The sequence below is a fragment of the Perognathus longimembris genome, chromosome 18, assembly GCF_023159225.1.
Source record: "Perognathus longimembris pacificus isolate PPM17 chromosome 18, ASM2315922v1, whole genome shotgun sequence".
Lineage (NCBI taxonomy): Eukaryota > Metazoa > Chordata > Mammalia > Rodentia > Heteromyidae > Perognathus > Perognathus longimembris.
Window position 1 is genome coordinate 42,845,098 of NC_063178.1, and position 72,089 is coordinate 42,917,186.

The 72,089-nt window shown below is 48.2% G+C and overlaps 2 pseudogenes; one reads left to right on the top strand and one right to left on the bottom strand.

Moving 5' to 3' along the window:
* The first annotated feature begins 10,112 nt into the window (after positions 1 to 10,112).
* On the top strand, positions 10,113 to 49,383 carry LOC125366983 (annotated as a pseudogene).
* A 1,935-nt stretch (positions 49,384 to 51,318) lies between these two features.
* LOC125366984 lies at positions 51,319 to 52,109 on the bottom strand (annotated as a pseudogene).
* Positions 52,110 to 72,089: the final 19,980 nt, after the last annotated feature.

The window sequence follows — 72,089 nt, forward strand, 5'->3', positions numbered from 1 at the left end:
GCACCGAGGAAGGGAGGGGGCAGCCCTGGCGGCCTGAGTCACCGTGAAGCCGCGGGGTGGGGGAGGGGGTCTGCGTAATGAAGCTCCGGCCTTCCAAAGTGGGCTTAGACTCCATCTAAGAAGGAAGCGCTCCCCACTCCTTCCCTCCCGGCCAAAGGACGGTGAAGGGAGGGTGCCAGGCCCTGCGATGGGCCCTGTCCTCGGGAAGGGTCCCGGGCGCAGGGGGTGGCATGGCGGGTCTGTAACTCCAGCTCCAGGCGCAGGCCGGGCGGCCGTCCCCTCGCGGGGCCGGGGCTCAGGCCATGGCTGGCGGCATTGGGGCGCAGGCTGGGCGGCCATCACCTCGCGGGGCCGGGGCGCAGGTGTCGCCGGGTGTCGCCCGTCTCTGCCTCTCCGCGGGGTCCCTGTGGGCAGCGTTGGCTTCTGGGTTGCCGCGTGGCCCATAGGCCTGCACGGGTGCGGGGCCCCCCAAACGCGGACGCCCCGCTGCCCTGCTGGGGTCCCCCGGTCCCCGTACCCCCTCTCCAGCGAGAGCTCGGGAGAAGCAGCCCCGGGTCCCAGCCAGGATGGCGTCGGCCCACCGCCCGCCGCCCGCCGTGCTCCCAACCCGCTTCCCGGTCGCAGCGGCCGCTGACCAGACGGGAGCCGCCGACCCCCCCCCCCACACCCCGACCGCCCCGGGGACCCGGGCCGCCCTTCCACACCCCGCCCCACAGACCTGCGCCCTGGTAGACCCGGAGCCGCGCTCCCCGTCCACCCCACCCCCCACCCCCGCGGCGGACCCGGAGCCGCGCGCCTCTTCGCTCCGCCCTCCGGCGCCCGTGCCCGGCTTGGTCCCCTCCATGAACTGCGGGCCCCGGCTCCTCCGCGCGTCCCGGGGCCACCCGCCATGCGCTGTGGAACCCTGCTCCTCCTCGTGTCCCAGGCGCTGAAGGCCCTGACCCGCGCCGGGGACTCCGTGGTCGGTGAGTGCGGCTTGCGGGGCGCCCTCGGAGGGGGCCACTCCCGGACCTTGCGGGGAGCCAGGCTGCGGGCTACCTGCGCGCCTCTGGGGTGGGAGGCAGAGAACTTGGGGATCCCTTGTCTTGGGGCGTCCTGTTTTGGGGCGCCTTCATCTTGGGGGGCTCTTGTCTTGGTGCGCCCCTGTCTTGGTACGGCCCCTCGTCTTGGGGAGCCCTTGTCTTGTGCGCCCACAGGAAGGCGCTGGGGCTGGGGGCGCTGTGGGCACTTGTTGATCCCACTTGGGTGCAAGCGGACTCAAGGGATGTCTGAGCAGCCTGGTCCCCTTCGTCACCGTGGGGCCTGGAGCAGGTCCCCAGGGGGAAGCCGGGTTCTCCTGGTTGCGGGTGGCATGGCCCACGTTAGGGATGCCTCCTGCCCTGCCCAGGGCGGGAATCCCACCAGCAAGTGCTTCCCATACAGCAAGGAAGGGATGCGGTGTGGGCGTGTGCGTGTGCACGCGTGTGTGGTGTGGGGGGGCGCGTGTGTGATGTGCACGTTTGTGCATGCATGTTGTGGTATGTGTGCATGCCTGTGTGTAGTGTGTGGTGTGTGCGTGCGCGCGTGTGCATGCGTGTGTGCTTGTGTGCATGCGTGTGTGGGGTGTGTGCGTTCGTGCATGTGTTCGAGCTGGAGCTCAGGGCCTTTTTCAGAGTCACACCTCTTCTGTGGCTTTGCAGGTTAGCTGGAGCTGGGAGCTCAGGGTTGCGCACTGGCTTCAGCCCCCTCAGCCCCCAGCCTCTGACCAACAAGGGGCTTCGGCCACAGGCATGGGCAGGCTCCTTTCCGAGCTGTCAGGGCATACCTTATCTTTGGGGGGGGGGGAATAGGAACCCCCAGGCGTTGCTCTTATCCAGTGCTGCATCTCTGCTGTGGCTTATCTCCACACACAGCTTCTAAAACTCCACCCAAGTTCCTTGTCCTTTTATTTTTTCCTACTAACTAGTTACTCTGCAACCCCTTTCTGCTATGAAGACATCTTGATATCTGCTTTGCAGCAGCATATGATAATTGCACTGGATATATTAGCAAGAGAACTACATATGCCAGTACATTAACCAATACACATCATAGACATATAGTATCTATAGTATCTATATATAGACATATAGTATCTATATTGGACATGCAATTTTTGAGACCATTTTGCAAATAATAATGCGTAGAATTTATCTGTAGGACAAAATGTTGTTCAAGTTGTAGCCCACCTAATGGAGGTCAGTCTTAGAGGGTTACACTCAACCTAATTGAGACCCATTTGGAAGAAGCACCAGTGGTTAGTGCCTTTGTTTAACAAGCATTGTAGCCAAGCCTCTGTGGGCTCGTGGAATTCATCCCTCCTGTAATGCCTTATTTGCCAGTCTCATTGAATAGAAAAGAAAATTGAGATCTTAAGAGAGGAACTAACTCTCTCGAGGATACACTGTCAGTAAGTGGTCCAACCTAAGCTCTGACGCAGGTGGCCTGTGGACTGAGCCTGCTCCCATAGTCGTAATTACTCACATCAAGCGGTCTCAACTTAAAAGTATTGTCCAATTCATTGAGACAACCTGGACAGGGTGCGAGCGATGCTAACATGGTTAGCTGTCCAATAACAAATACTATTTCCTGAGAGTAAACCAAGAGATGAAATCTGACAGCAGCCTTTTGCGGTCCATTTCAATCCCACCATTATGCAAAATTTGTCACTGGGAGTAGGACTTGCCAGTGCTTCCTTGCATTATGCAGAGACTTCAGCGGGCATATATCACATGGTTTATGTTTCCTAGGAACTCAATGACTGGCTTTTTTTTTTTCTGGGAATGTTATGTCAGTACAGTAAGTTAAGTATACTCAGGTCTTCTGTGGCTCCTTTCTATGGACTCTGCATACTGGGCTTGTTTTTTGTGTGAATGTTTTGTTGTGCTGTTCCTGAGCTTAGGTGCTGTCTCTGAGCTTTTTTGTTCAAGGCTAGTACTCTACCACTTGAACCACGGCTCAACTTCTGGAGTTTTGCTGGTTAATTGGAGATAAAAGTCTCACAGACATTCCTGCCCAGGCTGGCTTCGAACCATGATCATCAGATCTCAGTATCCTGAGTACAGACAAGCCCAATTTAGAATTATTTTTGTTCATTAAATGTTTGAAGCTTATAGACTCAAGTACAGGACTTAAATAAAATAGAAAAAATAAATTTCTTGTAAGTAACTGAAAACTCAGAAATACTTATGCCCCAGCTATTAGAAGTATTCTTATAAAGAAAGTGGTTATTTAGGACCATATATTGAAATCTATATTTTAAAATGTCACTACATATCTAAGAGTAAATGAGTCAAATGCTGTAAGTATTCACACTTAGCCAGAGCTGAGGAAAGTACCAGACTAGTGTCTTTGGGTGTACACTTATGAGTGAGCCCTCATTCTACCAGGTAAACAAGCCATCATACAACAAGTCTCCAACAGCAACTCCACAACACCAGCAAGAAGTTGTGTCTGAGGAATGCCACTGGGCGGCTCTGTGGGTTTGGGAGGGATGAGTCCTCCCTAGTTGAAGGAAGGTCTTTCAAAATGATTGTCAGCAGTGTCTTACCATGAAAAACAGGCTCCCCTGTACCCAAGGAAGCCAGACATTCTCATGCCTCTGCCTCTTGGTCATCTAACGCAGGCAGAGTGTCGCGTCCACCTCGGCCAGCAAGGAAGACACAACACCGGATTCTTCTCTCAGCAGTTTATTCAGGACCTTGTAAAATCTTCTCTCTCTCCCGGGGGCTTCCCGCTTGGCCTTAAGTGCAAACTGGGTAGCCAATCCCGGTAAGCTACGTGGGGATTACCGATAGGTCCAGGTACGCGGAAGCAAGCCAGAGTCCAAGCTTTAACCATATTAGGCATTGTTTATCACAGAGAGCACTCGCCGTCGGGAGGGCGGAGGGCAGAAGCCGGCGCCATTTCAGGGCGCAGCTGCTCGCAGCTCTCTACAGTTCCCCCCTTTTTATTTTCTGAGCGGCAGGCAAGAGTAGAGGTCAGATCTCTGTGAATGTTATTTGAGGGACATTGTACTGGCCTTCACTTAGGTGGCGCCTTCCCAAGGACTACCAGACCCGTCCGATGCCTTTTTTACAGAGGTGGGGCCTAGGGCATCAACCCACATGCAATCTAACATGCTCTTCTTGGGGCTCGCGCCGGGATGCGTCTCCCAAGTGCAGTGCGCTAGCCTCGCATCCTGCGCTATTTCTTAAGTGTGGCAAGCCACACATGGGGGGACTGTCAGGCCTCCATGGCAGTAAAGGCTTGGACAAGCATGGCTGTATTGCGACGCTGGAAGCTCCTAATTCGGCAAATGCACCACAGGCACACCAGGATGACCATGGCCAGAAGGCCTATAAGGGCCCCCAACGAGGCCTCTGACACATCCATGGGAAGGTAGAGGGCATCAAGTGTCCTGTTGCTACTAAATAGGCGAGGGAACATTTGAGCATCATGCCGAACTGGCATTGGTTTTGGGAATACCGACAGAATCCCCCATCTCAGTACTGTTTTTCCTTGTTGTACTAGGGCAAGCACTAGGAGGAGGGCTGACATCTGCTGTATCCCGTGTCCTCTCATCTTGGGCTTTTCTCACGAGGCGTTCAGGTACCCACACCGGATCCTGCTGGTCCTGCGGAAAAACACAAACAGAGCCTCGTGCCCATGTCAGCACGGGATCGGGCCCACGCCAGAGCCCTGTCAAAACATCCTTCCACTTGACTAATCCTTTTGTTGGGCTATGGGATTCATAATGCCTGTCTGCTGCGGACCTACCATTGGCATCCAAATTTAAAAAATTTATAGTAAATAAAGCTAGGGAAAGTCTTTCTTTTGGTGTACGGCCATGGCCAATTCCCCCTTTCTGTTTTTGTAAGCATGTTTTAATAGTGCGATGCGCACGCTCCACAATGCCTTGGCCTTAGGGATTGTAGGGCAGGCCATGCACAAGTTGTACCTCCATGGAGCTGCAAAAGGAGGGAAACTGCCGTCCTGTATAAGCAGGTCCATTATCAGTTTTGAGTTGTTGAGGCTTGCCCCAAGCTGCCCATGCCTCCAGGCAATGGGTGATAACATTACGAGCCTTTTCCCCAGTTAAAGGTGTGGCATGTATGACGCCTGAACAAGTGTCTACAGACACGTGGACATATTTCTGATGTCCAAATTCAGGAATGTGGGTCACATCCATTTGCCAGATCTTTAGTGGCAGTAGACCGCGGGGATTGACTCCGATGCTGGGTGGATGTTGATGAATGATGCACTGGGGGCAGTCTAAGACTACTTGACGTGCATCTGCTCGAGAGAGCTGGAATTTTTGTTGAAGGGTTTTTGCATTAACATGAAAGTTTTGGTGAAAGGTCCTGGCTCTGTTTAGGGCAGAGGCAAGAAACACCCAGTCTTGCCGGGTCCACTGATCTACTATATTGTTTCCCGCACTAAGGGGTCCTGGCAGGCCTGTATGGGCCCGAATATGTAAGGGGTAAAAGCCAGACCTCCTGTGCCATAATAGCTGCTGCAGTTGTTGAAAAAGTGGGCCCACCGGACTGGACATTTTGATGGGTCCCGCAACTTCCAAGTCCTTAAGTGCATTTACAACATAAGCAGAATCAGATATTAAATTAAATGGAAATTGACATGCTTCAAAAACTTTTATAACAATTTGTAACTCCACCATTTGAGGGGTATCGGGATAAAATTGATGCTGTACAGGTTGCTGGCCTTCAATCATATATACACCACATCCCGTTTTAGAGCCGTCCGTAAATACATTAGGGGCTCCCTTCAATGGGTGAGACAAAGTTACTTTTGGAAATACAACGGGGTGTTCCTTAAAAAAGCCTAATAACGGGTGTTTTGGAAAGTGATTGTCCATATCTCCTGGAAAGCTGCACAGTAAAATGGCCCATTCATCAATGGTAGCACATAAGGTCTTAACCTGGTGACTAGTATAGGGGGTTATGATGGAAGATGGAATAGTTCCAAAAAACTGTATGCATTGTTGGATGCCAGATAAAGCAATAGAAGCCACTGAAGTAAGATAATGTTCTATGGATTTCCCTGGGGACATTTTTGGGTGAATCCACAATAGTGGTCCTTCCTGCCATAGTAGCCCGGTGGGTTGTGTTACAGTCGGAAGGATGCACAGGAGAATATTTTTGCCTTCCTGAACCCTTTTTAAACATGCATGTTGAAGTCTCTCTTCAACCTTTTCCAAGGCCTCTCTAGCTTCCTCAGTCAACTGTCGAGGAGAATCTAAAGCAGTGTCTCCTTGTAAAATAGCATAGAGGGGTTTTAGCTCACAATTGGGCAATTGCAAATAAGTGCGTATCCAATTAATATCACCCAATAACTTTTGAAAATCATTTAAAGTTTTCAAGCCATCTTTTCGTATTTCTAATTTTTGCGGCAACACACTTGTATCTGTTATTTTGGCACCCAAATAATTAACTACCTGCTCCTGTTGTACCTTTTCAGGGGCTATAAATAAGCCCCTTTTTTGTAGTAAATTGACTAAATCCCCATATGCTGAATGTAACAAGCGTTCATCCTTTGCTGCTAACAAAACGTCATCCATGTAATGTACACATCTCAGCTGAGGATATTTTTGTCTGAGCGGACTGATGGCCATATCCACGTACAATTGGCACATAGTGGGACTGTTAGCCATTCCTTGAGGCAGGACCACCCATTCATATCTCTTATCCGGCTCCTCATGGTTGTAAGAGGGAACAGTAAATGCAAACCGAACACTATCTTGGGAATACAATGGGATAGAAAAGAAGCAATCTTTTATGTCAATAGCAATAATAGACCAAGAGGCTGGCAATGAAGACAGCAAAGGCAAGCCCCTTTGCACCGGGCCCATGACTTGCATTTGATTATTAATGGCGCGTAAGTCATGCAGCAACCGCCATTTTCCCGATTTCTTTTTTATAACGAAGATGGGGGTATTCCAGGGGGACACCGATGGTCTGATGTGTCCCAATGAAAGTTGTTCCTGAACTAAAGCTTTGGCAGCAGTCAATTTTTCGGAGGAAAGTGGCCACTGAGGCACCCATACTGGGTCCTCCGTTATCCAGGATATGGGGATCCCTTCCTCAGTGGCCCCTAGGAAAAACCCAGGCCCTGTCTGTCTCTTTTCTGGTGCACTTTTATAGGTTCCCTAGTTCCTTGTAAATATCCTCCTAGGCCAAGACCAGGGCAATACCCCATTTGCATCATCATATTCCTAGAAGGGGGAGAATAATCATTGCTTAATGTAAATCCCATTTCTTTCATAAGGTCCCTCCCCCATAGTGAGACTGGGAGCTCTAGCACATAAGGTTGAAAGGTGCCTGAGTATCCATTTTTATCTTTCCACCGTAATTGTCTTGTACTCATGTCAGGGGTCCTTGCATAACCCAAACCCTGTAATGTCTGTGAAGAAGCTTGTACAGGCCATCCTGTTGGCCAGTCCTTTTTAGCAATTATACTTTTGTCTGCCCCTGTGTCCAGAAGTCCTAGGATCCTTTTATTGTCAACCTCAAGTTCAAGGACAGGTCTTTGATTTAGGTCAAGAGACAAATAGGCCAGGTCCACTCCCGTGGATCCGAAACCCTTCTGATCTCGCGATCGGGGCTGTGCTGGGAAATTCTCATGCAGACTAGGCAAAAGCAACAACTGAGCAATGCGATCTCCTGGGGAAATGGCCACTATTCCTCTTGGGGATTCAGCCATTATCTTAACCACACCGGTATAATCAGGGTCGATAACTCCGGGATGTACCCTAAGGCCCCGCAATATGGAGGATGATCTTCCTATTAGTAAGCCCACTGTACCTGGCTCAAGAGGTCCGTGAAAGTCAGTATCAATCAGTTGTACCCCCATTTGGGGAGTTAGTACGAGTCGGGTGGCCGCACAGAGGTCCAGTCCTGCGGAACCCGCAGTGGCTCTCCTTGGTCCTTGGGGTGCCTGAGTGTTGGCCACCGCTCCGGGTAAGAGCTCTTGTCCTGACTCTCGACTGCCCCATATATTTGAGGGCCCTGAGGGCGGGGGCCCCGCTGGCCGTTTTTTGAATGGTAATTTTCCTGTGCTTGCCTTAAAGGCTGTCCATTAATGTCTTTTACCGACCGGCACTCATTTGCCCAGTGTTTCCCCTTTTTGCATCTCGGGCAAAGCCCAGGCTGTCTACTTGGAGGGCCCCTTTCAGCCCCTATTAGGCCCCCTTTTTCCGGGCAATTGCGTTTTATGTGTCCCACTTTACCGCATTTAAAACACACCCCGGAGTTGCCTCCCCTTTTCTGTGATAATTGAATCACCGCCGCGGCAAGCCCAGCATTAGTCAATGGCCCACCCAGTTCCCTGCACACTTTCTTCCAGGCTTCTAGCCCTTTGTTTTTGTAAGGGGTTATGGCTGCTTTACACTCTTTTGTACACTGTTCATACACTAGCTGCTTGATCAGTGGCATGGCAGTATCTGGGTCCCCAAAAATCCTTCCTGCGGCTTCTACCATACGGGCTACGAAATCTGAAAAAGGCTCTGTGGAGCCTTGCAGGATTTTCGTAAGGTTCCCGCTCACTTCTCCTTTATTTGGTAAGGCCTTCCATGCTTTTATCCCCATGTTATTGATCTGTTCATACACTTCAACGGGGTACCCTGTCTGTTGGTTAACAAATCTCCCCTGCCCAAGAAGCATATCTCTGTCCCAAGCCGCGTTTCCTGCCGCTTGGTTAGCCGCTGCCTGCTCATTGGCAAATTCAAGCAAAAAGGCTCTCCAGTCTAGGTACTGACCAGGGCTAAGGCAGGCTCGCACGAGCCCGCTCCAGTCACTAGGGGTCATGCAGTGTCTGCGCAAAGCTTCCACTTGAGTGACCGTGAAAGCAGCGGTTATTCCATAAGCGCGCACAGACTCTGCCAGAGATTTGATGACTTTGAAGTCCAAAGGCTCATGATATCTCTGTCCCTGCGGATCCTGAAATATTGGGCATGCCAGGTCTAACTCTGTTCTAACGGTTCTCCATAGTTCCGGGTTGAAAGTGCTGCCAGAGCCGCCACTTCCGGATCCTCCCAAGTATAGCGGAGGAGCGGAGGGAGTTGGGGAGCGCCCATAGGGCGGGCCTTTATCCTGCTGCCGTTTTTCCCTCTCTATTCGTCTCTTTCTCCTTTTCACCCTCATCTCCTCTAATCGTTCTAAAATGGCTTCCATTTCTTCAGAATCTGTAACCTCAGAGGAATCTAATTCTGCAAGATCTGGATACAGTCCCCCTATTGTCCCTCCACCTTCGCTCGCCGCTTTCTCTGATCTTTCTTCCTGTAGTTTCTCTAAAGCAGCCTGTCCATTCTCCACCGCCTCACTGTAGCGTTGGTCCCCAAGACAGCCTCTGATAAGCACCCATATGGGCCTAACCCCGCTCTTTAGGGTTCCCTGTTCATGGGCAAAGTCCAGATCTCTCCCTAGTTTCTCCCAGGATGCCACGGTGAGGCTCCCCGAAACTGCAAACCAGGGGGCGACTGTGTCACATTCATCCAAAAATTTCTCCAAAGTACTCTTCTTTATCCTTAACTTCTTCGAGAGCAACAGCTCGTTAAGAGCCAAAAAAATTGGGTGCGACGATGAGGTGCCCATAATTATAAGGTTTTGCTTTCGCTTTAGCCCGTTCCTCTTAACCTCTTTCCCTTGCCACCCGGGGACCTCTTGCTCCTTCTTTGTCTACAGCAAGGAGCCTATATTCCCTTCCCGCCTTTTATCGCGGATCCCCTTCTTTTCCGGGGACTTACCGGTGCACCACCCTGGCTGCGGAGAGTTCTGAATCCTTATAGAAACGGTGTTCCCCGTACGGGCCACCACTTGTCGCGTCCACCTCGGCCAGCAAGGAAGACACAACACCGGATTCTTCTCTCAGCAGTTTATTCAGGACCTTGTAAAATCTTCTCTCTCTCCCGGGGGCTTCCCGCTTGGCCTTAAGTGCAAACTGGGTAGCCAATCCCGGTAAGCTACGTGGGGATTACCGATAGGTCCAGGTACGCGGAAGCAAGCCAGAGTCCAAGCTTTAACCATATTAGGCATTGTTTATCACAGAGAGCACTCGCCGTCGGGAGGGCGGAGGGCAGAAGCCGGCGCCATTTCAGGGCGCAGCTGCTCGCAGCTCTCTACAGCAGAGTGGAGTGTAAACGGACAAGGCAAGCTGCCTGCGGAGAGAAATGCCTTCCCGTGGCCTGGCTCTGCAATGGCCAGCAGGAGTGCCCGGACGGGACTGACGAGCAGTGTGGTAAGCACGATTCCAGACCGTGGGTGACACTGATCAAGACACACCGTATCCATAAACCACTCTATTAAATGGGACTCCTTGGTACAGCTACTGAAAGACGATAACTTAAAACAAAAACAAGACTGTCCCAGGAATCTGGCCCCGATGGGAAGTAGACCTGAGCATTGCTAATGGGAAAATCAGAACTGCTCTAAAGCCCAAAGTTTGTAAGCACCGACATGATACCACAAATGGAAAATTCTACATCCCGGCCTTGGTGATGGGTTACAGGCAAGATGCAGAAGCAGTTAAAACCATGTCAAAATTATCTTTAGATATGGTGTTGGTGTAGATGAAATATCTATGAATTTTGTGTTTATATTTGGGTCTCAACACCAAGATATCTTATTAATGCAACTATTCCAAACATTTGAGTAATTTGGACTATGCAATACTTCTGATTTCACGTTTAACAAATGGGTTGTTGTGAGCTGTCAGCAGGTCGGCCAGGGTCGTGTCTTTATGTTAGTCGCCATTATCCTAACAAGGTCTTCAATGGAGGCTCAATCACTGGTAGAACTATTGTTCAAACTAGACTAGTCCAAAGAACAGAAAACTGTTGCCAACCCTGGCACACGGAATTGCTTTTGCACACAATCAACTTGTTCCACTTTCAATGCTCAAGGTTCACTACTGGCATTGTGCGTGCACACCTGCATGTGCACACACGCACACACAAACACAGAGAACACACAATTATAGATAAAAACTACAGAACAGCAACGGCCAACATAGTGGGAACTATGGGGGCTTGAAATTATTTAAAATACACTAAATTTAATAACATTATATTCTTCTGTAATGCCAGCCACGTAGTTCGAGTCCTGAGTGGTCAGGTGACCTGCTGCTACTGTGGTAGATGGAGCAGGTGGGAAGCTTGGTCTCTGGCACCCTGTTGTGAACCCACCCCCTCTGTTCTTCAGGAGAGGCATGCGGGGGCCACCCCCAGGCCTGGCAGTGTGACGACGGCAAGTACATTTTCATTGGGTAGCTCTTTGACAGCACCTAGGACTGCGGGGATGGCTCAGACGAGGCCCGCTGCATTAGTTGCAGGCCCCTCTGCCCCTCTGCCCCTAAGCCCTCTGCCCCTCTGCCCCTCAGCCCTCTGCCCCTCTGCCCCTCAGACCTCTGCCCCTCAGCCCTCTGCCCCTCTGCCCTCTGCCCCCTGCCCCTCTGCCTCTCTGCCCCTCTGCCCCTCTGCCCCTCAGCCCCTCTGCCCCCTGCCCCTCAGCCCTCTGCTCCTCTGGCCCTCTGCCCCACTGCCGCCTCATAGATCGTCAGCATTTGTCAGCATCCACACTGTCTTATGAAGCGAGGAGTCCATCAGACAGCCGTATACCATGCACGTCGAGGCCAGAGGTTATGCTAGCTCGGGTTTTATGAGAGAGTTTTACCTTCACTTCTTTTCATTTCTTTTGCTCCAAACTGATGCAAAGTAAGTGATTACTTTGCCTTATTCATTCATTATTATTATTTTTTATATATATTTTTGGCCAGTCCTGGGCCTTGGACTCAGGGCCTGAGCACTGTCCCTGGCTTCTTTTTGTTCAAGGCTAGCACTCTACCACTTGAGCCACAGCGCCACTTCCAGATTTTTCTGTGTATATGTGGTGCTGAGGAATCGAACCCAGGGCTTCACGCTTGCAGGGCGAGCACTCTACCACTAAGCCACATTCCCAGCCGTGCTTACGCACTCTCGAACACATCTTTGGAGTGGAATGTTAGTAGACAACATTGAGACCACGTCCCTAGTGGCTTGCATCTCATTTAATTCTTGCTTTTCTGTAGACTGAGTCCATGAGCACACTGTCCTCCATGTGGGGAGGGCAGTTCGTGGTCCACCTCCGCCTCACCCAGCCCCCTTTTCCTGCCTTGCAGAGAGATCTACAGCATGTCTGCACACCAAGGTCCGATGTCCCAGGGAGCCTCTGTGTCTGGATGCCTGAGAACTTTGTGACGTCTGCCAGGACTAGAAGATGAGCCTGACAAAGCTCACGGTCCCCAGAGCCATTGCCTGCAGGGCCAGTGGCAGTGTCAGAACAAGGTGTGTGTCCCAGACGACTGGAAATGCGACGGCATCGACCAGTGTGGGGACTCTTCTGATGAGGAGGCCTGTGGTGAGTCCGGCTTCCTCTCTGGTTCTCAAAAGCAGATTGGGCTGCAGGGGCTGCTTTATACAACATGCACGTTCATTCCTAAGACTAAGACTTCCCTCCTATAGCTAAATGCGGGATGCAGCCTAGCAATAGCTAGCATGAGGGTATCCATGGAACTGTACCGCCGTGCTTGAAGTGAAACGCTGGCACTGAATGCTCTCAATGTTGCATGGAAAAGGTCCCGGTACAGACGATCTTAAGACACCTAAGTGCCTGTTTGTGAGGAAGCCCAATGGCAGATGACCTGTAATCTCATGCAGTGATTACAGAAGGGGGAAATGCCTCCTTCTAGGAGGAACACTCCCGAGAGCTCGCTGAACCCTGCGTCTCTCTCCTAGACGCCGCATGCTCATTGTACTGGCTCTTCTCACTTCATAAACCACAATCCCACCCGATCTATCCTAGAGTTAACTTGGTAATAACTGATGCATTCAGATTCCAACATTTTTACAATGAAGCAAAGTCCGGTTTCTTAAGAGAATGCTTTTAGAAGACAAGTTATACACACCATCCCAGTTACAACTATTTAATTCTAGATCCATCAACTGTTTCAATACAGACCCGGGTATTTTAACATCTTTGTTAACAAACCTAAAGGCCTACTTCCTCAATACATAGCTTGGAAAGGATGAAACTCTCGTTCCTACTTAGAATGCCCCTGGGTTATAGAAATATGAACACTTTACTCATTGAGAAAGTTGTCTGTTTTTGTCCTCCCCACAGCACTAACGAAGGAATGCGTAACTCCCCACACAGCTTCCTGTCCAGCAGACACCGTTGGGTGTGATAACAAGTGCATCCCAGAATCTCTGATGTGCAATGGAGAAGCAGACTGTACAGATGGCACGGATGAGCCCATTTCATGTGGTAAGAAACCAGTGGCTTAGCTGGTGGTGAGAAAGTAGGACTGAGCGGCCAAGGCCTCGGTTATCATAGAGGCTGTTCCTCCATAGCGTACTCACACCAAGATTCATACTTTAGTCTACTATCTTCCAAGAATGGGTTCCCTTACAGGTTACAAGTTTTAGCACTTGGCTTTAGACTTTTGAGGGGAAATCAGTATCTAAACTGTAAAACTTTGAGTGCCATTCTCATTTTGTAGAATCTCTTGTTGGTTTGGAGGGGGAAGGGGAGAGCGGGCATCTTTCCTCTTCATTTTGTCATCTGTTTCCTCCCACCAAATCTTCCCTCACATGTTTTTGGTGGAACCTCTTTAGTGCTGTTAAAAGTTGCCAAAGACAGGGCTGGGAATGTGGCTTAGCGGTAGAGTGCTTGCCTAGTATACATGAAGCCCTGAGTTCGATTTCTCAGCACCACATATTTATAGAAAAAGCCAGAAATGTCATTGTGGCTCACGTTGTAGAGCGCTAGCCTTGAGTAAAAAGAAGCCAAGGACAGTGCTCAAGCCCTGAGTTCAAGCCCCAGGACTGGCAAAAAAGAAAACAAAAGTTGCCAAAGAAGTTTTGTTATCAAAGGAACACAAGTAAAAGGTACAAAAAGCATCAACAACGGGACAGGTGATATGTTTTGAGTCCTCCATAGAAAATCCAGTTGGATGTAGAAATCAGTATCTCATTTCCTGAGGTGACTCAGTCATTGCAGGAGAATAATAAAGACACTAGTACTTGAGATTGTCTAAGATGTTGGCCTGAAAAGCTAGGCCCAAATGTGGCTGCTGGAACTCCTATCATTCCCTTCACAGTCTCCTCAGGCCACAGGGCTGGGCCAAAGCTGCTGCATAACCAAGTCGCCTGTTTCCCACCTAGCTGAGGAGCCCGTAGGGTTCAGACGCCGCTTCTCCACGGTGCTCCATTGCCTTGTGCTGCTTCTCCACGGCGCTCAGTTGCCTTGTGCTGCTTCTCCACAGCGCTCAGTTGCCTTGTGCCACTTCTCCACGGTGGCTCAGTTGCCTTGTCTCCGGCAGGCAGAAGCTGTGCGCTGGTGAACAGGGGCTGCAAGGGGCCCTGCAGTGACACATCCTGGGGAGTCCGCTGCTCCTGCCCCGCGGGGTGGCAGCTGCAGTGCGACAGGCAGAGCTGTGGAGGTCAGAGCCCCCCGGTCCCCACTCCTCACAGATATCTTTTACTGTGGCAACATGGATCCGACCCCGTGTAGCCGTGTTTATGTTCATCATTCGTTAGCCTCACGTATGTTCATAGTGTTGTGTAACCATCCTCACTGTGTATTTCTAGACTTTTCCATTGTTGCCAGTAGAGACTGTCTTTCCACAGCATGGTAAGTCTTCACTCCTTTCTCCCTTGTCCTCCGGTAACCTCGACTGCTTTTTTGCCTTTTGTGATTTTGTGACCTCTAAGTTCATATTAAGTAGAATCATACAACGTTCGTCCCTCTGTGTCTGGTTTATGTCACAAAGCCTATCTTTAGGCTGTGTCAAGAATTCCTTTTTAAAACCTGAATACAATTCTGTTGCGTATATAGACTATATCTTACCTATTTATCTATGGGTGAAGCATTTGGGTTGTTTCTGCCCTTGGGCTATTTTGAATAATACCGATATGAGCATTGGTATACAAGTACCTGTTTAAATCCCTAGTTTCAATTCACTGGGTATATTTCAAAAGCAGAATGACTTTTTTTTTTTGAGTTATCGTGAAACAATTCTCCATAGAGGCTATGCCATTTAAGACTCCCACCAAATCCTGTCAATGCTGACTTTCATCCTCTTGTGGCAATTTTAGGTCAACTATCGCCTACTGAGAATATGTCAGATTTTGTATCCTCCTTTCACAGGGCTTAAAGGGTTTCTGTCCCAGAATGAATAGACTTGTTATTTCATCCCTGAGGTCCATGGAGTAAATGTTTAAAGTTAGAGTCTGCAGAATGTCCAACTATCCCGGCTAGCTGACCTCCAACTTTCACCGCCCTTAAGTTGCATTTGGCTGTCAATATAAATGATAAAAAAATTTCACCTATCTCTATCAGTCAGTAATAATTAGAAAAGGTTTCAGTTCTGCCCTGTTGCACTTGTGTACAAAAAAAAGTCCAGGGTGGTATTTTAGATGAAATTATGATGGGCAGGACAAAGGGTCTATTGTCCTGATGCCCCAACCTAAAGGGGAGATCACCTCTACCACTGAGCCTCAAGGATTAGCCCTACTTGGTAATGCCTTCTATCTTCCTTGTTCCACCTGTAACCCTAGCCACCTGAGAGGACTATAAGAGGAAGACAGATTTACTAAGCAGCATTAAATTTACAATCGTTTTTATGTTCATAAGTTTCTATGAGCCTATCTAAAGTTTATTCGTTTTAACTAAATTTTAATGAATCTTAATATCTAAACTTAATTTCTCTAAACAAAATCAATAACTTGATCTATTCCACTCACTTCACTGCTTCTTTATCTAGAGCTGGTGATTTTACTCAGATAGATGTAGGTTTTGTGCATCCCCTGCTCCAGGATCCTGAAGCCCATGCTTGGTTTTCTAAGCCATGCTAGGACTTGTTGGCCACTGAGCTGGCAGTAACTCTACACGGGTTATTTTTCTAGAATGGGAGGGTATTATTCTCCTTTGGTATCTTGTACTCTGGAGGGAAAAACATTTTCCAAAATAAATTCTTCAGGAACCATTTTCCTTAATGGTAAAAAATAGTTTGGTACCTCACAATGTAAAGAGTCTCTATGATCAGGCTTTGAGAATCAATTGCACCTTATTAAGTTCAACTAACTATACCTACGAGCTTTATACCTTTTCCATCATCTTAGGTGAGTTATTCCATGGAACCCAGTGAACTCCAGAACTACCACTGTCATTCTGAAACAATTTCTGGCTGGCTTGGCAAAGGCTACCTCACAGGAATCTTGCTAGGATAACACATATCAGTATTTTGTACTAGCTAAATATCATGTGTGCCTATAATAAAGTTTGTTACCTTATATTCACTATTTAACCATAACCATAACCATAACTATAACTACAAATAAATAAATATATACTATTCCAGCTCCTGACACTATCATTTCCACATACTACCTGTTCAGAAAGCATATAAATGGCTCAAAAGAACTATAATAGTGGGCTGAGAATATGGCCTAGAGTGCTTGCCTCATATACATGAAGCCCTGGGTTCGATTCCTCAGCACCACAGATATAGAAAAAGCCAGAAGTAGTGCTATGGCTCAAGTGGCAGAGTGCTAGCCTTGAGCAAAAAGAAACCAGGGACAGTGCTCAGGCCCTGAGTCCAAGCCCCAGGACTGGCAAAAAACAAAAGAAGCAAAAACAAAAGACAACTATAACTATAATACTGAAGACGTTGTTCTTAAGTTATCTCTGACTTACACCTCTCTGTCATCAGATGTAGACAAGTGCTCTACGGTATATAGTCCGTGAGGCCAACTCTGTCACAATACACCAGGCTCTTACTCCTGTGACTGTATTCAAGGTTACTGGCTTTATAATGGCACTGACTGTCGAGTTATAGGTAAGTTAATTAAGCAAAGCCTACCTTCTGCTGATTCTTAGCCATAATTACAGAGGACAGTGACACATGCCATTGGTACTAGAGGTCACCCTATTCTTTCCATAAAGAAGTGGTCATTATAATATTCACTGTTCAAGATGTCAGTTGTAATAAGTGTCTTTAAATGATGTCCTATGAATGTGCTTAGTGTCGATGTTTGGGAGAAGTAGATCTGGACATGGGAAATAGGGTAATATCTTTAATTAACAGGAAAGATGTGGAAGAAAGATTCATGCTAACACGTCACTGTTCCCTTCTGTTGCAGATGATGATGTTAAAATTCTTATTGCATCAGAGCAAGAGCTTGGTATTCTGGATCAAAAGACAGGCATCTATGAGACTCTGATACCTGTCAAATCAAGGCCTTGTTCTGTCACATATGACCTTGAAAGAAGCATGTACTTCTGGGTAGATGAAGTTTTAAATGTGTTTGGTAAGCCAAACTCTGTTCCCCTCTATCCAGGTTAAGAATCTTAGCTGCTTAAAGCTATATGTGTTCACCATCTTCCTGTTAGTGGTACAAAAATCCCTAAAATCATCCACTTGAAAGAAAAGGGAAAGAAAAAGTGCTTACCACTTCTGGTGGTTTCAGTCCACAGTCGGTGGCCCTATTAACTGAGGGCTTGTGATGAGATATGCAAATCATAGTGAGAGTATTTGGTGGAGGAAGCTTGTCACTCCATGGTAGCCAGGAAGTAAAGAGAAGGAAGAAAAGACTGGTGTCCCATCCTTCTAATCAAGGGAAGACCAACAAGGACTGAAAACATTTAACTAGGCTTCACCTCTTAAAGGTTTCTACTAATAGTGTTTCAGTCTGAAGACTAAGATTTTAACACACAGAACTTTAAAGAACATCCCATATCCAAATTATAACACTGGCCATCTGGACCATCTCCTCTCGCTCCTCTAGTGCAAGAATATAAAGCCCCCAATTCGATGCAGCTTAGCTGCACGGGAACAGTCGCAGAGCATTCCTTGTGATGTGAAGGTATTAAGTCTTGGAATATAGTTCTGTGACCTTGGGCAAGTTCTCACCCCCTTTGATTTGCCTTCCATCCTAGCCAGTGCTTGCCTCAGTAGGTGAGTGGGGGACCTAAACTGGACAGTGCCTAGGAAGGGCTTGGCCGAATGGTGGGAGCATAGAAATGCCATGGCTACAGTTCGGTGGCCGAGCTCATGGCAGCTTTCCTGTCAACTGCCGTTGAGCTGCAGCTGGAGATGCTCAGACCCCTCGATTTTTCTCCTGCACGCTTCCCTCCTTTTGTGGGGCTTGCGCACCCTGGAAGCGCTCCCACTCATCTCAGGACTTCCTTCTTTGGGTCCCTTTCCCTCGCTTTAGAACTTGAAATCAGAAGACCTAGGAGAGTTAGGACCAAGTTCCCCTTTCCACGCTAGGCAAGACTGTGATAAGGAATGCGGGAATGTGATGCGGTCTCCTGTGTCCCCAGAACTGACCTCGGTGAACAGCATCTCTGTGGACTGGCCCACGGGGCAGTTGTACTGGGCCATCAGCATCTCCAGAGTCATCGGGGCTGGCCTAAGCGATGGCAGAGGCTATGTCAAAGTCTTGGAAAAGGATGTTGTGCCGGAACAGCTAGTTGTGTTTCCTGAAAAGAAGTAAGTAGGGGTTCTTTGGGGGGGGGGGGGCTATATCCAAAATCTCATCATTTTAAACCAGAAATAAGATAAGTTTTTAAAACTAGATGTCACCTGCTCCCCCAAATTCTTAAAATTGAGTTTTACAGATCCCAACTCTTGTGAACCCAGTGAGTGTGGAAGCAGCCATCTTTAGCACCAACAGCTGTGCAGCGATTTGACGCCCTGTGAGAAAGGCCACTGTGGTCAGTGGCTATGTGGAATAACGCGCACACGTGTGCAAGTGAGCAAGACCCTCCGACACCGCGCTCTCCCCGTGGCAGGTACTTGTATTGGGTAAATGGAGGCGAGAAGGAGGCCAGTACTATTGAGGCTGCAGGAATGGACAGCTCAGACAGGAAGATGCTGGCAGTGGTGACTGCCGAGGAAGCTTTAGGACTGACTCTCGACCGCCTGAATGGCCGACTCTACTGGATCAGTGGCAACAAGAAGGTACATGAGGGCCAAAGGAGGGGGGAAAGCTGCGTGGGTTGAGGGTTGGTGGGACTCCATAGGCCAACGGTACAACATTCCTTTGCCCCTTGCACTGATTCTAAACTACCTTCTGAGGGTGAGCAGGAAGAAGATGAAGCATAACTACACAACACTTCTGGGCAGGGCGGGCAAGGTGTCAGTGCACCACATTCCCGGGCCAGGCAGCTGGGACATGTCATGTGCTTTTGCGACACTCCATATTAAATCCCATTGGAAGTTCCCTGTAGTTCTAACCATGTGCTATGTTGTATCTTGGGTACAAAAATCTTTTAAGATTTGCTGACTACACCCATCAAAGGAAAGAGTATTTACTTAGGTAATTCAGAGGTGCTTATTTTTTTCCTTATTTATTGTCAAAGCGATGTACACAGAGGTTACAGTTTCATACGTTAGGCCTTGGGTACATTTCTTGTACTGTTTGTTACCTCCTCCCTCATTCCCCCCTCCCCCCTCCCCGTTCCCTCTCCCCCCATGAGTTTTTCAGTTGGTTTAATATTGCAGCTCATAGTATCCCGTTTTTAGAAATGCCAAACTAAAAGACAAGGATGCGTCACATCACAGGCTGGGAGTCGTGCTGCTAGGCCTGGAATTTCCTAGCTGAGATTTGTGTCTGGCTATGTTGCCTCTTGGAGAACCCCCGTCTTGCCCTCTCTGAAATTATAGAATACGAACCTCCTAAGGCTATTGGAGAATAAGGAGAAAGAATTTTATACAATGTCTGCATTGGAATCCTAAGTTAGAATAACTTCTTTTCCAATACATTTGTACAAGAAGCAATGCAGTCTGTTGGCTTTAGCATAAGCATCCATGAATCTTCTTATTCATCCGTATCAAGTCAATATCCAGTACAGATATGAATCAATGTCCAAGCTGTTGGAGGTGACACTAACACCACCAGTATTGGTAATGTTCTCTGGCTCTTACGCGCTCTCTTTCAGTCCATAGAGACAGTGAGCGTGGACGGCCATGGGAGGCACACCTTTCCCAAGCTCTTCTTGGACTACAAAGCCCCAGCAGATCTAGCCGTGTTCGAGAACTCTTTCTTCTGGGCAAATAAGACACAGCTCTTTCGTACCTCACCTCACAGTCCAAGCGCGAGAGAGGTGTTGTTGGATGCCCCTGTGTCTGCGTTTTCAGTCCTCCACAAGTCACTGCAGCCTGTGAGTAAGTACAAGGCGTACTTTTGAAATGTTGATGCATCAGAATACTATGAACTGCTGTATCTGTCTAAGGCGCTATGCCAGTTCCTGGGTACTTGCTCTTTTGAGGAAACTCTAGGATCTGGATATCCCAGACTTACTTGGAATGTCTAAATAGGATGAAATCAACAAAGGCAATCCTCGGAGATGCATCCCAAATTATTTGCCTTCTGTCTGTCTAGAGCATCAGCCAGATTTTAAGATCTGACATACAGAAAACCCAGGGCAATAAGCTATTTGCAGAGTGGCTGGGCTAGTTTACGCCTTCTCACGTTAACTGACAAAAGGAAAATTGAAGGAAGTCTGCTATCCTGCCTGCAGGAAGAAGTCATAAAATTGTTTGTGAACTTGAAATTCTGCTTCATATTCAATTCAGATAATGGTTCTTACATGGATTTGAAAATTTTCCTCTGTAAGGAAACCTTCTACTAATACAGCGAGACAGTCGTTCTGTCTTAACTCCAAGGGAAATGGTGCTGTTGGTTGAAACGTTATTGGCTCTAGCCTAAGAAAGGTGAATAGTTAGTTATATGAAAGACAATAGAAGACCACCAAGATTCAAAGACCAGACCTATAACCAAAAGGTCTTAAGTATATTCAGACTTTTCTTAAGGCAAAAAAAATGATAACCTCTTTTTCTGTATTGAGTTTTGAAGTGGCTTGGATAAATAAATCTGAAATATTCTCTAAATGTCTCTATTCAATAGGCAGACACTCAGCATGTGTTGTGGGTTCGTGCAGTCACTTATGCCTTCTATCCCTGGTCCACCCCCAGGGCTATAAGTGTGTTTGTCCAGAGGGACTATTTCTTTTACCTTCCAGAACCTGCAGTGGTAAGTATACCACGTAAAATGTGCTGAATCCAAGGAAGCAAAGTCCAGAGTAATGTCTTTAAGTGAACAGTAGCACAGAGTACATTCGTGCTTTGTGCAACCAAACTCAGACCCTATTAAGCATTGCCCCCATTTCCTCTCATATTATAGTCCTTGTCAGCTAAAGTTCTGTTTTCTGTCCCTTGGAATCTGCCTATTCTCGGTAGTACATTCCTGAAGACCTTGGGTACATGCCTTTGGGGTTTGCTATGTCTGTCTTTGTTTTAGCATGTGTCATACTTGTATTGAGTAAAAGTGAATGATATCCCATAATATGAGTATACCACACTTTATTCATATGTTGCTGTGTAATTGACATGGGTTAATATTCAATCAGGGAAAAAGCAGTTCCTACTACTTAGTCATATGTAGAAATTTTGAAAGCTTTTTGGTAATAAGACATTCTGATCTTCAGTTTTGTCTTTTATATTGCTAATATAAATTCCGCATATGCTAATTTACCTTCAAAAGACTACTGCTACATACATAAACCACTTGAACATCTTTACCCAACATACTTGGCTTTTAGCTATACAATATTGAGATTTTAAAAGGAATAAATTATTCAAATATTTGCATTGCTTTAAATTTTCCTGCCGCACTGGAGATTGAACTCTAGGAGCTTGCCTTGCAAGCACACTGTCATTTAAGCCATGTCCCTAGTTGATGTTTATGTTCAAACTTTTTTTGTGTGGGTGTGCCAGTCCTGGGGCTTGAACTCAGGCCTTAGATACTGTCCCTGAGCTTTTTTGCTCAAGGCCAACACTTTTCCATTTGAGACACAGCTCTACTTTCAGCATTTTTTTTTCTTTTTGTCATTGGAAATAAGAGTCTTATGTGTTTTCCTGCCCAGGCTGGCTTCGAACTGTGATTCACAGATATCAGCCTTCTGCATAGTCAGAATTACAGCCATGAGTCAAGGCATCTGCTTCAAACTACCTTTTATTTTAAAATTTAAGTAGAGTTTACAGGAGTATCTCTGAAGGAAATCATGGTATAATAAGCTGTACTGGAAAACTCATCTGCCTCCTTTTTTTTATTTTGAGGACTACATATTGTATTCTGTTCAGTGTAAATATCTGAGTATTTTTACTTAATTCAGGTAAAGTACATAAAATTCTCTCATACCAAAATAGTATTTGATCAAAGGGATCATTACTTTAGCTCTCCTTCTCATGATTCCACTTTAGCCTTTCAGCAAAAATCCAAATGAACCATTCATTGTTTTGGGAAAGCTGAGCCTCACTGACCTCTGCCTCACCAATCCCCTCCTCTAGAGCAAAGACAATCAGGTTGTGTGTCTGCTTCAGGCACAGGCAGTAGAAGAACCCTTTCTCAGGGCCATTCTTCCAGAGGGGATTGTGGCTATGTAACTGTTTAGGAGGTGGTGTGGCAGAGAGGGAAAAATTTAAGAGGGTGAATAATTGTAAAATGAATTGCAAATACATGTAAGGATATAAACAGTCTCAAAATCTGTAGATCAGTAGGGTTGGGCAGGGAAAAAGAAAGCAAGATAGAGGCTTACTCTGAGCAATCCATGATATATGTAAATCTAAAATACCATGGCGAAACCCTATGGTACAATTTTAGTACACACCACAAAGTAATGATTCACAGTAAACTAAAATGTGCTCTTGTTGGTGTGGGGTTATACCTGCGGGTTGGGAGTGGTTGGACTCCCAAAATGTAGGGGATGAAGATGAATACTGTCAGGTTGAATGAAGGGAACAATTACACATGTTGAACTTGTTTTAAGAATATAAGCGAAGAATCCATATAGCGGGAGACCCCACGGACACAAGGCAGGGTGCGGAGCAAGACACACACCGGCAGCGACGAGAAGTTCGGGTCCACACCGGATTCGGACAAGGGAACCCAGCGCGGCAGAAAGAGGGAACGGGGGAAGCCACCACAACACTTCGCCAACCCCTGAAGGGCCAACGGCTGCGTGGGACACACACACAAAGCAGCAACAGTGAGTCCCCCATAATCCCTTCCCACAACGGGAGACCCAAGCCCGACAAAGAAGCTATATCTCCCTCCCTCCCCCTCCCCACTCCCGTGGGAACAAAGATTCCCCAAATCAGGCGGGAAGCTCCCATCAGGCGCTGGGAAGCCAGTCTAGCAGGGGAAGGGCGGAACAGCCCCAAGCCCCCAAAGGTTCCTGAACTGGCAGAACCGGCCCCATCCCCTTCCCAACAGGGGCCGGGGACGGCCGGCAGGGCAAGCCCCACCTGAGGCGCCTAGACCTTGCGGACTCTTACAACTAAAATCACAGGCGCTGGTGGGCAATACCAGCCCAGCAGGGTCACCTGAGCCTGATCTCGTTCCCCCTCCTCGCAGCGGAGGCGAGGTCTGAGGGTGCCAAGCCACACCCGGTCAGTCGATCCCACCGGGCCCCACACATACTGCCTCCCCCCCCAACGGACTCGCGGGAGGGCGCAAGCACAACCCAACAACCCAGGGCTCGCTCTGGGAGGCAGACCCCGCTAAAGTGCCTGTTGTAGGGGACTCACAGTGCACAGGAGGGCGGATCCCCAGCGAAAGCGCCTGCTCTGGTAGGCGTGCCCTGCACTGGTGGGCGGGGCCACAGCGACAGCACCTGCTGCCGTAGACACGCCTACACAGAAGGGAGGGAAGACCTACACAGAGCTCCAGATGCGCAAATCACAAAGAAACATAACTCAGTTCATCAAAGGACAAGCCAACTCGCCAGCTCCAAAAAGCAGCACGACTGAAGAGGAGATGGAGAATAAAAAAGCAAATGAGGCCATGTTAACAGGAATGATCGAAAGCGTCAGAAATGAAATCAGAAAACAATTCCAGGAGTTTAGAGCGGAAATCTGGAAGGACACCCAGGAAGCCAAGAAAGAAATGGAAGCAAAACTGGATACAATGCAAGCCTCGTTTAAAGAAATGGAAGCAAAAATGGATACAATGCAAGCCGCCTTTAAAGAAAATCTCCACACCCTGAGAATTGAAATGCATGAAAAAATATATTTAAAATACAACACTTTAAAGGAAGAAATTTCCACGATCAGAGCTGATATGACAACCATGAATAGCTCTCTGACATCCATAAACTCCGCAATTGAAACCATAACACAAAGAGTTGACCATATGGAATCCAGAATCTCTCGCCTGGACGATGAAGCAGCTGACAACAACCAGAAAATGACCACACTCCAAGAAAAGGTGAAGCTTCAGGGAAGATTAATCCAGGAACTAATGGACAAAGACAAGAGATATAATCTGCGCATAATTGGAATAGAAGAAGGAGCCGAATATCAGAGCAGAGGGCTTAATCATGTTCTCAATAAAGTTATTGCAGAAAACTTCCCCAATCTCACAGGGGACCCCATCCAGGTAACCGAAGCCTATAGGACACCTGGCAGGCCAGACCCCAGGAAAACCACCCCAAGGCACATAATATTCAGGACTACAGACCTCAAGATTAAAGAGCAAATTCTGAATTCAGCCAAAGCGAAGAAGGAAACTTTTTTCAATGGAAAGAGGATTCGAATAACATCCGACTTATCCACACAAACTTACCAAGCTCGAAGTGGGTGGAAGAACACCATCCAAGTACTTCAGAATAACAATTTACAACCTCGGATCAAATATCCAGCGAAACTGGAGTTCACATTCGAAGGGAGAACCAGATCTTTCCACACCAAAGAGGAGCTAAAGGAGTATGTGAATAAAAAACCAGCCCTACAGCGAATATTAAGAGGGGAAGCCCACCCAACAGAGATCGTAAAAGACACACAGACAGAATCAGAAAGAAACTTCAACAGCCAAAGTCCAGCAGAAAGACCAGCTCACTAAAGACAAGAAGAAGAAAAAAAGAAAAACAGGAAAAAACAGCCCAACAAGAAAATGGAAGGAGAAAAAACACCCTTATCCTTGATCTCTTTAAATATAAATGGCTTAAACTCCCCGATCAAGAGGAGCAGACTGGCAGAATGGATCCGCAAACAAAAAGTTGACATCTGCTGTCTACAAGAGACCCACCTTACAGCAAGGGACAAAAACAGGCTTCGAATGAAAGGATGGAGCAAGATCTACCAAGCAAATGCACCCACCAAAACGGCAGGTGTAGCCATTCTGATCTCAGACAAGCTGGACTTCTCTTTAAAGTCCACTCAAAAAGACAAAGAAGGACACTACATATTAATACAAGGAAAAATCCAGAACCAAGACATCACCGTGATAAATGTATACTCACCAAACAAAAGAGGCCCGACATATGTCAAGCAAATTCTCACAGAATTACAGAGCAAGATAGATGCAAACACAATCATAGTGGGTGACTTTAATACTCCTCTCTCTCCAAGAGACAGATCCAACACCCAGAGGATTAGTAAGGGAGCTGAGGACCTAAATAACACCATTTCCCAAATGGATCTAACAGACCTATATAGAACCTTCCACCCTACAGAGACCCAATACACCTTCTTTTCAGCAGCCCATGGATCATATTCCAAAATAGACCACGTCATAGCCCACACAAAGAACCTCAGCAAATACAAAAGTATTGACATCATCCCATGTATTATATCTGATCACAGTGGATTAAAGGTAACCCTCAACAACAAAGGATACCACAGAGCCTATACACACTCTTGGAGGCTAAACCCCACGCTGCTATCCAACACTTGGGCCACAGATCAAATTAAAGATGAAATCAACGAATTCATAAGCCACAATGACAAAGAAAACACATCACAAAGAAACCTATGGGACACAGCTAAGGCAGTACTGAGGGGCAAGATCATTGCACTCAGTACCCACATTAAAAGAATGGAAGCAGAGCAGGTGAATACCCTCATGATGAAACTAAAACAACTGGAGAAACAAGAAATGACAGAATCTAAAACGACTAGGAGGGGAGAGATTACAAAGATTAAAGAAGAGATAAATCTGATTGAAAATAGAAAGACCATTCAACAAATAAATAAGACTAAAAGCTGGTTCTTTGAGAAAATAAACAAAATTGACAGACCCCTTGCAAGACTCACAAAAAAAAGAAGAGAAGAGACTCATATTCGTAAAATCAGGGACTCCACAGGAAAAATTACAACAAGTACACACAATATTCAAACAATCATAAGGAGCTATTTCCAAAACCTCTACTCAGCAAAAAACAATAATTTTACAGAAATGGATCAATTCTTAGAGAAGTACAAACTGCCCAAACTAAACCAAGAAGAAATAAATCAACTAAATAAACCAATAACTTACGGTGAGATACAAGAGGTAATCAAGAACCTCCCTACTAAGAAAAGCCCAGGCCCAGATGGATTCACAAACGAATTCTACAAAACCTTTAGTGAGGAGCTAATTCCAATACTCCTCAAACTCTTCCGCAAAATAGAAACGGAGGGAGAAATCCCAAACTCATTCTACGAAGCTAATATCATACTCATCCCCAAACCAGGCAAAGATCCAACAAAAAAAGAGAACTACAGACCAATATCACTAATGAACACAGATGCAAAGCTCCTCAATAAAATATTAGCTAACAGGATCCAGAAAGTGATCAAGAATATCATACATCATGACCAAGTAGGCTTCATCCCTCAGTCACAAGGATGGTTCAACATCCGTAAATCAATCAATGTAATTCACCACATAAACAGAACTAAAATCAAGAATCACATTGTTATCTCAGTCGATGCCCAAAAAGCCTTAGACAAAATACAACATCCATACCTATTAAAAGCTTTGGAGAGAACAGGAATAGATGGAACATTCCTCAAAACAATAAAAGCCATATACAACAGACCAGCTAATATCATATTAAATGGAGAGAAACTTAAATCATTCCCCCTAAACACAGGAACAAGACAAGGATGCCCACTCTCCCCACTTCTGTTCAACATAGTGCTGGAATCCCTAGCCATAGCAATAAGGCAAGAGGAGGACATCAAAGGGATCCACATCGGCAAGGAAGAAATCAAGTTATCCCTATTCGCAGACGACATGATCTTATATCTCAAGGACCCAAAAAACTCAGTACCCAAACTCCTACATCTAATAAACCAATTTGGCAAAGTAGCAGGATACAAAATCAATCCACAAAAGTCAGCAGCTTTTCTGTACACCAGCAATAGACAAACAGAAAAGGAAATTATGGAAACAATTCCATTTACAGTAGCCAAAAAAAGAATAGAGTACCTAGGGATCAACTTAACCAAGGACATGACGGACCTATTCAATGAAAACTACAAAAATCTAATAAGGGAAATCAAAGAAGACACAAGGAGATGGAAAGACCTCCCATGCTCATGGGTAGGCAGAATCAATATAGTGAAAATGGCCATATTGCCCAAATTGTTATACAAATTCAATGCAATACCTATCAAAATCCCAGCCACATTCTTCACTGAAATAGAGAAACCAATCCATAAATTCATATGGAACAGCAAAAAACCTAGAATAGCCAAAGCAATTCTAGGCAAAAAACATAGCGCAGGAGGTATCACCATACCAGACTTCAAGCTCTACTACAAGGCCATCATAACAAAAACAGCATGGTATTGGTATAAAAACAGATCGGAAGACCAGTGGATTAGAATTGAAGACCCAGAAATAAAACCGCACTCTTACAGCCAACTGATATTCGACAAAGGAGCTAAAGACGTACAATGGAATAAAAATAGCCTCTTCAACTACTGGTGCTGGGAGAACTGGGCAGCCATATGCAGAAAACTCAAAGTAGACCCAAGCCTATCACCATGCACCAAGATCAACTCAAAATGGATCAAGGACCTCAACATCAGACCTGAATCCTTGAAACTACTGAAGGACAGAGTAGGAAAGACACTAGAACTTATAGGCACAGGAAGGAACTTCCTGAATAGAGTCCCAGGGGCACAACAAATAGGGGAAAGACTCAACAAATGGGACTACTACAAATTAAAAAGTTTCTGCACAGCTAAGGTCATAGCCACCAAAATAGAAAGACAGCCAACGATATGGGAAAGGATATTTACCAGCACAGCAACAGACAAAGGCCTGATATCTGTCATCTACAGAGAACTCAAAAAACTAAGCCCCTCCAAGCCCAATAAACCTATTAGGAAATGGGCAAAAGAGCTAAAGAGAGACTTCACAAGAGAAGATATAAAAATGGCAAAGAAACACATGAGGAAATGCTCAACATCCCTGCTAGTAAAGGAAATGCAAATAAAAACAACCCTGAGATACCACCTCACCCCAGTTAGAATGGCCTATACTCTGAACTCAGGAAACAACAAATGCTGGAGGGGCTGTGGGGAAAGAGGAACCCTTCTCCATTGTTGGTGGGAGTGCAAATTAGTACAACCACTTTGGAGAACAGTATGGAGGTTTCTCAAAAAGCTCAATATAGACCTACCCTATGACCCAGCCATACCACTCCTAGGCATCTATCCTAAACAGCAAAACCCAAGATATCAAAAGGACATTTGTACTTCCATGTTTATCGCGGCACAATTCACAATAGCCAAAAGTTGGAAACAACCCAGATGCCCCTCCACAGATGAATGGATCCAAAAAATATGGTACTTATACACAATGGAATACTACATAGCGATTAGGAATGGTGAAATATTGTTATTCGCAGGGAAATGGTCAGAACTCGAACAAATAATGTTGAGTGAGACAAGCCTAGAACACAGAAAACAAAGGGGCATGATCTCCCTGATATATGACTGTTAACAAAGGGAGATGGAGAGAAAGTAGAGACCAAGTCTGTGAACACTGTATATGTGCTTGATACATTGTATATTGCATATGGGTCTACCTGACCTAGACAAGGGATGGAAAAACAGGTTGTAAGATATCACAAGAAATGTACACACTGCCCTACTATGTAACCGCACCCTCTTTGCACAACACCCTGTAAAAAAAAATTTATGTTCAATTAATAATAAAAAAATTTAAAAAAAAAGAATATAAGCGAGAGTGTTATGAGAAGGAGTAAGAGAGAATGATGGAGGTAAGACTGACTGGAATAATTTGTACGTGCATGGAAATGTCACAATGAAACCCCCTTATGCAATTAATAAAAACAAAAAGGAAGGGACTATCAGCTTGATTGGAAAACCTCTCCTTTTCTTTCACAGAGTTAAAACTTGTGTTTTCCTCGGGTAAACATCTGTACTTGTTGAAAGTTGGCTCTATGGGATCTGCTATAGAAAAAACTCTAATTCAAGAGCATCCTGAGACCATCTATTTATTGGATATTGACTGGAAAAGGAACCTGATTTATTGGACAAATGCCCATGGACATCCAGTGGTCTACTCCACTGGGAACTCAGGACAAATGCAGGAGATCTGGACTGAGCGGACAGGTGGGTCACGGTGGCCATCTTCTTTCCCCATCTCTTTGGTTTTCTGATTCTAAAATACCTAGTGCTAAGAAACTTTGTCTACTCCGATCTGAAGAATCTTTCATAACAAAGGATGGCCTTAGTTCATTTAAGTGACAAGTGTTCGTGATTTACCGGTTCTCTTCGGTGGCTGGTGCAGATCACCAGATTATGATTTAGAGACTCCTTGAGATGTATAATAGGTTTGAAAGTTTTTCTGGCCTTAAGTCAGGGGAGGATGGAAAAGGGCCTTTCGTTCTTCAATTTTGCATTGCAGATTTTTCTTACACTAATATAGAAACAGTTTGCAATGCAGATTTCAGACGAGAACTAGCAAAAACATTTTCTTAATATGCTAATATATACTTTCTCTTCCCTCCCACGCTATGAAAAGCCATACCCCATCCTTCCATTTTCTGTACTCATCCAAAATGCAAACTTCTTTAGAAAAGAAAGCTGAGCCTTGAGCTCTGGGGTGAGTGATTGGATTCCTAGGTATCTTTACCCTGGGTAGTCTGCCAAATGTGAAGGACAGGCTTTACGGCAAGGAGTATCATTGGGCCTGCAGGTCGCTGAGCCACAGTCCCATGCAGCGTAACCTGTCCAGATCCTAGTTGGAGACCACATGCGTGGGAGGCAGATGCTCTCAATCTTTGGCTTGGAAAATACTCAGGACAAGCTGAAAGGGGCAGGTATGGCCTCAGGTATCACACAGTCCCGAGACAGCCGTCTAGGGAGAGCCATGAGTGAGAATATCTTTCCCCTTCAATAGGCTGGCTTCTCCCATGTGGCTGATGTTGCTAACTGGTTTCGGTGTTTCAATTATTATCTCAAGGATATGTAAAAGGTTGATGATTTCGTCTGAGCTGGATTTAGTGTGGAGTGCTGAGCCTTGGTGGCCGTGATAGTCAGCTTCCTGTTACTACAATAAGTCGTGGAGATGATCAACTTGCAAAGAGGAAGAGATAGAAGAGAACAAGACCATGTTCTTATTGTTAAAGTAATGTACAGAGGGGTTACAATTACATAAGTCGGGTATTGAGTACATTTCTTTTTGAACAGTGTCACCTCTTCCCTCATTTTCTCCCAGTTTTTCCCCTCCCCACCCTCCTCCCCCCAAGTTGTATGGCTCAATTTCATCATAGTTTCTAGTGAGTATCACTGCTGCATTAGTTCACCCTTTGTCCCACTGTTTCTGTGCTTTCCCTTCCCCTCGCCGAATCAGATAAGCTTACATACAAGGCAAAGATACAGAAATAAAAAAACAGAGACAAAAGGGAGAAACCAGGACAGCAGACAGTACAATAGAAAACCTCTTGTTTCCATTTCTTGGAGTTCATTTCGATAAGCATCATTTTCTATGATCATCTGCACATAGCTATCAAGCCCTGTGATCCTCCCCTAGGAATACCTCCTTTGTTCAGATGCACTGCTTTGGGCTGGAAGGGGGGTTGCTATGACAATGACAGGACACTCATGATGGAATAAAACCACTCACCTCATGGCCAAGAAGGAAAAGAGAGAAAGGAAGGGGCTGGATCTCCACAATCCCTTTCAAAGCCATGCACAACTCCAGTGACCTGAAGACCAGCCACCGGACCCCACCTCTTAAAAGTTCCACCACCGACCAATAGCAACACATGAGTCTTCCAAGAACATTCAAGATCCAAGTACTGTAATAGTTAAAAACTTGTCAAAAGCAAGCAGTATTACTCCTATTCTCTAGACTTGTTCTTGAGTTGATTGCCCCCCCCCCTTTTTGCCAGTTTTAGGGCTTGAACTCAGGGCCTGGGCACTGTCCCTGGCTTCTTTTTGCTCAAGTCTAGCACTCTACCTCTTGAGCCACAGTGCCACTTCAAGCTTTTACTGTGTATGTGGTGCTGAGGAATCGAACCCAGGACTTCATGCATGCGAGGCAAGCACTCTACCACTAAGCCACATTCCCAGTCTTGATGGCCTTTTTAGCTTATTTATTCATCCAAGTGTGTTAATACTAATGTTTTAATTTGTATATCAATCTTGTCTTCAGGTTGATGGGGGGGGCAGTATTAGGGTTTGAACTCAACTGTTCTACCACTTGAGTCATACTTCCTTCCAGCTCTTCATGTTGAAAACAGAGGCCAAATTTTTCACATTTAATTCCTAGTCAAAAACACGAGGGATTCTAAATTCTATTTTAGAAATTAACTATGTCTTTAAGAACCGGTATAGCATTGAGAACGTTCTGTGATCCTGGCAATTGGACTTTCAACCCTGAATCTGTTAAAGATTTTTATTAAATCGGTAACAGATAAATATATGCATTCTCTGTAGATGGTAGAGCCAAATAGAGGAGAGACAGCTATTCTTACTAATTTGGCAATCTTAGACTTGTCAACTCGCCTAGGCACGAGTGATTTCACAGACATGAAGAGAAATGCGGAGTTTGATTCTGTGGAAGTTCTTCCCGTATCCAAAGGATAGTACAGAAATGTTTGCACCCTAAGGCCCAGTATTTGGGCCCCAGATATTGTGTCATGGTGATGAGTAACTTTCTAACACACTGAGGAAAAAGTGTGTATATAGAACTTGGCATATGCTTATTATAAGGTTTAATGCTGGTAAGCACTTGCTACAAATAACAAAACACATGATTTTCTTTATTGTAAAATCTTCATTGTTGTTTCAACAATTTAGTTCTTGGCAGCAGGGGGGTTTGAACTCAGGACCCCATCTTTGTCAGGTTAATGCGCTACTGCTCGAGCCACATCCCCAGCTCTGCTTTTTGTTGGTGGTTTTGGAGATGGCGTTGAGTGGACTGTTCGGCTAAGGCTGGCCTTAAATCATGACTACAGGCAAGAGCTACCAGTGCCTGGCTATTTAGGTGATTTTTGACAAACATATTTTTTATTTGTGTTTTTATTCTGGTACTGGGACTAAAACTCAGGACCTCAAGCTTTCGCTTGGCTTTTTCACTCAGGGCTGGCACTTTACCACTTGAACTACAGCTCTAGTTTTTTGCTGGTTAATTGAAGATAAGAGTCTCACAGGTTTTTCTACTTGGACTGGCTTTGAACTTCAATCCTCAGATCTCGGCTTTCTGAGTAAAAATTACAGGTGCCACCACTGCGTGGTCAAAATCCTTTTTTATATTGAATTCTTGGATTGGAAGTCAATATATAGTTGGAATTTAACAATCTATGAGTAAGTGTCTTCTCATGATTGAATCAGGTAAAGAAGTCATTGGATGAATGCATTTTTGTCAAGGTGGTGTACAGAGAGGTTACAGTTACATATCTAAGGCAGTGAGTACATTTATTGTCAAAATTGTTACCTCCTCCTTCATTTTTCTCCCACCTTCCCTCCTTCCCAATTCCCCTTCACACCAAGTTGTACAGTTAGTTCGCAACATATTATCCTGTAAGTATTGCTGTTGCATTAGTTTGCTTTTTACCTTTTGTCTCACCATTTTGATATTCCTCTTCCCTTCCCTAATTCAGATAAATGTATATACAATACCCAGGGTACCAAAATCAAATACAGTGACAAACAACCGGGGTTATACCATAGGGAAGAAAAACAAAAGAAAAAGGAATAATTTCACATAGTATGTTGAAAATAACAACAACAATAATAAACTATTTGTTGTTTTGATACCAGTGTAGTTTGATCCTTTTGCTTATATAAGTCATACAAAGGTAAAGTGATGAAGACTTGTTAGAATTGCTCCATCCATGGCATAAATTACTTACTTTCTGAATGAGATAATAAATTTCAAATACTAGAAAAAATGCCCTTGATTTTTTGTGTTATTTAAGTCAATGGCTGTACACATAATGCATTATGATTAATCTGTAACATTTCATCACTTTTGTATGTCAAGCCTAGGCAGTGGCAACTGATTTTTGTATAAAAGACTCAATAGTCATTATTTTCATTGTGGTCGCCACTCTGCTATTGTATCAAGAAAGTAGTCAGAGATAATGGATACATAATTGGATAGGTTCCACCAAATATATACCTAAAAGCAGGCAACAGTGCTGATACAAGGGCAATTACTTGCCAATTCCTGATGTGGAAAGAAAAAAAATACACAAAACAACCACCCCTTGATTTGCAGTACTTGCAACTTTCATGGTGTAAATAGTCACACAATGTCGGCTTGCAAGCTCAGGTGTGGCATGATGAAATACGGAGTTGGGAAGTGGTCACAGAGCTCTACTGTATAGATTCAATTAATACCAAAAACTAGAGTATGGGCAGCAGATTGAGCAACTCAAATCCAAAACCCTGTACTCCAAAACCACAGAACCTGAAAGTCTGTGAACCTCGTCAGATGTGATAAATGGGAAATGCCACCCTTGAACTTGTGTTGAGCTGCAAAGTACCAGTGTGCTCAAAATTGTTGGGGTCAGCTGCACCTTTAAGGGGCCACAGCTGACCTCAGCCTGTCCCTCCCCTTCCTGTCTTTAACAGGAAGAGAAGGAAGTCTGACATCACTTGAGGGACAGCCCCTTGGGACCAATCAGGGGCCCCTCTCTTGTGCCCGCCTTTGGAGTATATCTGGGAGGCTCCTCATTTGAATAGACAGAAGCCCTAGAGGTTTTCTCCAGGGACCCACGCGTCCGTGTCGTTCTTGACGGCTTTGGGGCACCCTGCGACCACACGCCACCGAGTGAGCGATAATGGACCACCCAGGAAGGGGCGGACAAGCCCCTTCTCCCCCCAAGCGAGGGGAAGTCGAGAGAGAGAGACGAGGCTACCTGTGGCCATCGCTCCCAGGTGAGAGCGATAAAGGGCCACCCAGGAAGGGGCGGACAAGCCCCTTCTCCCCCCAAGCGAGGGGAAGTTGAGAGAGCCCACAGAAAATACTGTATAAAAATACTTTCTGCCTATTTGTATGGGGAATGATGACACATAAATGAAGTTTGTGTTTAACCGTTGATCTCATCTTGTAAAGATATTGGATTATGTACATGCGAATATCACTCCTCCCATTTCATATGGTCCCAAGGATTTTGGATATGGACTAGTGAACCTACATTAGAATCATAGAGGAAAACAAGCTACAAGTTGTATGTTTAGTACTTTATTAAGTCAGTATAATTTAGTTATTTGTCTCTGTTGCCCAGCCTGCTTACAGCATTCCTGAACTTAGTAACTGGGTACTGTGCAGCTTAGATTCAGCACCTTGCTGAAAACAACAGATTCTTTTCTCAGTATTTTATGTGTTCTAACTCTAATCCTCAAAACAATCGGCAAGAGTAAAGCTCTTTGTATTGAATGTGCATTTCAAGAAATAAGTGTGGAAGTTGACGCCTCCCAAACGGAGCAGGCACTTTGGCTTGACAGCTTGGTATTGTCCTCAATCGTCATGCAAGATGGCCGTGGTCCCAGCTGGCACTGGAGTAGCTGAGCGGGCGTAGTAGGAGCAGTAAGAGTAGTTTAAAATTTGGTGCCTGTCTTCTAGTCATAAATATTCTCACTGCCTTGCCGTCCACGGGTGACCTTCCACGCACTGTCATGGGGTCACTGGCCTGCTCTCGGCCTTCCTCTGACCATCTCAGTTCTTACTTGCTTGGCATGTAAGTGATTGGTTTCCGTATTTACCCGTAAGAGGGAGGAAAGTGGATATGCGTCCAAATGCAAGCTTTCCCTGTATGTAAACATCCTTCTGCGGGTGGCTATGAGGATCTAAGGAACGCCCGTGGCAAGAGAGTGGACCATCCATAAGCATCTTGTCAACGAGAGCTACCAGCTTTCTCGTCCTTTCTGCCTCTCTTGTCTGTCTTCTCCCCTTGATCCACTTTGAGCCCTTGTGGGAAGGCACTTGAAACCTTTTACTAACAGAGCTGCTACTGTTCCTCCTACAGTCTGCTCAGCAAATGTGGACATAGCAACTGGGAACCTGTACTGGCTGCTCTGTGACCGAGGTACTATCCTGAAAACCAGGCTGCCTGGCGGGGACACACAGCCCCTCTATGTCACGCGTGGTAGTATACTGCAGCTGCTGCTGGACTGGCCCAGGAGGGCCCTGTACTGGGTGGAGAGCGGGAAGCCCCTACAGAGCATGACGCTTGACGGCAGACACAGGCAGGAGGTCCAGAGGGGCACCTGGATGGCGGACCCCGGATGGCCTTAGATTTGGGCTCAGCCAGTCTCCTCTGGGTCACCAAAACATTGGATAAGTGCTGGACCATGAGTGTAGAAGGCAGAAGTATGGAAGGTGCGGTAGCTCCGAACAGAGCCTTGATTTTAGTGGGACTTCTAATCATTCCTTTCACATTTCTTATTACTTTTTTTGGATCTGCTGCCCCCCCCCGTGTGTGTGTGTATATATATATATATATATATATATATATATATATATACACATATACATATTTGTTGTTTGTTTGTTTTGTTTTATTCCAGTGTTAGGGCTTGAACTCAGGGCCTGAGCACTGTCCCTGGCTTCTTTTCACTCTGCCACTTGAGCCACAGCGACACTTCTGGCCATTTTCTATATATGTGGTGCTGGGGAATCGAACCCAGGGCTTCATGTATACGAGGCAAGCAATCTTGCCACTAGGCCATGTTCCCAGCCATATTTTTTTTTAAACTGACACAATAACCATGCGTCCTTATGGGGCATAGTATGATATTTTAACACATGCATACAATATGTAATTGTCAAATCAGTTAATTAACATTTAGATAAATCACTCAAACTCACACTCATCTCCTGTCTAAAAGTCTACTATGGGGTTCATAATGTTAAAAACCTCTTAAGTAATCTACTTAAAAAAAACTTTTTTGAATGTACTTGATCGCTTTTGTTATATTTAGAATTGGTTTCTACTTCTACAAAGAGGAATAATGGGAATAAACTTCCATGGCAAACAAGGTACCAGAGCTGCCTTTAGAACTCGACCATTGGAACAGGTTACACCTGTGCAGGTGAATTTGCTTATTTTCTTCCCCGAAAGCCATCCTCGAGGCCTGCTGCTAAATGCTGGTGACCTGGTGTGTTTAGTATACATCTTATATAGCCGAATGGCAGTGCAAGGCCCCTTGCTTTTCTGAGGCTTATCACACTTTACTAAGCCTTATTTACATATATAACCAAAACCTACAAAGCGTGATAGGAAGAGCCTTTGCTTCTGTTCAGTTTGGGTCTCTGAACCCCACTTAGCCGGAACCCACACACACATTCCAGTGTTCCCTCATCCTAGCCCCAGGCCCCATATTCAGCATCCTCTTCTAGACCTGGCTCTTCCTTACGCTTGCAAAGTCTGAGTCTTCTGAAGAACAGAAGGTACTCCTTGAGCAAGTCCTGGAGCTGGAGCGACGGGGTGGCGGCGGCCCACAAGCCCTACCTGGTGACGGTGGATGGGACAGACCTGATGCTGTGGAGCAGGAAGACGCTGGTGCCCTTGTCTGTGTTGAAGGAGCTGCACATCAGGAAGATGATCCTCTGGCAGAGGACCAGGAGGTATGAGGTGAGCCTTCATTTGCTGGGTTATTTTTTCACCGTTCTGCTTCACAGTGCCCCTTCCAGTGTGTCTTTCTAGCCATAAGATACTGAGTATCTGTAAGTCTGTCTTTTGCAGTTGTCCCACGCCATAATTCAGCAGGCCATTTCCCTAATTTGCCCATATTCTGGAAATATAAGAACCTAACACATTTTCTAAAGTGGCCAAATGGTGTGGCTTGTGGCAGGACTCTCAGAACTTTTTACCTCACCGCGCCTTTTGCTTTGCACATTAGCACACTCTAAGGCGCTTGGTCTAGCAGCAATGCACATAAGAAAGGTTCTCACTTGGGTTACAAAAGAACCCTACCCCCTGTTTGTTTTTCATGGAACACATAGCAAGTCACATCTTGTAGGGAACTCGGTGACACTTCTAGGTATGGCTATGTCATTATCCAAAAATGCTTGGCAACAGGACTGCTTTGAATTGGGGACTATCTGTTTACACACAATGAAATATTTTGGGAATAGGTCCCAAGTATAGCCACGAAACTCATCTGTGTTTTCTATACACTGCATACACTCCGCCTGAAGCAATCTCAGTGCAATAGTTTGGGCTCAATTTTCCCCTGTGACCTGTTCCATGAGATCAGGAGTAGAATTTTCTGTTGTAGCTTCAAGCAGGCAACCACAAAGTCTCTAGTTTGGAGTACTAGGGGGTCTTAGATGTTTGGATTAGGGGTACTCACTGCGGCCCAGGAAGAGTAGCATTCTCCCTTCTGTTGAAGTTGTGTCAGAGCAGTTCAGATGAATCTGCTCAAAGCTGGCTTTACTTATCTTCTTTTCATATAAGCCTTTGGCACAGAGCCCAAAGCATCCAAACTTGGATCATGAGCAGAAAGAGGCATTCATACCACAGGTGCCAGCGTGTTTGTTGGCAGAAGCAGCTGGATGGCTCAGGAGGAATAGAAGCCAGAGAGCGTGGTACCTAAGATGCCATCAGCCTCTCCTGGCTCATTCTTGTCTAAACGGCTTTGCTTTTTGGCTCAATATTTGGGTAAGCGTTAGGTATAAGGGTGCAATTCTTAGGTAGTAAAGTATGTTAATAAAGTGAATAAACCCTACTTTAATTATTCTAATCCATCTATCTAGCTGCTAAAAAGAAGGGGAGAGGCACTAATTGATAACATTCAGTGGTGCAACTTAAGCATCGCAACAAATGAGTGTGCTTTATGCTTTGTCCTAGACCACCACAGAATGAGAGAGCCAGAGGGGGGTCACGGGGCAAAGGGGGGTCACACGGCAGAGGGGGTGGTCACACGGCAGAGAGGAGTCACACGGCAGAGGTGAGTCATGGGGCAGAGGGGGATCACATGGCAGAGGGGCCTCACACGGCAGAGGGGTCATGGGGCAGAGGGGGGTCATGAGGCAGAGGGGGGTCACACAGCAGAGAGGGGTCACACAGCAGAGCAACACAGCAGTGTGAAGGCAACTGGCCCGCATTCCCAGCCAGTGGCCTAATGTATCAGTTTGAGCACAGGTCAGGTCAGGATGTTCGGGTTGGTGTCATTTTCTTCTTATACAGTGGAGTCACGTCCGCACACAGCCACACGCAGGCTTTCTGGAGAGGGACAGGGGAGGGAGGGGGGGAGGAGCAGCACCATCCTCAACTGATTTGCTGAAGCAACAGTTTGCTCTAGACGCTGCGGATTTGGAAGCAGCCCCTGCCCCCTCCCCCCTCCCTCACTCCCTCCTCCCCCCCCCCCCCCCCCCCGTGCTCTGCACCCGGTCCGCAGTCCTCTGTGGAGATGGGACGGGATGCGTGCCTCGCGAATCCCTCTGCAATGGTGAACGAGACTGTCAGGACGGCTCAGATGAAGAACACTGTTCCCAGCTCTGCCACCAACCAGGTCTGTCGCCCTCCCCCATGTCCCCAGCCTCCTGCCAAGATGATAAGACATGCAAGTGTTGACTTAATACCAGTCACACCCACTCTCCCCAGCTTGTCAGCGCTAGCGAGAGCCACGTCCTGTCAGAATGCAAGGTGTGAATACCCACGACTCCCACTTGAGTCATGGGCTTACCTCCTGCCTTCTTGCTAAGCGTTCCAGCGTTTGCCTTTCTCTGAGCTGAGCCGCACTTTCCTCCAGCACTCACTTCTAGCAGTGGGCAGTGGTCTAATGCGTAACCACACACACGGGGCCTCATTTCAATGACTTAGTTAAGTTTCTAGTTTACAAATCGACTCGGTGCTACCATTGGGATCCAACGATTTCAGTTTGATTGTGACATCCCGGAACAAGAGTGAGTTGATCTGCAGGTGCTGGTGGCTTACCCCTACAATCCTACTGAGGAGATCTGAGGATCACGGTTCAAAGCCAGCCCATGCAGGAAAGTCCATGGGACTCTTATCTAGAATTAACCACCAGAAAAGCAGAAGTGGCACTGTGGCTCAAAGTGGTAGAGCGCTAGCCTTGAGCAAAAGAGCTCGGGGACAGCACCCTGGCCCTGAGTTCGAGCCTCATGACTGACAAGAAAGAAAAGTAAACACATGCACATAAAAAACAAAGTGAGTTTTCCATATGACTGATGCTTTGGGGCCTCTCTGGGTCAGGGGTCTTCCAGTGTCTGGACGGAAGCAGGTGCATCGCGGAGAAATTGCACTGTGACGGGGCTCTGCAGTGCTCGGATGGGTCTGACGAGCTGGGCTGCTGGAAGCCCACCGAAGAATGTTCCCTGCTCTGCGACAACTGAACCCGCTGTGTCCCCAAGGGCTGGCTATGCGATGGGAACCCCGACTGTTCTGACAAAAGCGACGAGCATGGATGCCATACGTTCCGCTGGGCCTCCCGGGAATACTCGAGCCCCTCAGTATCTGACTCTTCTTATTCGTGGCATTTTACTTTCTGTAAAGATCGTGAATGCGGCGGAGTCAGCAGATATTGAACCACTGCTCTTGAAAAATTCAAGGCTGGCTTCATGTGAGACATGGGCTATAATGTTTTTGTTAATCACTGAGTAGATCACCCAATTGTATACATCTGTGTTTTGCTTTAAGGATGTCACTTGGATATCTCTTGATTTATTAATATTGAACTGACAAAACTATAACTCATGCTTAATAGCTTATCTGACAAAAATGTGTTTTTTTTCCCCCTAAGACCTATCACATCCTTCCTGTGCTTAGGAGGACTAGACAACACTTCAGCTGTGTAGAGGCCATTTTACACAGCATTATTACCAAACAGTGCAAAAATACCCAAAGTGTGGTCCTAAACAGATTACAAAAGGGACATTTGGTTACCAACTTCTGACACAAGGAGGCAGAGTGTGGCTTCATTCGACTCCTGCTGGGAACACACATACTGAGTGACTTGAGTAGTTTAGGTACGCCTGCAAATGATCGTGACAGTGCAACGTATTGATTTGGGGTTACAAAGGAATGTTAGTGAGCAGTTGAATATGAAAATAGGGACACCACAGATCTTGGAGATCCACTGAGGAAAGGATTTGAATTACAGAGTTCTTAGAGATCACACCAAACAACAGCCCTTTTAAAACAAGAATGAAAAAAAAAGCTATCAACTATTGAGAAAATTGCACATCAGGAAACTGAAACGTGTTCTAGAAGGTGGGAGTAATGAGAGTGAGGGACAGGGATGGAGGGATTTGGGGTGGGAAAGTACAGACACTCAATCCAATGGACATGATGCAAAAATTGAGAATACAACACTTGAGACTGGGCATGGGGTGGGGAAAAGAGAATAAGGATGGGAAGGTAGCGGTGTAGCAGTGGCCACGATGCATTGTACTCATAACCTGACTTCTGGAATTGGATCCCCTGTGTACGACTACTTAATTAAAACAAAATCAATTTTAAAAAGAAAAAGAATGTATATTTCCATGAGTGGAAAACCATTCTTCTTTCCACAATTATTCCTTGTTGAGTTAGAAGGCGGCATCGTGAAGAGTTAAATGTTGGCCCTCGGTCTTTTCACATGATGCGCCATCTCCTGGATAGAAGAGATCTTATTTTTCTTCTTATTGATGATATATTTCAAAGGCTTGCAGTACCTCGTGGGGCCAGGGTAGAAGAGAAGATCTTAAGGATTGAATTGGGTATAGTACCCTGCTAGATTCAAACGGGGAGGGGCTTGCATGGCCAGTGCTTTGACTGCACTTGGGTTCAGAGATAGGAGGCAAGAGATACAAGAGCAAAGGAGGGGGGAGTTCAAGGTATCATTTCTTTTTAAATATATGTTTATAGCTTTTCCAAAACCTGACCTTTGCCTCCCTCCCTCTCTCCTTCCCTCCTTCCCTCCCTCCCTCCCTCCCTCTCTCCCTCCCTCCCTCCCTCCCTCCCTCCCTCCCTCCCTCCCTCCCTCCCTCCCTTTCCCTTTAAATACTCATCCTGAAGCTTCACCTCTGGGCCTGGGCGCTGTTCTGAGCTTTTCTGTTCAAGGCTAGCGCTCTACCACGTAAGCCACAGCTCTGCCTCTGGCTTTTTTTGGAAGGGTATTGGAGATAAGAGCCTCATGGACTGACCCACTTGGGCTGGCTCCAGCTTTTGATCCTCAGATCATAGCCTGCAGAGTAGCTAGGATGACAGGCATGAGCTGCTGGCACCTGCCTCTTCTTCCCCCTTAAAAAAAATCAATCTACCTGTAGGCATTGAGTCCAAGACCCTACATGTGTTGGCTGTTGTGGACATTTGTCTTACTTTATAGGTAAATAATGATCTCAGAGGATAGTCCTTACTCTTCCTTTACCAGGGCTCTTCTGCCCCCTTCCCCTCAGTGTCTTTCAAGCCCTGTTTCCTGGTACACAGAGTGGATTTTGCAGTTGGAGTGAGAGCCGAGTCCTTGGTGGGAGATGGGATCCTGCGGAGGTCCTTGAACCTCACTCCTGCCTTGCCACCTGCCGGGACTCCCCACAGGAGCCGGGGTGCAGCATCCCTTGGGAGTCTCAAACCTGGGGCTGCTCAAGTCCTCCACGTGGAATGCGTGGGATTTATGTGTACCTGTCCACCTCTTGCTTTGCATGTTATATAGATTATCCGTGATACTTCATACAATGCACATGCTATGCAACCGATCGAAACACACGCACATAGAACAAAAATGCAGTTTTAATTTTTTTTTGTGTGTGTGTGTGTGTGTGTGTGCTAGTACTGGAGCTTGGCCTCAGGGCTTCAAGCTATCACTTCACTTTCTCACTCGAGGCGGGCACTCTACCCCTTGAGCTGCCATACCTCCACTTCCGCCTTTTTGCTGGTTAATTGGAGATCAGTGTCTCATGGAGCTTTTCTCTTGGGTAATGCCAAACCTGGCTCTTCAGCTCTCGGCCTCTTGAGTAGCTGGAGTTACAGGCCTGTCACCCCGGCTACTCGCTGGAGCCCGACAGCCACACCTGTAAAGCAGTCAGTACGCTGCTCACGTGCTCTGAGTTCTTAAGGCCTCTGGCCACACCAGAACATTCTTTCTTCCTTACCTTTTAATGCTCCTGACACTTGCTTGTTTTTAGAGAAAGCCTAGCACATCTCCAGAGCCTACCTTCCAGATCTGTGTCTCTAGTATCATGGGGTTACTGTAATGAAACCATAACTCTGAGCTCTGAATCCATGACTCGACCTTGGATTGTCTGGTCAGATATTTCTTTTCTACCTTCCTTCCCCTAAATATTAATTTCAAATACTTTCCACTGAAGCTTTGTTTTAATCGCTTTATTTTAAGTAACATTCAACTATGGTTGTGATTCCAATCGTTATACTACAGAGAACTACTCTGACTTCAGCTAGTTACTATTTTAGTCCTTCCAGTGAGAAAAAAGTGACTTTTGTGTCCTTGTATTCCTTTGCCAGGGCTGGGCTCCTGCTGGGCTAGATTTACCTGCCCTGGTTCGGGGATGCTAAGCTTGCTCCCTTATCAGTGCTCCCCTTTTCACCCTCTCCCCGGGGCGCCCAACCCTCGGGCGGCCAAGGTAGAGCAAAGGGACACGGGCAAGCCTAATGTGACATGGCCGAATGAGATCCCCTTTTCCTCCCTCCTTACCCACCAAGGAAGCCAGGCACACATGGATCTCAGAGACGCTTTGGAGAGCAATCTGGTTTATTCGGGAGGGGCTCACAGTAATATAATGATGATGACGAGGATTGAGCAGGAGCTGGCGATAGGCTGGCGAGCTTATCCGTCCAAGAGCAGCTCCCAAGGACCTCCCTGATGGGCTAATGTCACTTCCCATAGTACCGCCCTCTGGGTAAAGCCCGAGAAAAGGGAGCACACATGCTTGCTGGTGCAAGGTGGGGGATGGTCTCAAAGCTATCCCTTCTGGTTCCGGACCCAGAAGGAGATAGGTGTGGCTCACTTCCATACTGCCCCAGGGCTGGGGGAAGGGCAGCATCTCGGGAGCACTCTCATCGCCCTTCCCCACTCAAGGCCAAGCAGAATCCCCAACAGGCTCCACTGTCTATTCTATGACTATGTTGAAGGCAATTCTTATTTGACAGGTTCTGTGCCAATCCTACTTGTTGCAATTCAGTTTAACCTATTCCTGTATGGGTTGAGAAGCTTGAAAGAATATTCTGGCAACTACCGACAAGAACCTGATGACTGTCTCTGTTGACTATGACTTAGTGGATCAGAAAGTCTTCTGGGCTGATCTGAATGCAGAAAGTATAAGGTGGATAAGTATGAACACAAAGATGAAAGGGACTGTGGCAAAAGGTATGCATTCCACTTTGTCAGCCTCTAATCTACCTTTATTAAAAGCACATAACATAATAAAACCAGTGGCCATTAGCATTCTGAACATTGGCAGATTCTATCTAGCCTTGAGTCTTTCTAGTTGACAAGAAGTATAAAGCTGTGTTATTATCTTTCTGCCAATGTACCGGCCACCGGCCACTGTTCGTAATGCCGTTCTGCCTGTCTGGTAGAATGTCTTAACCTCGAGGACATCTAGAAATGCACACAGCTGTTGGAAAGTGAATTCATATGGCATGCAAGCCTAGGAGCTCAAACACAGAAAAGCTATAAAATATCCACCTGGGCCTCATCATCCCAGCTGTTCCTGAGTTAGAGATTAAGAATAGTTTTGGTTTAAGGCCAGCCTGAGCAAGAAAGTTCATGATGCCACTTCTCAACCAATAAGCTGGGCATGGCATTTCACGCCTGTCACCTCGCTATGTGGGAGGATGAGTCAGTCACTGGCGAATCATGGGTCAGGATGGCCCGGGTCAGAGCTGCAGATCCTACTGGAAAAGAAATAACAAAAGCCCAAAGACCTAGGGGTATGGCTAGAGTTGTAGAGTCCTTGCTCTATGGCTAGAGTAGCAAGGACAAAGTGCAGAATATGAATCCCAGTGTGTGTGCCTGTGTGTGTGCACGCGCGCATGTATGAATGGATGCACACACACACACACACAAATAGCATAAGTACACCTATTGAATTTATTTTTTTAGGGATAAAACCAGACTGTATCGCAATTGACTGGATTGGAAGGAATCTTTACTGGACTGATGGAACAGCTGGCCAGATTTTGGCCATTCAGCTCTTTGCTGTCTGGAGCAGAAAATCTGAGTACACAATTGTTCTGGAAGATGACTTGACTCAACCCCAGTCTTTGGCTTTGTGTCCCCTCAGTGGGTGAGTCAAGGTGTTAAAACTCTGGTCAACATCTTAGTTTTTCTGCTTTCTCATGTGGTCAACATCTATAAGTTGGCTCTTCTTCCTTAGTTCTATTTTGCTTGTGGGAATTCTCTTGATCTAGAAGAATGAATAGGAAATTTAGCTGACTTTAATGGTATTAAGATGTGAGTCAACTGTAACACAGTTGCCTAAAACCCACCTGGGACAGGTTCTTTATACCATTAACATGAGAAATTAGTGTGACACTCCTGGTGGTCCACTTATACTTTCTGCTGCTTTGGTAACTAAATACACCTCAGTGGTGCAGTTATGATGGCTTTAAAGTGAGAAGGGAATAGAAAGTGAAAGTAAAGGGAAGATCTAAGTTGTGACAACACAGGTTGGAGTTCTTTTGAGTCTTTTCTCTGCAAAGGAAGTTAAGGTTAACACTCCATTCCCTTACAGAGATAACCATATGTGTCTCAAATGTATGAAAATGATACAGGAATCCTAGGATCCAAAGACAGCCCACATTTGGTACCTTGAAATGAATTCAATTAGGAATGGATCAACAAGGTCCTTGGGAAACTAAAGGGAGTTTTTGATATATCTAATGGCATATAGTCAAGAATAAAGTCTGAACCCAGACACTGGTAGATTCCGCCTATAATTCTAGGAGGGTGAGATCTAGGATGAAGTTTCAAAGCCAGCCCAGGCAGCCAAACCCAAAATATTACTATCTCCAATTAGCCAGAAAAAGGCCAGAGTGGAGGTATGGCTTAAGTGGTAGAGTGCCAGACTTCAGAGGAAAAATCTAAAGGAGTGTGAGAGGAGATGATGAGGCTAAGCCCCACTACCAGTGCCAAAAAAAATTTAATGAGGTCTGAGGCTCACATCAGCACATAGAGCTTGCCTACTTATAAGGAAGAAAAAAAAATGTAGTCAGGTTCCCTGGGTATTTTCTAGCTGGAGACAAATATATTCCAAGTATTTTTGTACAGTTGTCATTACAGAGTGTTTACCATCACAAAAGGATTAAACAATGACCATCAAATTTCAAGAAAAGCTTCTTTTAATATACTTAGGGAACAGATTAACATTTGAGGAAACATAATTGGACATTGGCATTCTTTTTCAGTGAAGTGATGCACTATCTTAAAGTGGAGTCCTCTTCACACAGATTGATGTACTGGACAGGAAGTGGGGACACACCTCGAATTGCACAAGCTGGGATGGATGGTAGCAGCAGGAAAGTACTCATTGGTCAAGGTCTTGGCTGGCCAACGAGCCTAGTGCTGGACCAGTTAAGCTGGAGGATATTCTGGTCTGATGACCAATTCCATTGTATTGGCTTTGCCAACCTGGATGGGACTGGTGTGCGTGTAAGTGTCCTGCTGGCCTTCAACTCATGTACACTGTCCCGTGTCTCTTACAAAAGCTACCCCAGAAAGCTCGCCTTTGCCCTTGCAGGTGATACGGCTGGCACAGGTGAGGAGCCCGTTCGCAGTGGCTGTGTTTGAAGACGAGGTCTTCTGGACTGAGCCAAAGGCAGGAACAGTAGGGCGCATGGAGAAGGTGACGGCCAGAAACAGGGCTATGCTCATCAAGCGATCTGAGCCACCCCACAGACTCAAGGTCTGCAGGGCTTCCCAAGCCGTCCTGGCGTTCTCTCTGGAATGCACCCGGGCAAGCTGCCTGGCACCCACCCCAGCGGTAGCCACCCATTCTCCCTCAGAAGCAAGAGCTGAGCTGAGGATGTGGCTGAGTGGTGGAGGGGCGGGGGCTCTGTCAGCACCAGGGTACCCTGCATTCAGTTCCCAGCACTGCAGAAGGAAAGCCGTGTCCTGTGTTCAAGGCGCTCGCTCCTTTCCTGCAGATCACACACGCCATGCTCCAGCCCCGCTCGCCCTGCCCTTGTCTGGATGCGGGCTGTTCCCACTTGTGCCTCCTGAGCCCGAGAGCCCAGGGCCACTGCTGCTGTCTGCCTCCAGCTGGCAGATGATGGAGTCACCTGTGTCTCGCCCCAGGACTCTGCATTCGTGCTTCTGGCCTTGCCCACCATTATCGTGCAGGTACTGTTCTGGAACCTTCCTCGTACTGTATGTCTGTGCTTGGTATATGTCCTGTTTCAGACTTCCAGTATTTGAATTTTCCATGGACAGCAGCGTATGCTAGGGGCTCTTTTCCTTGGCATGTTCTACAAATACAGTGACACATTAAGCATTTCCTCTGTGCTGGGTGCCACCGTAACTTCCATAAAGTATCCTGGCCATGCTAAAAGAACTAGCAACATCAATATTTATTTAAATAAGTAAATGAAACCAGAGCTACTTTAAGTCTGGCAAGACATGTTCACACCCTAGAACACAGTGAAGTTAGGGCTCCTGAGGTGTGTTTGCCTTTGCTTGGTTGTACAAGTACCTAGCTGAGGAAATAAAGTCACTGCAAATACCAGCGGCTATGCTGGGTTTCAGGATGGCATACATCAAAGTGTGTTTGTGAGGAAACTTGCTTTAAATTAATAGGAGGAAAAAAGGTACAAACAAGCAGGTTACCCCCCTCTTTTACTATCTAGAGGACTTGTAAACTTTGGCATTTTAAAAAGGCAAACAAAAGTTTTTGATGCCAGATTGACTTCAGCATCAGTAAGGTATTAATTAATGGAGTCTCAGTTTAAAAAGAAGGCTTCGGTGGCTCACCTATAAACTCATTGCTAAGGAAGTAAGGTAAGAGGACCCTAGGTTTCAGACCAACCAGGGCTACACAATGAGACATAGATAGATAGATAGATAAATAGGTAGATACAGATGGATAAAATGCATAAGGATATCTATATATATAGCTAGACATGTCTATCTTTAGCATTATATTTATCTATCATCTATCTTCCTACGTAGACATATATGTATCATTTATTTTTTAATGGCTTTTTAAATTTTGTACTAAGATTTGAGCTCAGAGTCTCACACCTGCTAGTCCAGCAAGCATTCTCCCATGGAACTATGCCTCTAAATTTTTTGCAAGGCTAGCCTCAGACCAGATTCTCCCTTCTCCACTGGGATCACAGAGAAACCCCACCAGGCCCAGCTTAGTTTTTGAAGGATCTTACTAGGTTTTGTCCACACCTGTCCTGAACATCCATCTTCTCATCCTTTTCTCCCTTTCGGCTGGGATTATAGGCATCTACCACCGGTGATACACAGTGGAGGAGGGCTTTATAACAGGGAGCAATTCTTGACAAAGATTTTGAGATTCTAGAAATTGCTACTGCTTAACGCTGCAGGAAGAGGGCAACACAACTGCTCTCTACTTCCAGATGATAGTATATCTGGAAAATCTAACCTTAAGATTCCAATACAGCAATACAAGACCAAGATGAAGAACTAGACTACGTTCAACCAGAGCCACTTACCTATTTTTTTTTTCCTATAGATCTATCTGGAAAGTCTCAAAACTTCACCCCAACGAGCAACTCTGCTGCAGCACAGAATGCTCCCATTTACCAGTGTGAACCGCTGGCCTCCCTGGATTATCTGGTCCAGGAAAAGGCTCTTTACCTGTCGGAGCTGAATAACGGTGCCGTCAGGCTCCTGAGGCTCACGGACTCGGGGGCGCTTTTTTTTTTTTTTTTTTTTTTTTTTGCCAGTCCTAGGGCTTGAACTCAGGGCCTGAGTACTTTCTCTGGCTTCTTTTTGCTCAAGGCTAGCACTCTGCCACTTGAGCTCCACAGCGCCCCTTCTGGCCATTTTATATATATGTGGTGCTGAGGAATCAAACCTAGGGCTTTGTGCATAAGAGGCAAGCACTCTTGCCACTAGGCCATATCCCCAGCCCATTGGGGGCGCTTTCTTGGAGGAAAGTCTTGTCTCTGGAAGGGGTTGTGACCGACCTCGCTTTGGACTGGCTGAGTGGGAACATCTATTGGATTGACAGTGAGGCTCCCTGCATCCACATGGCTTCCCCCCAAGCCCAGTACCCCGGGGTGCTGCTAAGCGACCGCCTATACCAGCCCACCTCCATTGCGCTGCACCCGCCCTCCACGGTCATGTGCTTTGTGGGCACGGGTGCCCAGGGCAGGGGCTGGCCTGGCTCCAGCATTGAGTGCGCCTCCATGGATGGCGGCGGCAGGAGAGTGCTGTGGCGGAAATCCCAGGCGCCCGTAGGCCTGGCCTTTATGGATTCTGGAGCCTGGCTGTACTGGGCGGACGCTGGTGAGCCACTGTTGTTCCTGCATCGGGGGATGGGAGGCCAGGAGAGAGAGACGGTCAGCTCACTGCTCTCCAGACAGAGCTGCAGAGAGCACTGGGGTCTGTGCTTGCATTCTAAAACAATATGATCTTTCCTGGCTGTAAGTAGTGTCCTGAGAGCCCAAGGAGACACACCATGGCCCCTTTGGTGAAGCATAAATTTGAGAACTTAAGAAATATGCATGAACAAATCTGTGTTTCAATCACTTTTAGAGGGAGAGGAAGTTTGGGTGGGTTTCTTCTCCCCCCGCCCCCCATTAAATTGTCTCTTCAAAATGACTGCAGCTGACCTGGTTTTGGTGATACTCGAACTCCATCATGGGAGAGAAGCTCAGGCCAGAGCCCCAGGGCATCACGCCACTGACAAGCTAAGTGAAACTAGCGAACCCTCTCTTCCTAGGGCAAGGATTCATAGAGAGCATTCAGCCGGACAGCTCTGGACACAGAGTGGAGCACCGCGGAATTCAGGGCCTCAGCCTCTTCACGTGTGGTCAAGGCATGCTGTTCTGGACAACCGCGGATGACGGTGAGTCTGCAGCAGATAGATATCTGACTGGACTGAACTTACACCTAGAAATCCCCTGCTGCTGCTGCTAGCACTAGCAACTTGTCCTGGGCAATATCTTGCTTTGGAGATATATATTCCTAACCTAAATAATAATGTGTAACCGTGATTTAGTCATGTGTGTGGAGCTTTAATTTATTCTGTGGCTCTTTTACGCCATTTGGATTTACACTCAGGGCCTCATGCCCGCTGTGATATTTTATATTTTAAAATGTCTGGCTTTCATATGAAGCTCCCTGCTTTTCAGACACCATGGCTGGGTGGCTCTGGGACAAAGTGCATGAGACAATGAACTTATAAGGAGAAAAGACTTATTTGGACTGGCCGCATACCTTCTGATCCAGTCACTTGGCCCCACTGAGGCTGGGCCCATGTTGGGGAGAGATGTCTTGGTGGTAACGAGCGGTGAAGGAAGCTGTTCATAGCTCATGGAGTTCATCCTGATGATCTCCATTTCTTAAAGAACTTAATTTGTGACTTATAGAGCCATTATAATATATGCCTTGGTTTAAAAAAAAACAGTGCATACTTTGATTTTGAAATGGATTGGATGGTCAGTAAAATACAGTGGTCCTGAAACCTACGCATTTGCCCTTAAAATATACAGTTATGTGTGTAAAAACTTGTAATGCTCTTCCTGTTTGACCACAAATAATGATTGTGGTTGTAATTTCATAAACTCAAATCCCTTGGTTAAGATAATTGAAAGTCGTACTCTTCTGAAGGAGTTAACTGACACCATATACCTTGTTGTATTTGCGGGTACAACCTATTCACCATCACTACCTAAAGTGGCAGAGGGTCTCCCACAGTCGCCTTAAACCAAATTTACCACATCTGCATACCCAGACCCAGAAGAAATGAGAAACCCAGCGGGGAAAACCCTAACTGCCCTGAGGTCTGCGCGCCCGAGAAAGACCCCCAACACAAAGGGAAAGGGGGGATGTGTTCACCCCGAGGATGCACAGAGGGCAAAGCACGCACCCAGTAGCAGCGGCTTCTGCGGCAGGCGGGGCGTGTGCATACTGGAAGGGAATCTGAGACCATGCAGCTGCCGGATGAGTACGGAGGGCAGGTGTGCGAGGAGTTGGTGCGGGGACTAGTCTCTGGCTACGTGGCTCTCGAGGTCGCCATCGCTCTCTTCTCGTGGCCTTGGGCATGCTGGTGCACTGCAGAAGAAAAGAGAAATTGAAAAGGTGAGCCCCCACTCACCCGAGCCACGCCTGGTGCCCGCCGGCATCACCGGCCTCACACTGGCGGCGGCGGGCACGCTGTCCTTGGGTACCATGCGGCGCTGCCCGCCCAGGCCAGCCCCATCTGCGCGCAGGCCGGCTACGCCTTGGTGCTCGGCCGCCTGGCCACAGCAGCAGCGTGGGATCTGTGAAGATGACTGCAGGTTCCAGGCGTTGGCTGTGCGCAGGCCTGGGCTTGAGCTGGTCGGTCCGGATATGCTCTCCAGGGGGGTGCTCTCCTTGGTGCAGCCACTGGAACCGCAACTCCCCATTGGTCTTCCCGGTAAAGCAGGGCTCGCAGGCTCCCTGCTGGGTCGGCCTTGGAGCCGGGATCCTCAGACCTTGCTGCCCCTGGGTCCTGAGCCCCCCGGCCATCGCCATCAGCGACCCTGGCGTCTGCTGGGGCCTCGGGGCGGGGACTGCGCTGGGTCCCGGTCCCGGCTCTCCCTCCGTTGGACCGCGGGGAGCAGGGAGCTGCCCCCAGCGGTCGGACAAGGGGCCCGCACCGGGTGAGAGAACCGCGGGCAAGGCGCGGGAGAGGCGGCCTGGGACCCGCTGCCCGGGACCGGGAGTCTGGGACGGAGCCGGGTTCGGGAGGCCGGGGTCGTGGGGCCGGGGCCGGGAGGCAGGGATTGGGGGACCGGGGTCGGGGGGCCGGGCCGGGTCCAGTCTACAGGTCCGAGTCACAGGGAAGGGGGGTTCTACGCCGCCTGCGCCACAGGGCCGCGTGGTGCGCTAGAAAGCGCCCCGGGAGGCTGGCTTGCGGGGCGGGTGCTCCCCATGGAGCACGTCAGAGGGGTTGGTGTAGGCGCGGGGCAGGGGCCGCAGAAATGGGGAAGCCCACGCGGGGCGCGGCGCCAGCGCGGGCAGGGACGCAGGCGGGGGCGCGGGCCACTCCACGCACACCGCGCACAGGCTGGCGTGGTGCCGGCCAGCGGGGGGCGCCTTGCGGTGGCGGCGGTGGGTGGCACACCAGGGCGCCCAGCTCAGGGCCAGCGCCGCACCTCCCAGCAGCAGCAGGCAGCTGCGCAGGCAGCCGAGCACCCGGGCGTAGCCGGTCTGCGTGGAGATGGGGCTGGCAGGGGCGGGCAGCACCATGCAGTCCCCGAGCACGTGCATGTTTCACGAGGCGGCCGTCAAGCCCAGCGCACCCGCCCCTGCCCACGCGAGGCCAACGAGGCCGGCGGGCGCCAAGCGCGGATCGGGCCACCAGTAGCTTGCGCCCAGCGCGGCCTGCAACAGCCACCGCGGGCCAGCCACCAGTAAGGCCAGCATCAGCAAGCACGCCGCTGGCACCGGCTGCGCCTCCAGGTAGAACCAGGCGTCCGGGCTGCCCTCAGCAGCGCTCACGACCACTGCCCTCGCGGCACAGGTCCCACAGGCCCTGGAACAGCACCATGTCGACCTGCTCATCCAGGAAGTCCGACAGCCGCCGCCGGCCCCGGGGCTACCCTGCTCACCAGGCTGACCAGCAGCCAGCAGGGCGTCAGCACCACGCTCAGAGTCAGCACCACTGGTGTCCACATCCCTGAGCCCCCGCGCATCCCCCCAGCCTCCCTACTGGCTGCCCGGACTGCCCTACTCCTCCACTCTCACGGTCACCATCGCCTTCTTGACCGTTCTTGTGGCCCTGGGTGCGCTGGTGCACTGCAGAAGAAAACGGAAATTGAAAAGGTGAGCCCCACTCACGTCCTTACGGGACAGGGGTATTCCAAAGTAGGCTTAGCACAGGAGATTCGCTGGATTGCTGCCTAACGCCACTTAAAACTAGGACTTCTGAGGCAGGATTTAGATGACGAGTCAGTCTCCCTGGTTAGATGACCTAGTAAGGAATGGGGGCCTCTTCTAGTGAGACCCCAGGCCTATGACAATATTGTGTGTGGTGTGAGCTTTCTGGGCGGAGGCAAAGCCTCAAGAAAGAAGTTCAGAGCTCCCCTCAGGTGAGAGAGCGCGTCCAGGGCCGGGAATGGGAGGAGATGTCTGTTAGCATGAGCATTTGTTAGTGAGGAGAGCCATCACACAGGTCCAGAGATGGGAAATCACACACAACATAATGCATTTCCTCAGAGAAGGCGAGATGTTTAAGACCAAGGCTACCAGCAGGATAGCTGTCTCTTGTAGGTTCTCTCCTTGCCTTGTAGATGGCCAGTTTCTCCTTTGCCTTCACATGTCACTGTGCTCAAATCTCTTCCTCTTCCCAGCTGCTCTTTCTTCCTCCTCTTCCTCCTTCTCCTTTTCTTTATTCGTGGCACCAGTATGGGGGTTGGAAACACAGAGCCTCCCATTTTTCCTTTGCTTTTGCACTGGAGGCTGGCGCTCTACCCCTTCAGCCATGCCTCCCTACTTTCCAGTTACTTGAACATTAGAGTCTTGCAAATTTGTCTGCTCAGGCTGGCTTCGAACTGTGATTCTCCACTCTCGGCTTCCTGGGTAGCTAGCATTACTGGCACTTGGCTTACCATAATGTATCAGGGCTCACATCTTTTAGAGACCCTGTAGTTGCAGTCTGACTTATATGGATGTGGCATGTCGAGAAGATATATTTCTCTACTTCTGGGGCTTCACAAACTAAAAGAAAGGCCAGGAGGATTGGCCTGTCTTTTCCTGAGTCACACTAGCTAGTAGTGAAGTGGTCAGCCCTGGGCTATGGTCGCATTCCTTCACGCCTCGTCTCCTGCTACATTCCCTGCTTTCCTAACTCAGTTGGGTCCAGCTACTACTTCCTTGTTCTTAGTCTTCCGTTACTTAGGTTTCCTCAACTGAGAAAGGAGACCATTTCTGAAGCTAACTAAATGCCTAGTAACAAATAGGAATCTACTCTAGTATTGCCCATTCCTGATTATTTGCTCTGATAGGAGATTATTAAAACAAGGCACAATTTCTATAACATTAACCTTTAATATGAGGTAAATTGACCTTTCGTAAGATACCCTGATCTCAGCTTCTGCCTTAGATAGCAACTTTTGCCTTTGTTTCTTTGATTTTTTAGGACATCAGCAAGAAATTTGAACCGTGATGAGGAAAATAAGCAAGAAGAAGAAACTTTAATGAACAGTGAGGTTTTCGTTAATGAAGCCTATGATGAACAGGTACATTGAGGAAGTTGGGCAAATCTCTGTAAGGAAAATGAATTCTTGGATGCAGTTAAACAGTAACTCTATTGGAAAGTAGGTAATGCTTTCATTTTAACCTTGACTGTTTCTGTTTTGTATATCAACCTACTGTGAGGCAACTCTTTCTTCAGGGTCTGGTTTGAAGAACTGAAGGCTAAATAGAGGGAGACATGTATGAAATGGAGATTTATCTACTAGAAGCAAGAACTTTGGCTTTTAGTACATGTCTTACAGGAGTTTCCAGGGTCTGAACCTTATGGGAGAGTAGGATAGGCTTTTTTACCCTAAAATATTAGTCCTACTGTCATCTCTACAATTGTGTTTGTGTGCACACACATGTGCGCATGTGTGCCAATACTGGGGTTTGAACTCAGGGCCTCAAGAGATTTTTCCACTCTTGGCTAGTGCGCAACCAAACTGAGCCGCACCTCCACTTCCAATTGTTTTACTGGTCAAATTAAAGATAAGGGTCTCTCAGATTTGTCTGCCCAAGCCAGCTTCAAATCATTGGCACCGTCTCTGTATTTTTGTTTTGTTTTAAAATAATGTATATTCTCTAACTTCACTCTTCTTTTCCACAGGACTTGCTAACTTCTTCACAAATGGACTGATGTTATGAGCAAGGAACTGAAACTGAACCCCCAATTAAATAAAAACAAAACCTGCTTATGCATTTTATTGTGTGCTGTTTTAACTTCCTTAACAGTTGGTGGTACATGGTAATTACTTGTCACTGTTTAAATTGGACAAGTTTGTCTGGGCTTGTTAGTGAGTTTTGGAAAACTGAATATTCACAGAGGTGACCAGAGTGGTCTCCTCATAGCCTAGGTTAGGACTCAGCCACAGGGCTTTCTAATGCACGGTGTCTACCCTAATACTAGTTAGACGTTCGGGAATTGAATGTTTGATTCTGGAACCAACTTTGAGCTAGTGAAACTGCAGAGTCTATTTTCCTACTTTTTCCAAACATAGTGATTTCTTTGTCTTTAGGATAAAAGCTAAGTTTCTGCAAAGTAGCACATGATCATTTGTTAGTTCTCTACTTCTTCTTCTCTCACATATTACTGCTAAGTTAATACACATTGGCACTTAGAATTTATGAAAAGTCTTTCTCGTGTTATTATTAAATCATGCATTTAAAAGAGCAAGCAAGTATACTTTACAGTTATGGAAAGATGATTTGTGTAAGTCTCGTTTATAATGAAGTTGGTGATGCTCTAGTTAGCAGCGTGGAGTCGGTGTACTCCGGGATTGATCTCAGCTAGCTCGGACCAGCTAGGGACCACACATGGCTTGGCTTGCTAAGGCTCTCCTTGTCTTCCCAGGTTTCTACTGTGCTTACAGCCAAGGAAAGTGTGAAGATCATTAAATTCGTGATAGCAGATAAGGCCACAAAGCAAGTGTCTGGTCTCAAACTTGGCAAATCACTTGATATTGAATCTTTATCCTCAGTGCCAGAAATGGGATTATAAAAGTCTGTGTCATCAGGCCCATTGCCGTGGAAAGAAAATACATGTTCATGGCTCCACACGCCACCTGACTGCAACAGCATGACTTCAGATGGTAATAAAGTCCAATGTACTTGGAAGGTTTTTCTTGCTTAGATCTTTCCTTTTGTATTCAGTGTCTTTCTGAATGAGTTTGTGTAGGCAACAAGGCCCAGTGAGAAGTCCTGGATCTATGAATACAGATAATATATAAAATATACCATGTTTTGTGTGTGTGTGTGTGTGTGTGTGTGTGTGTGTGTGCGTGTGCGCATGCACATATGTGTCCTGGAGCTTGAACTCAGGGCCTTGAGCTCCTGAGCTCAAGGACAGCCCTCTAACATCGGAGCCACAGCTCTACTTCCGGCTTTCTGGTGGTTAACTGGAGTAAAGATTCTCACGGACTTCCCTGCCCAGGCTGGCTTTAAACCATGATCCTCAGATCTCAGCCCACTGAGTAGCTGGGATTAGAGGCGTGAGCCTCCAGCACTGGCAAAATGCTGCCTTTTATCAATGAAGTATAAACATTTCCAGGAAATGTCAGCTTGGCCAGGGAAATCATATTTCTTGTAGAGACTGGGCAGAGCCGGGTGTGTGTGGTTGGGAGACAGGGTAAGCACTGTTAAGTTGCTCAGAGTCTTGAATGTGCCTGAGAAAAGCCATCTCAGCCTCGTGACTTCCATTCTCCCATGCGCTGAGAGCATTAGCTTCCCTGTGCTAGCCTCTCCTAAGAGCCGTCACAATCAGAAATTCTGCTCTCGGAAAATCTGGATTTTTCCTGTGTCCAAAATGCATACAAATGACAGGAAAAAAGCCAGGCTCAAAAGCATGCATGAATCATGAATTACCACTTTCTTTGGATACCCCAGAGTGGTTTGCCTTGGTTTCTCTAAGCTTTCCACCAGAGGACCAGGGTTTGTTTCCTGGGTAAGCACAGTTACTTTCTGTGGGTCCTCTGTGCCATTTCTAGTTAGGGACCCCCAAATAATTGCCATTTTCCCTTGCTGAAATAAAAGGAGTCCACTGCACACAGCCAAATCCATGTGTGTCTCATGTGCCACTCCTCAGTACCGTGTCTTCCTCATCTCAGTGTTAGGGCGTGGAAGATCAGCGCCAAGCTGATGGGCTTCCCAGGCGATCGGCTCGTGAAGGCTCTGATTTCAACAGCAGATTCATTAGGAAGTGAGGAAGCAGGTTACCTCCTCTGCTCATCTTGTTCCCAGACCCTCCTTATGTCTCCTCTTCCTGTCTGTCAAATGAGCAACACTGTGTCTATCACCCCCCCCCCCCGCGCAACCCCCCCCCCCCCCCCCCCGCCATGATATTCTACTTCTCCACAGGCCAGAATCATGTGGAGCTCCACACACTCGGAGGCTGCGAGCTCACATTGCCGTCCTTTAACTGTTTCCTTGTGGATTTTGTTTCCTTAACAAAAATGACAACCATACTAGTTTGATACATACTACTTTTTCATTCAAAAATTTACAAAACCTATTGAATGTCCTTTCACCAGAAGGACTTAATTTCATAAACGGACACTGAGCATTTTTATATTTAACGATTTTTAGCCGTCTCTATACCTTAAGGTGGCTTTCACATGTCATTGTCTTAACATTATGTCTTTGTAGAAATGACATCACTGTAAACATTTTCTGTTGTGGGTTATCTCCATGTTACATATCAATTTTTTCAACATCTAAAATACAGAGCTGACTGCCTATGGCAGACAGCCCTACACTGAACTTGGCCTTCTATGTTTATTGCTAGCAATCAGGAGTTAAATTCTTTATGCTTCTCTTTGGGAAACAAATAAGAGCCAAGAGGTCATGGATAGTGGGAAGGAAGTACAGAGCTCTTACTATTTTAACTCCTGGGAGCCTTGTGGAACTCAGAGAAGTGAAAAGTTAGAATTCAGAGTATTCTGCTCTCCAACCAACTTCTAGTATTACATATAGGTGGTTGGGTTTTCCCATCCCACAGTTCAATTTCCTTTGTCTCCTCTAAGCCTCATGTACTCCTTAACTGTCACCCTCAGAATGTTAAAATTAAATCTAAAGCCAGAACTCCTCTGGAGGTTGAGATTTGGAGATCGTGGTTCAAGGCCAGCCTGGGTAGGCAAATCTGTGACTCTTATCTCCAATTAAACAGCAAAATACTGGAACTAGAGATGTAGTTCAAGTGGTAGAACTCCAGGTTTGAGTGGTAAAAGCTGAATGAAAGTGTAAGGCTCTGGGTTCAAGCCCCTGTACACACACACACACACACACACACACACACACACTCACAAGTGAAAGTCAGCTTACACCTGCAATCCTAGCTACTTAGGAGATTACAGTTCAAAATCAGCCCAGGCAGAAAAATCCAAGGGACAACATCTCCAAAATGCCCAACAAAAAGCCAGGCTGGTTCAAATGGTAGAGCACCAGCTGAGCAAGCAGCCTCTGCAAGCACAAAGCTCTGAGTTCAAACCTCAGTCCTGGCAAAAAGACAGAAGAAAATAAAACAAAAGCCACTAACAGGTGTGTGTGTGTGTGTGTGTGTGTGTGTGTGCAGACACCTGTGTTTGTATTTTGCTCTTCTCTTTGCCCAGATTGCTTGCATCTCCTTTCAGTTTCCTGTTCAACGTCCACCTCTGTCCTGACCAGTTTTCCTAAGAGAACAGCCCTGTTCCTCAGTCCTTTCATCCGGCACCCTGCCCTTCTGTGCATCATCTCTCGCACTAGGGGACAGTAGAGCCCCAGAGTGTTTCGTGTCCACAAAAGTGCAGGCAAAATGTCACCCATGGTGAGCAGCAGAGACCTATGCAACGGGGAGGAGGAGTGCTTTGGGAGCATGGCGTCCAGGGAGGACCAACCACTCCCGTTCTCAGTGAGGCCCGTGGCAGAGACGAGCCAGCGTGGAGAGGAGGCAGAGCAGCGCAGGGAGAGCTTCCTGCCAGGCTCCCTGGGCCTTGGCATCTTCCCGAAGCTGGAGCCCTGCCGGGAGGAGTCTGCAGATGACGTGGGGACACACAGGTCCCACACTGACTGGGAGGGTGACAATGGGTGGGATGGAGCCCCGTGGGTGGAGGCGAGAGAGCAGGGCTGTCCGCGGGGGTGGGCTCGCTCGCTCGCTGCTGGGTGCTGGGTGCTTGCTGGTGGGCCAGTGTCTCACCCACGCCGGAGACCCCGCCCGGAGACTCCACCTCCAGCCCACTCCCAGTGCGCTCTGCAGAGATGACCCCGCCACCCACACAGGCTTCCGGCTCCTTCAGGCTGTCTTTAGAGCAAAAAGAGGTTTCAAAAGGCACATTTCTTTAGATAGGGCAAAAAGACTGAGTTCTGACTTCTCGAGCTCCTAAGTGCTATCTTTCAAAGTGCTAGCTGAAATCTCTGACGATCCTTCTGCCTTCTGTCTCTTTTCCACATAACAAACCCCTGAAAACACCTAGGTATCAGGGGCTCAAGGTCACACTAACAGTCATCACCAGTTGGGACTAAGATTTCAGTGCACCAGAGGACCCCCTAAGACCTGCCAACATCAATGGGGGTTCAAAGCCAGCAGCAGTGTCCCCTGCTGGGAGCCACAGAGCAAATCAGTTTTAGGGCTCCAGACCCAGGGAGGCAGATTCCACATTTGCTGAGATCTGAGGATCTTGGTTCAAAGCCACCAGGGAAAGAAAGCCCATGAGACTGTCCAATTAATCAGCAAAAAGCCAGCAGTAGAGCTGCACCTCAAGCAGTAAAACTCCACTCATGAAGAGAAAAGCTAGGGGACAGGGCCCAAGCCCTGCGTTGAAGCCCCAGTACCACACACACACACACACACACACACACACACACACACACACACACACACACACGGTCAATCTGCCTGCATATTAGAGCTACGTCCCAAAAAGAAAATATGTGATTGCACTGCAGAATAGCAGGAGGCATGAACTGGTGTTACACCATCCACGGCACAAGCAGAAGGTACAGCTCAGTTATAACTTTCTTTCACAGCTCTTGATTGCTAGGACCTATTGCACTATTTGTAAGTCTGCAGTGTAGGTTTGGAAGGTGAGATTCAGCTTGGTTAAAGCACCCTAAAGTCAATGGCTTGGAATGAAAACCAACCCTATGGAGACTTGTCTCTCATGGAACACAGGGCTGCCAGCTGTGACTCTGAGCACCAGGGAAAGAAGTGGAAAAGATGTCTGCTCTCTCCTCAACTAGTGCTCCTAGTTTTTCTCTTTTGACAATAGACTTGGCTTGCATAGAAAAGCAACCAGGTATTGAAGTGGGGCCCCTTGGCTCTTTTCAGCAATCTTAGGCGAAGAAGTGCAAAGATCTGAGTGCCAGATTTCAGAAGCAGTGAGTGCCCAGACTGCCAGGAATTTACTTGTCATGAATGCTGAAACTCCCCAAGGTGGGACTGGAGATAAATAAGCTTTTGTGAGCATACAGAAAATGAGGTTTTAAAAGTTTTATTTATAATTAGCACGTGCATAGATGAACTTCAACCAACTGTGACTAGCAGGCTCCCTTTTGTAGAAAGTATTCAATCGACTGCTTGCTGTGAGGTATCCACGAATGAAACAATATAGTATTACTGTCTTCATTCTTTTGGTTCCTAGAAAAGAAACTGAATCCACCTTCATTTTCTCAACCAGATAGATGATTTTTAAAAAGTCAAATCCTCGAGGGTTTGTCCTCCTACCTCATTCTGTGTGTGCATAAGGAAATGTAGATCCAAGTTAACCAAGGCTTCTTGTTTTTACAGAAGCCGCATGCCCCCGGGTGTGGACTGGCCTCCGAGTTGTAAAGTTGTAAGTTTCCTGAGTGACAGAGCAGAGCAAAGGCGGTCACAGCAGCAGCGTGGGATCCGTGAGGATGACTGCAGGTTCCGGGCGTTGGCTGTGTGCAGGAATGGGCTTGGGCCGGCCGGTCCGGTTGCTCTCCTGGGGGGTGCTCTCCTTTGGGCGCCGCCCCTTGAACCGTGACTCCTCACTGGTCTTTCCGGCCGAGAAGCAGGGCTCGCAGGCTCCCTGCTGGGTCGGCCTTGGAGCCCTGATCCTCAGACTTCCCGCCCCCTGGTCCCGAGCCCCCGGCCACCGACATCGGTGACCCTGGCATCTGCTCGGGCCTCACAGCAGGGACTGCGCTGGGTCCTGGTCCCGGCTCTCCCTCCGCTGCACCGCGGGAAGCAGGGAGCTTCGCCCAGCAGTCGGACAGGGGGCCCGCACGGGGCGGGGTGGGGGGGAGAAGACCGCGGGTCAGGCACGGGCATGGCGGCCCAGGACCCACTGCCCAGGGCCGGGAGTCGGGGACAGAGCCGGGTCCGGGAGGCCTGGGTCGGGGGCCAGGGCCCGGAGGCCGGGGTCGGGGGACTGGGGTCGGGGGGGCCAGGCCGGGCCGGCCCCGTCTACAGGTCCTAGTAGCAGGGGAGGGGGGTTCGCCGCCGCCCGCGCCGCAGGCCAGCGTGGTGTGGGAGAAGGCGCCCCTGGAGGCGGGCGCGCACAGTGGGCGCTCCCTGTCCAGCATGTCAGCGGGGTTGGTGTAGGCGCAGGGCAGGGGCCGAGGCATGGGGAAGCCCACGCGGGGCGCGGCGCCGGTGCCGGTGCGGGCGGGGACGCAGGCGAGGGCGCGGGCCACTCTACGCACTGGGCGCACAGGCTGACGCGGCAAGAGCCGGCGGGGTTGGGGGGGGGGGGGCGCCTTGCTGCTGCGGCATTGGGCTGCACACCAGGGCGCCCAGCTCAGGGCCAGTGCCGCGGCTCCCAGCAGCAGCAGGCAGCTGCCCAGGCAGCTGAGCACCAGGGCGTAGCCGGCCTGCGCTCAGACGGGGCTGGCCTGGGTGGGCAGCGCTGCGTGGTCCCCAAGCAAGTGTGTATATTACGAGGCGGCCGCCAGGCCCAGCGCGCCCACCACCGCCAGCGCGAGGCCTGCGAGCCTGGCGGGCGCCAGGCACGGCTAGGGCCAAGAGCAGCACGGGCCCAGCGTGGCCAGCAGCAGCCCTGGCGCAGCGGCCACCAGCGAGGCCCGCATCAGCGAGCACCGCCCGCACTGGCCGCGCCTCCAGGTAGCCCCAGGCTTCGGGCTGCCCGCAGCAGCGCTCGCGGCAGCTTCCCTTGCAGCACAGGTCCCACAGGACCTGTAACAGCACCACGTCGACCGAATCCTCCAGAAAGCCCGCCAGCCTCCGCCAGCCTGGGGCTACCCTGTTCACCAGGCTGAGCAGCAGCCCTCAGGGCAAAAGCACCAGGCCCAACGTCAGTGTCGCAAGCATCCGCATCCCACCACCCCCCACCCCCCGCGCGTCCCTCGCGCCCCCAGACTGGCTACCCTGACTGCCCCGCTCCACCGCTCTCACGGTCGCCATTCTCATAGCCTCGGGCGCGCTGGTGCACTGCAGAAGAAAACGGAAATTGAAAAGGTGAGCCCCCACTCATGTCCTCACAGGACAAGGGTATTCCAAAGCAGGTTTGTCACACGAGATTCGTTGGATTGGTGTCTAACGCCTCTTAAAACTGGGACTTCTGAGGCAGGATTTAGATGATGAGTCAGTCTCCCTGGTTAGATGACCTAGTAAGGAATGGGGGCCTCTTCTAGTGAGACCCCAGGCCTATGACAATATTGTGTGTGGTGTGAGCTTTCTGGGCGGAGGCAAAGCCTCAAGAAAGAAGTTCAGAGCTCCCCTCAGGTGAGAGAGCGCGTCCAGGGCCGGGAATGGGAGGAGATGTCTGTTAGCATGAGCATTTGTTAGTGAGGAGAGCCATCACACAGGTCCAGAGATGGGAAATCACACACAACATAATGCATTTCCTCAGAGAAGGCGAGATGTTTAAGACCAAGGCTACCAGCAGGATAGCTGTCTCTTGTAGGTTCTCTCCTTGCCTTGTAGATGGCCAGTTTCTCCTTTGCCTTCACATGTCACTGTGCTCAAATCTCTTCCTCTTCCCAGCTGCTCTTTCTTCCTCCTCTTCCTCCTTCTCCTTTTCTTTATTCGTGGCACCAGTATGGGGGTTGGAAACACAGAGCCTCCCATTTTTCCTTTGCTTTTGCACTGGAGGCTGGCGCTCTACCCCTTCAGCCATGCCTCCCTACTTTCCAGTTACTTGAACATTAGAGTCTTGCAAATTTGTCTGCTCAGGCTGGCTTCGAACTGTGATTCTCCACTCTCGGCTTCCTGGGTAGCTAGCATTACTGGCACTTGGCTTACCATAATGTATCAGGGCTCACATCTTTTAGAGACCCTGTAGTTGCAGTCTGACTTATATGGATGTGGCATGTCGAGAAGATATATTTCTCTACTTCTGGGGCTTCACAAACTAAAAGAAAGGCCAGGAGGATTGGCCTGTCTTTTCCTGAGTCACACTAGCTAGTAGTGAAGTGGTCAGCCCTGGGCTATGGTCGCATTCCTTCACGCCTCGTCTCCTGCTACATTCCCTGCTTTCCTAACTCAGTTGGGTCCAGCTACTACTTCCTTGTTCTTAGTCTTCCGTTACTTAGATTTCCTCAACTGAGAAAGGAGACCATTTCTGAAGCTAACTAAATGCCTAGTAACAAATAGGAATCTACTCTAGTATTGCCCATTCCTGATTATTTGCTCTGATAGGAGATTATTAAAACAAGGCACAATTTCTATAACATTAACCTTTAATATGAGGTAAATTGACCTTTCATAAGATACCCTGATCTCAGCTTCTGCCTTAGATAGCAACTTTTGCCTTTGTTTCTTTGATTTTTTAGGACATCAGCAAGAAATTTGAACCGTGATGAGGAAAATAAGCAAGAAGAAGAAACTTTAATGAACAGTGAGGTTTTCGTTAATGAAGCCTATGATGAACAGGTACGTTGAGGAAGTTGGGCAAATCTCTGTAAGGAAAATGAATTCTTGGATGCAGTTAAACAGTAACTCTATTGGAAAGTAGGTAATGTTTTCATTTTAACCTTGACTGTTTCTGTTTTGTATATCAACCTACTGTGAGGCAACTCTTTCTTCAGGGTCTGGTTTGAAGAACTGAAGGCTAAATAGAGGGAGACATGTATGAAATGGAGATTTATCTACTAGAGGCAAGAACTTTGGCTTTTAGTACATGTCTTATAGGAGTTTCCAGGGTCTGAACTTTATGGGAGAGTAGGGTAGGCTTTTTTACCCTAAAATATTAGTCCTACTGTCATCTCTACAATGGTGTGTGTGTGCACACACATGTGCGCATGCGTGCCAATACTGGGGTTTGAACTCAGATTTTTCCACTCTCAGCTTGTGCGCAACCAAACTGAGCCGCACCTCCACTTCCAGTTGTTTTACTGGTCAAATTAAAGATAAGGGTCTCTCAGATTTGTCTGCCCAAGATGGCTTCAAATCATTGGTACCATCTCTGTATTTTTTTTTTTTTTTAATAATGTATATTCTCTAACTTCACTCTTCTTTTCCACAGGACTTGCTAACTTCTTCACAAACGGACTGATGTTATGAGCAAGGAACTGAAACTGAACCCCCAATTAAATAAAAACAAAACCTGCTTATGCATTTTATTGTGTGCTGTTTTAACTTCCTTAACAGTTGGTGGTACATGGTAATTACTTGTCACTGTTTAAATTGGACAAGTTTGTCTGGGCTTGTTAGTGAGTTTTGGAAAACTGAATATTCACAGAGGTGACTAGAGTGGTCTCCTCATAGCCTAGGTTAGGACTCAGCCACAGGGCTTTCTAATGCACGGTGTCTACCCTAATACTAGTTAGACGTTCGGGAATTGAATGTTTGATCCTGGAACCAACTTTGAGCTAGTGAAACTGCAGAGTCTATTTTCCTACTTTTTCCAAACATAGTGATTTCTTTGTCTTTAGGATAAAAGCTAAGTTTCTGCAAAGTAGCACATGATCATCTGTTAGTTCTCTACTTCTTCTCTCACATATTGTGACTGCTAAGTTAGTACACATTGGCACTTAGAATTTATGAAAAGTCTTTCTCGTGTTATCATTAAATCATGCATTTAAAAGAGCAAGCAAGTAAACTTTCCAGTTATGGAAAGATGATTTGTGTAAGTCTCGTTTATAATGAAGTCAGTGATGCTGTAGTTAGCAGCGTGGAGTCGGTGTACTCCGGGATTGATCTCAGCTAGCTCGGACCTGCTAGGGACCATGCGTGGCTTGGCCTGCTAAGGCTCTGCTTGTCTTCCCAGGTTTCTACTGTGCTTACAGCCAAGGAAAGTGTGAAGATCAATAAATTCGTGATAGCAGATAAGGCCACAAATCAAAAGAGTCTGGTCTCAAACTTGGCAAATAACTTAGTATTGAATCTTTATCCTCAGTGCCAGAAATGGGATTATAAAAGTCTGTGTCATCAGGCCCATTGCCGTGGAAAGAAAATACATGTTCATGGCTCCACACGCCACCTGACTGCAACAGCATGACTTCAGATGGTAATAAAGTCCAATGTACTTGGAAGGTTTTTCTTGCTTAGATCTTTCCTTTTGTATTCAGTGTCTTTCTGAATGAGTTTGTGTAGGCAACAAGGCCCAGTGAGAAGTCCTGGACCTATGAATGCAGATAATATATAAAATATACCATGTTTTGTGTGTGTGTGTGTGTGTGCGTGCGCGCGTGCACATATGTGTCCTGGAGCTTGAACTCAGGGCCTTGAGCTCCTGAGCTCAAGGACAGCCCTCTAACATCGGAGCCACAGCTCTACTTCCGGCTTTCTGGTGGTTAACTGGAGTAAAGATTCTCACGGACTTCCCTGCCCAGGCTGGCTTTAAACCATGATCCTCAGGTCTCAGCCCCCTGAGTAGCTGGGATAAGAGGCATGAGCCTCCAGCACTGGCAAAATGCTGCCTTTTATCAATGAAGTATAAACATTTCCAGGAAATGTCAGCTTGGCCAGGGAAATCATATTTCTTGTAGAGACTGGGCAGAGCCGGGTGTGTGTGTTTGAGAGACAGGGTAAGCACCGTTAAGTTGCTCAGAGTCTTGAATGTGCCTGAGAAAAGCCATCTCAGCCTCGTGACTTCCATTCTCCCACGTGCTGAGAGCATTAGCTTCCCTGTGCTAGCCTCTCCTAAGAGCCGTCACGATCGGAAATTCTGCTCTTGGAAAATCTGGATTTTTCCTGTGTCCAAAATGCATACAAATGACAGGAAAAAAAGCCAGGCTCAAAAGCATGCATGAATCATGAATTACCACTTTCTTTGGATACCCCAGAGTGGTTGCCTTGGTTTCTCTAAGCTTTCCACCAGAGGACCAGGGTTTGTGTCCTGAGTAGCACAGTTACTTTCTGTGGGTCCTCTGTGCCATTTCTAGTTTGGGACCCCCAAATAATTGCCATTTTCCCTTGCTGAAATAAAAGGAGTCCACTGCACACAGCCAAATCCATGTGTGTCTCATGTGCCACTCCTCAGTACCGTGTCTTCCTCATCTCAGTGTTGGGGCATGGAAGATCTGTGCCAAGCTGATGGGCTTCCCAGGCGATGGGCTCATGAAGGCTCTGACTTCAACAGTAGATTCATTAGGAAGTGAGGAAGCAGGTTACCTCCTCTGCTCATCTTGTTCCCAGACCCTCCTTATGTCTCCTCTTCCCATCTGTCAAATGAGCAACTCTGTCCATCACCCTCCCCCCCCACCCCCATGATATTCTACTTCACAGGCCAGAATCATGTGGAACTCCACACACTTGGAGGCTGCGAGCTCACATTGCCGTACTTTAACTGTTTCCTTGTGGATTTTGTTTCCTTAACAAAAATGACAACCATACTGGTTTGATACATACTACATTTTCTTTCAAAAATTTACAAAACCTATTGAATGTTCTTTCACCAGAAGGATTTAATTATTTAATTTCATAAACGGACACTGAACATTTAACGATTTTTAGCCGTCTCTACACCTTAACCTGGCTTTCACATATCATTGTCTTAACCTTATATTTTGTAGAAATGACATCACTGTAAACGTTTTCTGTTGTGGGTTACCTCCATGTTACATATCAATTTTTTCCACATCTAAAATACAGAGCTGACTGCCTATGGCAGGCAGCCCTACACTGAACTTGTCCTTCTATGTTTCGATGAACTTCAACCAACTGTGACTAGCAGGCTCCCTTTTGTAGCCTCCAGGTAGCCCCAGGCGTCAGGCTGCCTACAGCAGTGCTCGTGGCCGCTGCCCTCGGGGCACAGGTCCCACAGGCCCTGGAACAGCACCAAGTAGACTGGCTAGTCCTGGAAGCCCATCAGCCGCCGCCAGCCCGGGGCCACCCTGCTCACTAGGCTGAGCAGCAGCCCGCAGGGCGACAGCACCAGTCCCAGCATCAGCGCCGCCGGCGTACGCATCCCGGGCCCCCCCTCCCCCACCCCCCACCCCCCCCCCCCCCGCGCATCCCCTGCGCCCCGCGACGGGCTGCCCCGACTGCCCTGCTCCACCGCTCTGTGCTCCGCCGCTCGTCCCCGCCCGCCGGGCCGCTGCTGCCATCTGAGATTGAAACCTGCTCCCCAGCATCGGCCGACCGAAACCGGGTGGGCCAGCCCAGCCCGGGGGACGGGGCGCGGCGGGGCGGGATGGGATCAGGGCCCCTGCCCCGCCCTGTGCCCCGTGACGCGCCCCTCGCCCCGCCCCACGCCCCTCGCCCCGCCCCACACCTGGAGCAAAGGTCTCCCAGGTGAGGAGGCCCCGCCCCCCCCCCCCCCCCCCGCCGGCGCGGGGTGTCCACCCCGTCATCGTCGCCCTCGTTAAGGGACCACGTTCCGCAGCCCCGTCCTCTGTGGCGACGTCCCCTGTGGCACTGGGATTCGAACTCGGGGCCCGGGGGCTCCGTGGCCGGCTGCAGCCACGCCCTCTGCAGGGCCGAGCTCCCCCGCGGGTTGGGACCATCTTGAAAAGCTATGATGACAGGGATGCGCCGCCCTTCTCGCCTTCTTTCATTTTCTAGCACAGGGTAGCCCGGGCTCTGCTGTGAGCTGTGCACACAGTTGTGCTGCCAGCCATGTGCAGAGAGTTAGGGAGCAAGGGGGTAGGGGGGGACACAGTGCCGTGAGTCCACCCTCCTGCGGGAACCGAGGAAACTGGGGGGACGGGTCCCCCCCTCCGGAGATGAAGCGGCATCGGGGAAGTGGTGTGTGTGTGTGTGTGTGTGTGTGTGTGTGTGTGTGTGTGTGTGTTGTGTGTCTGAAGAGCAGTGTATGAAGAGCAGTGTGTGTGTGCGTGTGTGTCTGAAGAGCAGTATATGTGTGTATGAAGAGCAGTGTATGAAGAGCAGTGTGTGTGTGTGCGTGCGTGTAGGACGGAGTGCTTTGTAAGGCAGGCCGGCCCCTGGCCTCTCTGACTTGGCGTCCAGTTCTCTGCGCTCAGCAGCAGATGGGGGGCGGTGGGGACCCAGTGGTGGGGGCCTGGGGGTCCAGGGCCAGGGCCGTGGTGAAGGTTCAGGTTACAGCTGTGGGACGCTGGCCTGTGGCGCATCAGTGTTGGAGGCCGGAAGAGCAGAGTGCGTGTGGTGAGTGTTAGGAGTGTGTGTGTGGCGGGCGGCGGCGGGGGAGGGGGGGGTCTGTTAATGGGGAGCTAAGATTGGAATAAGACAGGAGAAGAGGCGCCGGGGGTGCCGGGGGGTTTAGAAGCCTCAGAGGCTGCGCCCAGAGGACTCCGGAGGGAGAGGGCGGGCTGAGGCCTCTGAAGCCTCTGCTCCAGCAGATTCTCCCGGCACCTGTCCAGATCGCCCCCCCCCCCGCCCCCGCGGGTGCTCTCCCCACCACCCACCCTGCCCTGCCCCGTGGGTGCTCTCCCCAAACACCCCCCCCACCCCGCGGGTGCTCTCCCCACCCCCCCACCCCCACTCCCCCTGCCCCGCGGGTGCTCTCCCACCCCCCCAGGCCCCGTGGGTGCTCTCCCCCACTCCACGCCCCCCACCCGCCCCTCGGGTGCTCTCCCCACCCCCCAACCCCCAGGTGCTCTTCCCCACCGCCCCTGCAGCCTGATTTCACCGCGATCCAAACAGCCTAGCTGCCCTATGCTTCCCTCTCACCCTGGGAGGTCTGCTCCAGCAGTTGACGTGAGTTTACACAGCATCCAGTCAACCCTCGTGACCAGGGACAGTCACCCACTGCCCGTACTTTTCAACCATGGATGGCAGTCCTGTCCTTCTTGCATCTCCGTTTTCTCTGCTTCTATCTGGATGGCTTCATCTCCTCCTCTATCCCTGCCTGTTTCCTCTCCCGCATTTGTTATCGCCCGGGTCTAGAGAGGCGCTGCAGGCTTTCCGCCATGTCCTTAGCCTTTGGGGGCACCGGCCCTGCAGCTGGCATGGTGAGCCCCTGCCCGCCTCCTTCAGAGGCTGAGGATGCCATGCCACTCACCCTCTCCACACAGCTCCTGGAAATCCTTAAAAACCCAGCAAGGGAGCAGCGAGAGACTCACCACCGCACATGAAAACATTCCAGAAGCGTCCTTAGTCAAAGAGGCCCCAACACCTTCCACAGAAATAAAAACTGTAACAGACATTTACACTCCGTGTAGCATGTATCTGGGACACAAACTAGGCCTCCATGAATACTTGTGGAATGAACTGTATGTAAATTGTTTAAAAACATTTCTCAGTGTTACCGACAACTCCTCCTTTTCATTGCACAGCACCACTGTTGTAATACAATGATCACACTAGTTTTGATTTCCAAATGTAGGTCTCTGTTACTGGAAGCTCAGGTGACTCACAGGTATTTTGAACCAAATTTAAAAGATAGACACTGGTGGTTCATGCCTGTAATTCTAGCTACTCGGGAGGCTGAGTTCTGAGGATCAAGGCCAGGAGTCAGCCCAGGCACACAAATCCAAGAGACTCTTGTTTCCAAATAACCAGGAAACGCTGGAACTACTAGTGTGGTTTCAGTGGTGGAGAGACAGCTCTGAGTAAAATTCCTGAGTGAAAGCATAAGGTCCTGAGTTCAAGTCCTAGTACTAGCATAAAAACACCCTAAACAGCCCTGTATTTGATGATGAGAGATTTTATCAAGAATGCGTCTCACCAGATAACAAGCTCTCAGTAGAACGGGCTCTAAAGTTCTGCTATCCACGTACAGTGCATGATGTCGTGGTGGTTAGTTATGTCTTCTAATTAGCATATGCTAAATAAATAGAAGGCTCAGGGTTCTGCCGGACCCACACTTATCTAACTCTTAGACTGTTGTATCCCTAGTGTGTGTGGTTTTTCAGCATTATTTTAATGAGCCTGAGCAGAATCAAGTGACCTGTCTGTGGTTAGGCATTACCTCCACACACCTGAGGCAGGCTCCCAGCTTGTCCTCGTTATTTTCCCTCACAGAACCTTCTGGATTGCTGCTTGGCAATGACAGGAGCTAGTAACTCTTTTTCTGACCCAGGTCTTGTCACAAATGAAGAGGTCTTTGCCCGGAGCCTCTGTGGGGGCCTCTGGAGGTGGGGTGCGTGGTAATGGACCCCCCCACCACAGATGAACTAGAGTTATCATTCGGCACATCTGTCCCAGTCATGAAAAGAAACAACGACCCACCATGTTGGAGCCAGCTCTGTTATTTCAGGGAAGAATTTCAAGTCAGAAGAGCTAAGCATTGTGTGGATTAGGAAGCTGCCCACCTGGGATAAGCGGGCCCATGCACCCCAGCCGTCCAATGCCCCTACCAAGTGGCTCCGTGCACTCGGCCCCCTCCCAGCAGAATGCTCCGACGCTTCACCTGCTCTCTCCATGCCTGGCAGCCTGGCAGCGGCTTCAAAGCTGAGGCTAGCTGGAGCCAGACCAGCCATGCAGGCAGAACTGGTGCTGCAGCAATCCCAGGCCCAGCACTCACCTCCAAGACAGAAAAATGTGCCCTGTCCTGCCCCCTCCTCCCAGGGGCTCCAAGGGCTCAGGAACAGAAGCCACCTGGCAGCTGTGTCAGCTCAGACCTGAGCTGGGGCCTGGCCTGCCCCGCTCTGCCTGGTGAAGGCTCTGCCCGCTTTCAGGTCTCAAATGCCCCAATGCAATCTCCTGCTATTTTTTCTTTTTGGCCAGTCCTGGGCCTTGAACTCAGGGCCTGAGCACTGTCCCTGGCTTCTTTTGCTCAAGGCTAGCACTCTGCCACTTGAGCCACAGCGCCACTTCTGGCTTTTTCTATATATGTGGTGCTGGGGAATCAAACCCAGGGCTTCATGTACATGAGGTGAGCACTCTACCACTAGGCCATATTCCCAGCCCTCCAATGCAATTGAATACCAAAATGTCAGCACCTACTTTATTTTCGGCTGTGGACACAGCCCGCCTCTGGCCAGGAGGCCGGCAGTGTGGCCGTGGAGCGAGCTTGTGTTCCCAAGAGCAGAGCAGAGGGGCTGATGGGGTGTAGCAGAGTTCTAATCCTAAGTGTGGCTGCCTGGGGAGTGACCACATCGTGATGTTTGGTGTCTGCCGCCCTCTGGGGGACAGCCCCAAAACACCACGGGGAGCAAGCCGGTGGGAATGATTTCCCCTGGATCCTTTGGGGCTTCAAGCTCAGGATCAGCTGTGAGGTCCTCCCCCTCCCCAGGTGGCCTCCTCCTCTCCCTCCTCCTCCTTCCTCCCTCCTTCCTCCTCCTCCTCCCTCCTCCCTCCTCCTCCCTCCTCCCCTTCCTCCTTCCTCCTTCCTCCCTCCTTCCTCCTTCCTCCTCCTTCCTCCTCCCTCCTCCCTCCTCCTCCTTTTTCCCTCCTTCCTCCCTCCTCCCTCCTCCTCCCTCCTCCCTCCTCCTCCCTCCTCCTCCTTCTTCCCTCCTTCCTCCTTCTTCCTCCTTCCTCCCTCCTCCTCCTTCCTCCTCCTCCTCCCTCCTCCTCCTTCCTCTTCCTCCCTCCTCCTTCCTCCTCCTCTTCCTCCTCCCTCCCCTTCCTCCTTCCTCCCTCCTCCTTCTTCCTCCTTCCTCCTCCTCTTCCTCCTCCCCCTCCTTCCTCCTTCCTCCTCGACCTCCTTCCTCCTTTCTCCTCCCCCTCCTCCTTCTCCTCCCCCTCCACTCATGGCTGGTTCCCCGGCATAGAGTACACTGGTTCCCAGGAGCCATTGCCACTGCAATGAGTTTGATCCCCACTGAATCCCCCCCACTTCCCCATCACCCCCTGCTTCTAGAAATCACAGCCACAGCTTTTGCCTTCCAGAATTTTTTCTTTTAATTTTTGTTGTTATTATGGAGGTGATGTACAGAGGGGTTACAGGCTCATATCAGATCTCTTTATAAGACCACACAGGTGAGAGAGATCAGATTCGCCCCCCAGCACCGTTCCCAGTAAAAATGTTAAAAATATAGGACAAATATATAGCTTGTAATCTTGGCAAAATAAATGGTTGAGTTTATTTCTCTTAAGGGACGTCTGTCATGTTTGAAGACAAAACTTGCCTTTAGACTGAGTAGTACTTAGATGACCACTCTTAAAAGTTGAATCGGGGGCACGCAGTGGTGTATGGCCGTAATCTAGCCAGTCAGGAAGCAGAGATCAGGAGGATCGTACTTCTAGACCAGCCCACACCTAAAGGCAGTAAAATGCCATCTTAACAAGTAAGCGAGATATAGCGGTTCCCGTCCATAATCTAAGCAACAAGTAAGTGAGATATAGCGGTTCCCATCTGTAACCTAAGCAGCATGGGAAGCTTGGAAGAAGCATCTCTCTGTGAAGCCATGCCAGACTAAAGCACGAGACCCTATGCAAACAACAACCCAAGCAAGGAAGGGCCGGGGCTCTGCATCATGTGGCAGGTTGCCTGCCTAGTAAGCTTGTGGCCTCGGCTTCAAACCCACGACATACCACTGAAAAAGAAGAAGAATCGGAGCAAGCAAACAGCACGATGCTTACAATGGCTTCAGCACTTCTTGGGTCATTCATTACATAGGAGTAAGATACACAACCAGAAGACAGCCAACGTTGGGCATGATTAAAACAAACACACATAGTAATTGAAAAGTGTTTTAAATAAAATTCCCTGCATGTATTG